The 72,089-nt window shown below is 42.4% G+C and overlaps 1 protein-coding gene across 1 annotated transcript; it reads right to left on the bottom strand.

The window, feature by feature from the left end:
* Positions 1-25,771: 25,771 nt before the first annotated feature.
* Positions 25,772-48,566, bottom strand: LOC149284770 (neuromedin-B receptor-like). The gene is made up of 2 exons (XM_089496203.1): positions 48,240-48,566; positions 25,772-26,170 (listed from the first exon to the last, which is right to left on the bottom strand). Exons 1-2 carry the CDS (start codon positions 48,564-48,566, stop codon positions 25,772-25,774), a joined length of 726 nt encoding a protein of 241 aa, XP_089352329.1.
* Between the last annotated feature and the right edge of the window lie 23,523 nt (positions 48,567-72,089).

Genomic DNA, 72,089 nt, shown 5'->3' with positions numbered 1-72,089 from the left:
ATTTGGCACCTGGGGCGGATCCTGTAAGTGGCACCCCCCCACCAAATGTAAAGACATCTACAAAATGATGTTAAGAATATTTATTGCACCAATTTGTAAACTGTATGTCAACTGTAAACAACAAGAAATCTGAAAAAATAAATTAATAACTTATAAGTAAAATAAATACGTTTAAATAACATTTACTGAACATATAATAGTGCTTTCTTTAATAACCCTCCAAAAAAAACAGCGTCCACATTGCCCACATAGAACCTGACCAGCACCTAAATTACACACACATAGGACGTGCCATCTTTGCCCCCAAACAGCTCAGCATGAGTCAGCATTGTTCCCAAACAGCCGAGTGTACGCCATCTTTGTCCCATGAACACGCTACCTGTGCCATCTTTGTGCCATAAACACCCTGCCTGTGCCATTTTTGTCCCATAAACACCCTGCTTATACCATCTTTGCCTTTTTGACAAATCAACTATACACCTATGATTAACACAAACACTTTTACAGTCACTCACTAATTCACTTTCATTCACACAATCATTTATTCTTTCACACAAATTATTTACACATATTCATTGATGCATTCTCACAAATTCATTAGTTCTCTCACTCATTCAAACAATTCATCCACACATTAATCCATTCATTTTCGCTCTCACATTCTGACTCTTTATTTCAATATTCTTGCTACCCTCCTTTCTCCCTATCTACCCATTCTCACCCCCTTCTGCCCTATCTACCCCTTCTCACTCCCTTCTCCCTATCTATCCCCTATCCCCCCGTCTCACTCCCTTCTCCCTATCTACCCTCTCCCCCCTTTGAAGTTCACTTACCTTTCAGGAGTCCTGCGGTGGGGGTGCAAGGCCTCTGTCTCCCAGCTCTGCCACTGTATGGAACAGTATAGAGTGATGGGAGTTATGATGTACTTTAGAGCATAATTATATAATGAAAAAGACATTGGAAATGGTACAGCATAACACCCATCACTCTCACACATTTACCAATCCACACTTACCAATCCACAGATTCCACACATACCAATCCACAGATTCCACACATACCAATCCACACATACCAATCCATAGATTCCACACATACCAATCCACAGATTCCACACATACCAATCCACAGATTCCACATTTACCAATCCACATTTACCAATCCACAGATTCCACACATACCAATCCACACATACCAATCCACAGATTCCACGCATACCAATCCACACATACCAATCCACAGATTCCACACATACCAATCCACACATACCAATCCACATTTACCAATCCACACTTACCAATCCACATTTACCAATCCACAGATTCCACACATACCAATCCACACATACCAATCCACAGATTCCACACATACCAATCCACAGATACCACACATACCAATCCACAGATTCCACACATAACAATCCACAGATTCCACACATAACAATCCACTCTCACTGAATGATTTCCTACCTTTCCTCTTTTCTTCTTACAGCAGTAAGCTCCTTTTCTTCCTCTTCGCTCCTCTTCTTCTGTCTTCTTCCGGTTCAGAGGGCACGGACAGCGGTGGGCGCGGCTTCAGTGTTGTGCGCCGGGATCTGACAACAAACCCCGGCGCACAGCAGCAGTTGCCGCGTGGATCGCGAGGGAGCGGTATCGGAGGTCTTTAACACACCTCCGGCTCCCTTGAGTGATTTTAAGCCGGTTCAAGGGGGCCTCCTGCTGGGGACCAATGAGCTCACTACCATATATATAGCTAATATATTCTCGGGCAGAATATTATGCTACTCAGTGTAAAACCAACAGAGGGCAGCATTCTGTCCGATGATATATTAGCCATATGTGGCAGTGTGTTCATTTTCATTTATTAATTATTTAAATAAAATATATCCCCATGATCCGCTGGTCTCCCCGCTGCAACAGTTAAATGTCCACACTCGCAGACATTAATTCTGTCGAACTTGAAAACTCTTTTTTTCTATTTATTTTGGGGTTTCTTTCTATTAAACTGTTAGACGAAAGCATCATGGGAATGTATTTTATTTGAATAAATGCAAATGAGCTCACTGCCACAGATGGCTAATATATGTTCGGACAGAATGCTGCCCTCTGTTGGTTTTACATTAAGTAGCATAATAACTGGATTTCTTTCAAGCATATGGAACAATGCTACTTAATGTAAAACCAACAGAGGGCAGCATTCTGTCCGAACATATATTAGCCATATGTCTTCGGACAGAATGCTGCCCTCTGTTGGTTTTACATTAAGTAGCATAATAAATAACTGGATTTCAAGCATATGGAACAATGCTACTTAATGTAAAACCAACAGAGGGCAGCATTATGTCCGAACATATATGGCTAATATATGTTCGGACAGAATGCTGCCCTCTGTTGGTTTTACATTAAGTAGCATTGTTCCATATGCTTGAAAGAAATCCAAAGTTATTATGCAACTTAATGTAAAACCAACAGAGGGCAGCATTCTGTCCGAACATATATTAGCCATCTGTGGCAGTGAGCTCATTTGCATTTATTCAAATAAAATACATTCCCATGATGCTTTCGTCTAACAGTTTAATACAAAAAAACCCCAAAATAAATAGAAAAAAAGAGTTTTCAAGTTCGACAGAATTAATGTCCGCGAGTGCGGACATTTAACTGTTGCAGCGGGGAGACCAGCGGATCATGGGGATATATTTTATTTAAATAATTAATAAATGAAAATGAACACACTGCCACATATGGCTAATATATCTTCGGACAGAATGCTGCCCTCTGTTGGTTTTACACTGAGTAGCATAATAACTTTGGATTTCAAGCATATGCTACTTAATGTAAAACCAACAGAGGGCAGCATTGTGTCCGAAGTTATAGTAAGTTATTTATGCTAAGTTAAATGTCTGTACCGGCGACTTTGTTGGTCGCTGGCACTGACATTTAACTGACACAGCGGGGAGACCACTGGTGTCCCTGCTGTGTCAGTTAAATGTCCGTAACAGCGACTTTGTTGGTCGCTGGCACGTACTTTTAACTGTTGCAGCAGGGTCCCAGGTTGATTTTTTTTTTCTGCCTAGCAACTAGTGGTAAGGGGCCGTGCGAGTGAGCCTATTGGTCGCTTGCACAGCCCTTTACCCTACGGATTTCTGCTCCCGTTATCCAACGCAGCATCGCAGGGGTTAACGGGAGCGGAAATCAGGAGTTAAAAAGGCCGTGCGAGTGAGCCCTATTGGTCACCTGCAGGGTCTTCCTCTGGCATCAACCAATTGGTTGATGCCAGAGGAAGACCCTGCAGGTGACCAATAGGCTCACTCACACTGCCCTGTAACCCCTGACGACGAACCTGCGGATTTCCACTTCAGTCAACTCCCGCGATGCTGTGAAGATAAGGTAAGTTAGATGGGGAAGGGACCGGGGAGAATAGTAGACGAAGGCGAAGATTCTTCGTGTGTGAGTCTTCGTCTTCGCCTACGTTTTACCGGCACTGTCTTCTCTTCTTCATGTCTTCGGAACGAACACGAAAACGCACTCTTCGTGTTCGTTTTCATGTTCGCCCGAAGACGAATGCACAAGTCTAATTCCTATCATGCCCAGGTTTACCCAGATTCCAGGATGTACTCGCAGACTTGGCATGATAGGAGTATGATTGCCCTATCTACCCCTTCTCACTCCCTTTTGTCCTACCTACCCCTTCTCACTCCCTTCTCCCTATCTACCCCCTCCTAACTATCTACCCTCTCCCCCTTTGAAGTTCACTTACCTTTCAGGTAGGGGGTGCAAGGTCTCTGTCTCCCAGCTCTGCCACTGTATGGAACAGTATAGAGTGATGGGAGTTATGATGTACTAAAGCATAATTATATAATGAAAAATACATTGGAAATGGTACAGCATAACACCCATCACTCTCATACCCTTACCAATCCACACATATACCAATCCACACACATACCAATCCACACACATACCAATCCATACACATACCAATCCACACATACACCAATCCAGACATATACCAATCCAGACATATACCAATCCAGACATACTAATCCATACATACCAATCCACACATATACCAATCCACACATATACCAATCCACACATATACCAATCCACTCATATACCAATCCACGCATATACCAATCCACACATACTAATCCACACATACCAATCCACACATACCAATCCACACATATACCAATCCACTCATATACCAATCCACACATATACCAATCCACACATACTAATCCACACATACCAATCCACACATGCCAATCCACACATACCAATCCACACATACCAATCCACACATATACCAATGCACACATATACCAATCCACTCTCACTCACTGAATGCTTTCCTACCTTTCCTCTTTTCTCCTTACAGCTTCTTTTCCTCCTCTTCGCTCCTCTTCTTCAGTTCTTCTGTCTTCTTCCGGTTCAGTGGGCGCGGCTTCAGTGTTGTGCGCCGGGATCTGACAACAAATCCCGGCGCACGGCAGCTGTTGCCGCGCGGATCACAAGGGAGCGATATCGGAGGTCTTTAACAGTCTTTAATCAATCAAGGGAGCCGGAGGTCTGTTAAAGACCTCCGATACCGCTCCCTTGCGAGCCTGCTCCTCCAGCAGCGGACATTACTGTCCCTCTCTGGAGGGGTGCCGGGTGCCGGCAAGTTGGCACCCGCCTGATGAGCGGCACCCGGTGCGGACTGCCCCCCCCCCCCGCCCCTCGCTAGGTACGCTACTGCAATCCACACATACACAAATCCAGACATATACCAATCCAGACATATACCAATCCAGACATACTAATCCATACATACCAATCCACACATATACTAATCCACACATACCAATCCACACATACACCAATCCACACATATACCAATCCACACATATACCAATCCACACATATACCAATCCAATCATATACCAATCCACACATATACCAATCCACACATACTAATCCACACATACCAATCCACACATGCCAATCCACACATACCAATCCACACATACCAATCCACACATATACCAATCCACACATATACCAATCCACTCTCACTCACTGAATGCTTTCCTACCTTTCCTCTTTTCTCCTTACAGCTTCTTTTCCTCCTCTTCGCTCCTCTTCTTCAGTTCTTCTGTCTTCTTCCGGTTCAGTGGGCGCGGCTTCAGTGTTGTGCGCCGGGATCTGACAACAAATCCCGGCGCACAGCAGCTGTTGCCGCGCGGATCACAAGGGAGCGATATCGGAGGTCTTTAACAGACCTCCCTTGAGTGATTTTAAACCGGGATACCGCTCCCTTGCAAGCCTGCTCCTCCAGCGGCGGACATTACTGTCCGTCTCTGGAGGGGTGCCGGGTGCCGGCAAGTTGGCACCCCCCTGATGAGCGGCACCCGGAGCTGACCGCCCCCCCCCCGCCCCCCGCTAGGTACGCTACTGCTTCTCCCAGAACCACATGGCTGTGACACTCATCGAACTGTAAGTATAAAATGAATATTTGGGCTGCTGAAAGTTAGGGGAGCTGGGGGTTAATTTAGGGGGAGCTGGGGGTTAATTTAGGGGCAGCTGTGGTTAATGGGGTGTTTAGGGTTAATTGAGGGGCAGCTGTGGTTAATGGAGTGTTTAGGGTTAATTTGGGGAAGCTGTGGTTAATGGGGTGTTTAGGGTCAATTTAGGGGCAGTTATGGTTAATGGGGTGTTTAGGGTTAATTTAGGGTAGTTGTGGTTGATGGGTGTTTAGGGTTCATTTAATGATGAGGACTGAGGGTTAATTTAAGGTGCAGTTAGAGGTAAAGGGGGCAAACTAAGGGGAATCTAAATCCTAGGAGCAGTGAAGATTAACCCAGTACTTATTTATAAAAGTATGGTGTCAGTGTGATGCGAACGGGTCTGTGACTCTATGAGGGGACTATGAGATATCTGGGGGTATAAGGCATATCTGGGGAGGACGGAGTGACATATCTGGGGGTATAAGGCATATAGGGTATATAAAGCATATGTGGGGAGGGCAGTGTGGCATGTCTGGGAGGCAGTGTGCCATGTTTGGGGAGGATGGAGTGGTGTATCAGGGTGTATAAGGCATATCTGGAGCCACAGTGGCATATCTGGGGGTAGAGTAGAGTGGCATATCTGGGGGTAGAGTGGAGTGGCATATGTGGAGAGGGCAGAGTGGCATTTCTGGGAGGCAGTGTGGCATGTCTGTGGAGGATGGAGTGGTGTATCAGGGTGTATAAGGCATATCAGGGGCCACAGTGGCATATCTGGGGTAGAGTGGAGTGGCATATGTGGGGGTAGAGTGGAGTGGCACGTCTGGGAGGCAGCGTGGCAAGCTCAAATGTGCATAAATTGGGGGGGCTGGTTGGGAAATAAAGACAAGAAATGCATTTTATCAAAGTCTTTTTTAGTCTGCTGTTTGTATTTAGCATTATTTGTTTATTACATTATTTTAAATCAATGAAAAATGTACATTCATTTTTTTTTTATCCGATTAATCGAAAAAATAATCGGACAACTAATCAATTATGAAAATAATCGTTAGTTGCAGCCCTACTTATATTAAATTGAGAAGTCTCCCTCAACAGTTTGCTTTTAGCTCCTAATCTTTTTGCTTTCCCCCTTGTCAGTACATTTATTTATATAGCGCCAGCAGATTCCATGGAGCTGTGCAATTTTCTGCCATGCCATGATCATTCTGGCTGTGAGTGCACCATCTTCATCTCACATGCTCTTACCAGCGGATTTCCATAGGAGATTTCCACAATCCCTTTTTCCCTTAAGTCTGTGTCCATCCTCAGTCTCTCCATGTCTGTTCTGATCAGTCACATGGATCCTGTATATGATTTTTCTTTCTGAAAATGTCATTATTTTGTTGGAGAGGGTTGTAGATCAGTTGTACAGCCTCTCAATCAGAAGTGGTAGAGTTTAGTAGGGTAATGGAAGTTAAGCATTTGCCCGGAAATTGTACAGCTGCCCTGAAACAAAGACAAGGACTTCAGCGTTAAGAAACACACAGGCTAGATGGGCCCAATGGTTCGTATTGTGATTCAATCTCTCTATGTCTGTTCGTTTTGGAAGAAAAAATGGCCAATGTGGTCCCATAGGGTACCTCACAATAGCCAAGGGAGTGTGGCACCAAAATATCTCTTAAGAATATTGGCACCTTAGTTACAGTAAAGTCTTTAACACTGTCATACTTTCCTGAAATAGAGCAAGAAATGATTGCAACCCATCCATGGACACTGGCTAAAGAGGAGACTTAGCCCTTCATTAAAGGTAAGACCTTTCTGCTTAACAAAAATCATCTTCCCCTCTGTGTGTAAAGAGCAGTGGGTGTTTTACAATATTTGTTGCCATGTAGGTTACCGTTGTATTCTAATGGCCTTCCCCCCACAGACACCACCCTGAGCTGGTGGAGATCTCATAGACAAGAGAGATATGTTTGGCTAATATTTGTGAAAATCATACCTTTCTAGCATTTTGAAAATGGTTCTTTTGCTTTTGTGTTTAGCAAGTAAAAAAGCAAGAGTGAGTGCCATTAAGGCCTGTGATGCTCCTGAATGCTGCATGGTCATCTATGCATCGGGCTATTGCCTGGGCCAGTGCACAATTGGGTAAAAGAGGGCTAGGTGGTAAGGCAAATTGCTTGCCTCAATAAAACAGCCTTTTAAGGTGGCTCATTAACTTGTTTTCTTTTTCTGCTTTACAAGCTACAGTGGTGGACTCTGTTGATTCCACATAGATTTGGCAGAGACCCTGGCAATGATGAGAAGATCTGACATTCTAGGACATACCGTGAGTCCTTGCAGCTGGTAAAACTAACATGAACTTGCGATCAGAGGCAAGATGGTCCGTAGTTGTGCAAACGTTTGCAAAACCACCATTGTGTGTGGCCGCAGAGTGTGGAACCAACCTTTGAGTGATCCTTTCAACCAGTGAGTATGAACATGTAGGTTTATTTTTATTAAGTACCAACACCGTCTGTGCGGCTCTCTCTCCATGTCACCCTTCTGTTCCTCTCTCCCATCAAACAGTTTTGCTGCGGATAGTCCCTCCTCTTCCTCTTGTTCCCTTGATACAACTGCTTCTTTGCCTCTATTTCATTCCCCTTTTGTATGCTTCTCTCTTTGCTTAATTCCGTAAGTGTTGGGACCCCCCCAAAATAATTCCTTCATCTGCTTCAGTCCTCTAATACCTTCCCGCCTAGAAGTTTTAAGGAAGACACTCCCTTTTGCCACTTGTATCACCAATCATTACTTTTAACAACCTATACTGACCGCCCCTTGCCCATTCTCCCCTACTTATTTAACATAGCATTGCCAATTTAGTAACATCCCCCCTCTATCCTTTCTTTCTTTCTTTCTTTCTTTCTTCCTTCCCTTAACGATCTGATCTCAGTGGCCACGTTACAGCTAAATGTACTACCAGCCTAAAATTGTCAGGTCCCTTACCCTTGTTGTTAAAAACTTTGATTCCATAAGAACCATTCGGCCCATCTAGTCTGCCTATTTTTTCCTGACGTAAAGACTCTTAATCCAAGTCCTTGATCTCGTCTTAGAGTGGGGGAAGGCTTTGAGCCTGGACCGTGCATGTTTAAACTCCCCCACTGTTTTAGCCTCTGCCAGTTTAGCTGCCCGGGTGTTACATCAATTTCCATCCTCTGATTTTATTACATCTAAACCTCTGACCACTTTCTTTTAGATTATGACTTCTTATTCCCACATTTCTCCTCCTTTGAAAAACCAAAAAACCCCATCCCGTACTTTGTTAAATCTTTTGAAGTATTTCAATCTTTCTGTCACACCTTATCTCTCTCCTATAAGGTATATGTATTTAGTCTTTGTAGTAAATAGTTTCCTGCAAACCATTCACCATGGATAAGCCGCCTCTGCTTTTGAAGACATTTTAAAGGGATACATCACAGCTAGCTGCCTGGTGACCTTGAAAACACCTTACATTTTCGCTTACCTTTGCAGCCCCCCACCCCACTGTGACACAGCATTACTTAGCTGCCATGCCAGAGTGTAGAGATCACCCCATCTATTATTCTCCCTTTGGCCTTTAAGCCAGCGGAGACATGCGCAACTTTTTTAGTTTACTAGAATGTCACTGGTGTGGGAACAAGCCACTTGAACTTATGGGCCTTATGGTAGAAGACCAATGCCTTAACCACTACTCCAAATCAAAGGTACAGGTTACCCATTTGAAAACACGTAAAAACCCTGGTATGTATCAACTCTCTCTCTCTCTCTCTCTCTATAACGTTCTTTATAATCGATAATTATACAATCTTAAAAATTTCTTATGAAGTGTTCCGTAGTGCAGGTGTAATAGCCAGTTCACGCATTAAAATTGCATGATTTTGTCAAAGGGATTTGGGTCACTCTGCCAGTATCAACCAATGAAACCATGCACCCCTCATCAGGGCCGGCCTTAGGGGTGTGCGACCTGTGCGACCGCACAGGGCGCCATGGTTGCAGGGGCGCCTGACTGGGACTTAGATTAAAGCATCGTTTTGTTTTTTTTTGTGTTTTTTTTAAAACTTTATTTAACATCATTCATGTTAAATAAAGTTTAAAAAAAAAATGATGCTTAAATCTAAGTCCCGGTCAGGGGCGCCGAGCGGTTGCTCGTGAAGTTCTCGGCAACCGCTCGGCGCCCCTTACTCTCCGTGACTCCGTCGCTGTGCCGGCATCTCATGTTGAGCGCCGGACTATTCCGGCTCTCAACATGAAATGCCGGCACCGCGGCAGAGAGAGAAGACGGATGCCTCCCGCTCTCACCGCAGGACTCCGGCAACAAGGTAAGTGGGGGGGGGTGTAGTTTGAAGGGTGTAGTTTGAAGGGGCAGAGGGGGGGGTGTAGTTTGAAGGGGCAGAGGGGGGGTGTAGTTTGAAGGGGCAGGGGGGGTGTAGTTTGAAGGGACAGGGGGGGTGTAGTTTGAATGGACAGGGGGGGTAGTTTGAAGGGGCAGAGGGGAGGGGTAGTTTGAGGGGCATGGGGGGGTAGTTTGAAGGGGCAGTGAGGGGGGCGCCAGAGGAGTAGTCCGCACAGGGCGCCACAACGCCTAAGGCCGGCTCTGCCCCTCATACCTTGGAGTCAGGCCTTCAGGGTGGTTGGGGGCTATTCAAATCTTACTGGAATGTGGCTTCCCTTTCATGCTAACCTTTATTTCTTTTTCCTCTTTCAAGGTCAATGCAGGACGAGCTGCTATGTCGATTTGGAACAACTGTTGTGCCCTGGAGAACCTGCTCAAAATCCTTTGGCAACGCACAGATTGATGAGAAGATAGATGAGAAAATCATCTATTAAGCGCATTATGCTTGTCAGAAAAGCATGTTATAAGTTGGTCCTCCACAGTCTATGTACCATGAGTAAAAATGTCACAAATGCTAAAATGTTAGATTTGATTTTCAGGAGCAGGGATAGTGAACAGGTTGGAAAGAGAAGACAGGGGCAGTACCCGTTCTTGTTGTTGGTAGTAAAGTGGTGTTTTTCTGCTCCCAAGTTGATGGCCACAAAACACCCCCATGTCCGAGGGCTCAGCTAACAGCACAGACCTGTGGGATAAGACAAGCGGTGTGTCCTGCATCAATTATCTATTTTGTCACATTAACGGTTCGGTGGAGTTTGCTATCCCAGTTTGGAGGTAACGGAAGTATGGAAAATGCTACACCCAATCACAAATGGAGTCTTGCTGAGCCAATAGAGATGCAACTCCCACCTAGGAAGTGACTTGACATGGCACATTAAGGAACTTCACATTTTTTATCTTTTATGGAAATAAAATGAATTAAGTGTGTGTGTGTATTTTTTTTTTTTTTCCTTCATAAATTTCTTTGGTATGTAGTTGTCACCGCAGATTGTGCTGCGTCTGTACCTTTAGAGGGAGGCTATAGAAAATGCTAATTTGCTTAGTGAACCAGCTTGGTGAAGCCTTCTGCTTTCCCTCCTCCAGTGTGAGTATTTGTGAACTGTTGTACAAAAACAAACATAGGGGTTTAATTTGAGTGAATTTGCAGCTCTGGGCAAGATAGTCCTTGCTATTTGTGGACTGTTGCTATAACAGACCACTTCAATATCAGAAGCAAGTCTGCGGCAGAGACCTGATTTAACCCCTTCAATCCCCTATAGACGTACCGGGACATCCAAAAAACGCCCACAAAGAAACCCCTATGGATGTCCCGGTACGTCCAGCCCTTCATGCAGCATCAGGGACACATCCCTGCCGCTGCACGGGAGACCAGGCTGTCGTTTGACAGCCTGGACTCCCCCCTGGCAGCAGAAGCCGGCATCGCCTGCTTTCTGCTGCCCAATCTCCCGTAACAGCTTCCGGCATGAAAGCCGGTAAGCTGTTACGGTTGAAAGTCTGTGACTGTTTCTGTAGTGTATTGGCTTATGTGTTAGCGTGATTTTAGTTTAGGTTTAGGTGATTATTGAGGTTCTGGGTTCAATTCCCTAAGGATTATTTTTTATATGGATCCCCACATAGACAAAAACTTAAGCCATCTTGTCTCTGCCCCTACAAGCCATCTTTCTTTAGTTTATTTAGTGTGTTTGTTTGGAAGTCAAGCCAGCTAAAGCATGGTATTGGGGTGAAAACTAAAGGATTGTTTCTCCAAACTCATATGTTCTGTCTCTGTAGCGTAACGGCTAAGGTGTTGGAGTTGGTTTATTGAGGTTGTGAGTTCATTTCCCAAGTCTTCAACTGTATCTGTGCTTTTGTTTTTAAGTAAGCACATAGACCAAAACATAAGCCATCTTGTCTTTGCCCTTACAAGCCACCCTTCTTTAGTTTATTTAGTACATTTGTTTGGGAGTCAGGCTAGCTAAAGGACTGTAAAAACTAAAGCATTGTTTCTGTAGGGCCTTATACCTGTTCTCTGTGCTGCAATGGTTGAGATGTTGGATTTAGTTTTTGAGGTTCTGGGTTCAATTTACTCTAATTGATTTATTTGGTGTGTTTGTTTGGGAGGAAGGCAAGCTACAAGATTGCATTGAGGTAAAAAAACAATGGATTGCTTGCAGGGGACAGGTTTGCTTGTGTCTGTAGTGTAACGCGTAAGGTGTTGGACTAGGGCACTTGAGATCCTGAGTTCACTTCTGTTATGTTTCCCTTTGAATTGTCTCTTGTCTCTGTTTTGCGTTTTTTTGGTTTGGTGATTCAACAAGCAGGTAGACCAAAAAATAAGTCGGCCAGTCTCTGCCCTTACATGCTAACCGTCTTTAGTTTATTTATTGTGTTTGTGTGGGAGACAAGCTAGGTGCCATTTTTGTATGGCTATGTGGAGTAATGGTTAAGGAGCTAAACTAGAGTCTATAAGGTCCTGGGGTCAATTCCCTTGTGCTCCAGCATGAACTTTCTCTCAGCTCTCTTCTCCATTATGTATTTTTTTGTTGTTGTTTGGTGAGGGAGAGAAAAGCAATTGTTAGCAACCACGCAGACCAAAACACAAGCCACCCAGTTCATGCATTTAAGTTGAATGATTTAGTCAAAGGGATTTGGGTCACTGTCAGCATTAGCCATTTTCCCCACATGTGGATATTTATATTATCATTCACAGGTCATACAAAATGAGCAACATAAAAATTACCCCTGCATTGTATATTTATCCCACCATAAATCCCCACATTGTGTATTGATTTATGTGATGACCAGGCCCGGACTGGGACAAAAAATAGGCCCGGGCATTTAAGACTGAGCAGCCCATTTTTATTTATTTATTTATTGTTAAAGCCCACTCTTCATGTACCATCTTTGCATTTCCCCAAATCACTTAAATATTTATGATAGACACAAACACTTACTCACTCATTCACAAAAATCATTAATACATATTCATTAATGCAGTCTCACAAATCATTCAAGCAATTCATCCACACATGAATTCATTAATTCTCATACGCATTCACATAATTCATCCACACATTTATTCATTCATTCTTGTACGCATTCACACTACCCCCTCTCCCCATCTACCCCTCCCCTTCTTACTATGTATCCCCCTGTGGAGGTAGCATGCAGACTATGTCAGACACCATAGGAGCATTATAACATAATTATATTAAAAATATAAATTCCAGTCATTATGGGTGCAAAAGGAGTTAAAGTGATCTGACCTGACTAAACAACATTTGGCCAGTTGAATTTACATCCTCACAGAATGGACAGGAGGAGAATTATTTAAGTGCAAATGTAGCCCCCCAAAGCCCACATCAATGGGCAGCTGTAATTCATGTATTACATTGTCTGTACGGTCTGTTTGTAAATGTGTGATAGTGTTAGTATTGTCTTTTGATATTGTATCCATAGGATTGTATGTATTGTCTTTTGATTAGTTTATCCATAGAATTGTAAATTGTATGTTGTGTGATAGTATTGTCTTTTGATATTGTTAACCAATAGGAATGTTAATGGAATGTACCTTTGATCCCACCCTATAAGAACTCCCTGTATGTCCTTAGTTTTGTTACAATCTTTCCATCCTTGCTGCAGTTAGTTACAATCTTTCCATCATTGTTGTAGTCACAACTTCATTCCCAATGTAACCCTGTGTGTGTTAGCCTTCATAGGCTTCATCACAGCATTAAACCCTCCATTTTCCTATCAAAGAAGCATTTTCCTGAGATTATTCGAGCTATGTGGATTTAAGCTATTTACCCCTAGACGAAGGAGCGTCGGCACCTGGAATCCCCTTTTCCCAAATATATCCCATTTCCGACACCCCCTTCCCCACTTCTCAATATCTATCCCCTCACCCTACTTACCTTGTTGCCGGAGTAAGCAGCAACTGCGACCAGGTCCGCCACTCTAGGAGGCCCGGCAGCCCCAACCAGGGCCGGCCTTAGGGGTGTGCGGCCGCACAGGGTTTAAATTAAAACATCGGGGGGGGTTTTGTTGCTGTTTTTTTTTACTTTATTTAACATCCTCCATGTTAAATAAAGTTTAAAAAAACTTTATTTAACATGGAGGATGTTAAAGTAAAAAAAAAAAAACCCGATGTTTTAATTTAAGCACTGTGTCGCAGTTGCTGCGGGTGCCCCTTATGCCCTGCGTAGGCCCAGTCAGTCCGGTCCTGACTGAACCTATATTAAGGTAGGGGCCTGGAGCTGCATCAGCCCCTACGTCAATCCGGCCCTGGGCCGCCCGGCCCACCGGGCAAATGTCCGGTGTGCCTGATGGCCAGTCCTGGCCTGGTGATGACCCTTAGCCAGCCCTCCAAGTAAATGAATGCCCCATTGCCTCACCCTTGTGAATTGTCCTCATCCATTTTCTTTGAGAAATCCAGGTGCCGTACAGTATTTCCCTTGTCTCTGTTTTTCTATTGCCATTGGCCCTATTCTTTTGTGTTTTAGTTTTTTCCTGCCTCCACCTTTGCTGTTACTGAAGGCACAAGGTGTCTCAGACCCTATTGTCTCCAATAATACTAATGTATTTTCCTTCAGTTATCATGAGTATTTCTTCTTCTTTCCATAGCTTTAACGTGTCCTTTTCAATCCCTTTTCTGGTTCTTACTCCTGCCTTCTGATTGGCTGAACCTGGTCAAGTGACTCCACCAGCCAACCAGGTATTGGGATTGAGACCCAGGGGGATTTTAAGCTTCACTTGCAGCCCTTGCATCTTTTGATGTTCATTTTCTTTCAGGAATCCAGGTGCTGTGGTTGCAGTGGGATATGTCCAGGTCAGGGCTTATCTTTGTACAGTATTTCCCCTGTCTCTGTTTTTATATTGCCATTGGCCCTATTCTTTTGTGTTTTAGTTTTTTTTTTTCCTGCCTCCACCTTTGCTGTTACTGAAGGCACAAGGTGTCTCAGACCCTATCGTCTCCAATAATACTAATGCCTTTTCCTTCACTTATCATGAGTAGTTCTTTTTTCCATAGCTTTAACATCTCCTGTTCAACCCCTTTTCTGTTGTGTTGTGTCTTTGGAGCTAACATTCCCTCACATTATTAGTCTCTACCGCTTCTGCTGGGAGGCGGTTCCATTTCTCTACCACTCTCAGAGTAAAACTTATTTACATTACATCTAAGCAGGGCCGGCCTTTGGGGTATGCGACCTGTGCGACCACAGTTTAATATTAATACATGTAAAAATCCCAAGGCAGAATATAGCATTGGTGCCACTGTACTATCAGTAACAACAGAAGAGAGGGACTTAGGAGCAACTATTTCTGATGATTTAAAATAAGCAGACAATGCAATAAAGCATCTCAAAAAGCAAGCAGAATGCTGGGCTGCATAGGGAGAGGCATTTGTAGCAGAAAGAGGGAGGTGAGTTAGTGATGTCCAGTTCATGAACGAATCATTCTTTTGAACCGATTCTTTTCAATGATCCGGATGAATGAATGAATGTAACATGATCCTAGAGTGAGTCATCTGCACAGCACACAGACACAGACTCTGTGATCAGGTTACAGCTCATAGATTCAGACTCGTTTACAGACTCGTTCAGAGAATCATTCACAGACTTGTTCACAGCACACTGACACAATACTTTATAAATAAATGCAGGATTAATCTTCACTGCCCCCAGGATTTAGCTTTCCCTTAGTTTGCCCCCTTTACCTCTAACTGCACCTTAAGGTAACCTTATTAAGTTAATTAAATTAACCCTCAGTCCTCAGCATTAAATTAACCCTAAAGACCCCAATAACCATAACCGGCCCTAAATTAACCCTAAAGACCCCATTAACCATAACTGCCCCTAAATTAACCCCAAAGACCCCATTAACCATAACTGCCCCGAAATTAACCCTAAAGGCCCATCAACCATAACTGACCCTAAATTAACCCTAAAGACCCCATCAACCATAACTGCCCCTAAATTAACCATAACTGCCTGTGACAGACCGATCAGGGACCTCAGGTTGTCCGCCTAGAGCGACTTCTCCCTTCAGGACAATAATTCCCGTCACTCCGTAAGCAATATCCCCAAGAAAAGTAAAGGGATATCGCTATCCAGTACCCAAATAACCAGACAAGACTAGTCTTTAGGTACAACAAGAGGAGGACTGATTTATTTTAGACACAGACGGCTGGATATATCCAGCAAAATACACATTAACATAAAACAGGCTACTGGGATACAAACCGCCCCCTTAATCTGCCTCCCAGAGACAACAGGGGCAGTAAAGGGATTAACAATACAAAAGGACACAGACATCACTAACATAAGGAATGCACATTGTCTTGATTAGATTATCTCTCAGACCTTAGTGTGCTGTGTGTAAACGGTTAGGAAATAAGACAATAATAAAATACATTTTTATTAATAACACACAAAAGGATAACATTAACTGAGGGGTAGGGTGACTCTAGGAACCGTCACAGTCCCAAAATGTAAGAACCCCAAATCTGTTTCGGAGCTCCAGTCTTTAGAGTCTCTTATGATTTGGATAACGTGGCACTCCTTAGGGCCCATAGTCTGTAGTAAGGAGGCTGGCACTCAGTCCCCTCCAGGAGCCCATGGCACGGAGACTTCCATGACACTGCCCACCTGCCCTAACTTTCAGCAGCCCAAATATTAAATTTTTTACTCACTGTTAGATGAGTTGCTGAGCAGGGTGGACGCTATATGGAAAGGGGTGGGGCCAGTCATCAGTGTGACTGCAGGGAGGGACTGGGAAGCAGAAAGGGGAGGGGCCAATCACCAGTCCCACTTTGCAGGGGCAGAGGAAGGGTGAGGCGAGATCCATACTCACGTCAGGTGCAGCTGCGGGGGGTCGCACAGCCGCCCGATCAGCAACTGCAGCCTGCAGGCTAGCTGGGAGATCGCAAAGGGCAGTGTATATGTGTGTAGGGGCAGTGTACATGTATATGTGTGTGTAAGGGTAGTGTATATGTATATGTGTGTGTAAGTGCAGTGTACGTGTATATGTGTGTGTGTGTGTGTGTGTAAGGGCAGTGTACGTGTATATGTGTGTGTGTGTGTGAAGGCGGTGTATATGTATATGTGTGTTTATGGGCAGGTGTGTGTAAAGGCAGTGTGTAAGGGTCCTGGGAGGGAGGCTAACATTAGCCTTTTTTAATTTAAAAAAAAATCTCTGCTGCTGTGGACTACTCTTCTAATGATGCTCAGCCAGCACTATGGTGGACACCTGGCTGGCTGAGCATCATGGGAATTTTAGTTCACAGCTAGCATCTGCAGCTTTACTGTTGCTGCACTTTCCATTACGCTCAGCCAGCATCATGGAAGTAGTATGTCTGGCTGAGCCTCATGGGAATTCAATTCAATGTGTTGGTTATTTTTAATATGCATGACTGTGCTCACAAAAATGAAGCGTGTTTTAAGTGGCGATGCAAGCGCGCATTGTAAAGTGCAATTGCTTGTATCTGTGAGTTTTTGAAAAAAAAGTGTCCTTCTTTCACATTTTGAAATGTTGGGAGGTAGATATATAATATATATATATATATATATATGTATAATATGAGCTTCTCCCACCACAATCACTGTGGCCCACCCTAATCTTCGCCCTAGCAGTCGCTGGGTACCTTTAGTTGGTGCACATAACATAGAGTTAGTATCTTAAGTATGGCTTGAATTACCTTATTGGCTTGAATAAAGACCGCACCCGATTAAAGGCTGCACCCTTAAAGTCTGGTGCTATTTTAAAGAAAAAAAATACACATTGTTGGAATGGTAAAACAGTATTTTATCTAATGAACAGGAATACATGTATTTTAACATTTTTGGTATCAGTTAGTCAGCATATGTTATATACAAACAGAAAACTAATAGCCATTTTAAGGTGTGTCCCCCTTAATTCATAATGCACCTTACTTATAGATATGCCCCCCTGAAATGCCACTGTGCCCCTAATATGTTTTATAACCCCGATATACTTTATGCCCCCAGATATGCCACTCTGACCCCCAGATATGCTTTATGCCCCCTAGAGGTGCCACCCTGCCCCCCTAATATGCCACTCTGCTTTCTAGAAGTGCACCACCCCGACTTACCAATGCACCCCCAGACTCCCTGGTGTCTAGCAGGGCCAGCTTATCACCGGTGATGCGCACAAACAACCTCCGCTGCCGGCACTTCCGCTGGGGCTTTTATGACAGAGAAGCTCCGGCGAAAGTGCCGGCAGTGGAAGTTGTCTACTTGCATCGCATTCGTGTAGACAACCTCCGCCAGGACTTCTATGGTGGAGCCCCGGAAGGTAATGTCATACAGGTGCTCCACCATAGAAGCCCCGGTGGAAGTGCCGGCAGCGGAGGTTGTCTATGCACATCGCACAGACATCCACGGGTAACGGAGAGGAGGATCCAGGTCCCCTGCAGTGCTGAGGGGGATCTGGATCCTAACCCTGCTCCTTGCCCACAGCAGGGCTAAATGAAAAAGAAAGCAAAACACCCGCCCGGCGCCCGGAACGGCATGTCCTGGGCATCGGGCGATACGAACTGTGCATCCCTGCACTAAACCTCGAATATAGGCCACACCCCCACTTTAGGTCTTTAAAATGGGGGTGCGGCCTATATTTGGGCCAATAGGGTTTATACTTTCAGTATGTCAGTAAAACTTGAGATCAAAGTATTTTATTTGTGTGACTAAGTTCAGGTTGGAAACAGAGGACGTGATTTCAGGCTTATCACTCCACTGTCTGCAATCAGGTCAGTTCAGCTTTAAATCTCTTCACTGTTTAAAGCAAACTTTGCTGCAAACAACTCTGTATCTTGGACTGTCTGGTGGAAGATTCTGTCAGGATGTTGCAGCACTCCTCCCAATTGCCCCTTTATTTAAGTAAAGCCATTTTAGTGCCACCTAGCAATGCCTTCCTGCTTTGAATAAAGAACAAAGCAACTGCTACCTCTGATACTCGCAGGGGAGGGCTGGCAGCCTAAGGCCTGGGGGGCAAGTCTAGTCAAGTGGCCCACTGCACCACCAAAGCGGCTGCGAGCAACACTGATAGCAGTCACTCCACCGCCTAATGAAATTAAAGCAGCCGGCGTGCACGCACCGCGCCGCCCAATAGCCGTGCCTCAGCTCTTTATCCCACCCCTTTTAAGACGTGGGACGAAGAGCTGAGGAATGGCCATTGGGTCTGACTGCTGCATGATGCAGGGGCGTACCTAGAGTATTTGGCACCTGTGGCAGATCCTGTATGTGGCACCCCTCCCCCCCACACACACACACTTTAAAACTGCATAGTTTCTATGGTTAGGCAAACATTGACAGGGGTACAGCAAAAGTGTTATCATTATATACTGAGGCACACATTGACGGTGGTACAGCATAACTGTTATCATTATATACTTAGGGATTACGCTGTACCACTGTCAATGTGTGCCTATACATTGAGCCAGACACTGACAATACTGCAGTACAACCCCTATCACTATATACTAAGCCAAACATTGATGTGGTGTGGCCTAACACTTCAGTGACTGGCTTAGTATATAGTAGGGATGCACCGAAATGAAAATTCTGGACCTAAACTGAAAATTCAGCATTCATTTGGCCAAAACCGTTTAAAATACTTTATTAAAAGTAACACACCAAAATTAGACCAAAAAAAATCAATAACAATATTAATATATATATATATATATATATATATATATATATATATATATACACATATAATTAACAGCAATCACAATCCTATCATGCCCAGGTTCTAGCATGTACTGGCTGACTTAGCATGATAGGCGTGTGATTGCTGTTTGCAACTATATATCTATTAATACTAGACTTGGGCACCAGGGGGCTCTTCGTGTTCGTCTTCGTGCTCGTCTTCGGCAAAAAAAAAAACTTCGTATTCCGCGAATATTCGCCTGGTCCTGTCTTCTCTTCGGGCGAATATTCGCGGACATTCTTCGTGTTCGGGTTTTCTTCGTTTTCCCCGGTTAAGGGGTTAAAACGGGGTTAAAGCCACTCTGGCGCCAGGAGTTTAAATGTCCGTATGAGCAACTCTATTGGTCGTCAGCAGGGGGCTCGTCTGCCATTGGTTGATGGCAGGCGAGCCCCCTGCTGGCGACCAATAGGGTCGCTCGTACAGACTGTTAAACTCCTGGTGCCGTAATTGTCCGGCAGATCCCGCTGGTCTCCCTGTTCTATCATTTATTAACTGATAGAACAGGGAGACCAGTGGGATCTGCCGGGTAAGTTGCAGCATTGGGATTTTAAAAGTCTGTACGAGCGACTCTGTTCCGATGCCACTGGTCTCCCTCCCTGTTCAATTAGTTAGTCTGTGCTGGGTTAAATGTCCGTACGAGCGACCAATAAAGTCGCTCGTACGGACATTTACTAATTGAACAGGGAGGGAGACCAGTGGCATCGGCAGGGTAAGTTGCAGCATTGGGGTTTTAAAACCCCAATGCTGCAACTTACCCGGCACATCCCACTGGTCTCCCTCCCTGTTCAATTAGTTAGGGGTTAACTTTGTTTTTTAAAGGGTTAAGGGGGCGTGCAAGTGAGCCTATTGGTCGCTTGCACGGCCCTTTAACCTATGGATTTCCGCTCCCGTTAACCCCTTCGATGCTGTGTTAGATAACGCAGCATCGAAGGGGTTAACGGGAGCGGAAATCCATAGGTTCGCTGTCAGGGGTTACAAAGACCGTGCGAGTGAGCCTATTGGTCACCTGCAGGGTCTTCCTCTGGCATCAACCAATTGGTTGATGCCAGAGGAGGTCCCTGTAGGCGACCAATAAGCTCATTCGCACTGCCCTGTAACCCGTGACGGCGAACCTGCGGATTTCCACTTCCGGGAACTGCCGCGAAGACAAGGTAAGTTATTAGAGGGGGGGAGAATGGTAGACGAAGACGAAGACAATCACGAAGATCTTCGTGGTGTGTGTCTTCGTCTTCGCCTACGTTTTACCGCCGCCGTCTTCTCTTCGGCGTGTCTTCCGAACGAACACGAAAACGCACTCTTCGTGTTCGTTTCCATGTTCGCCCGAAGACGAATGCACAAGTCTAATTAATACTGTTATTGAATTATTGGACGAAAAAAAATTAAAACATTGAGAACAGCAATCACACTCCTATCATGCCTAGACAGCCTCCCTATGCCATGCTATCCCCCCACACTTCCATGCAATCTGAAACCCTCATTCACAAACATTCATCCTAAACTACAGCATAACACCCATCACTCTCACACACTTACTAATATTTTCCTACCTTTCCTCTGGCACTGTCACTTTTCCTCCTCCTCTTCATTCTTCCTCTTCTTCTTCCTCTTCTGTGTCCTGTCCTTCCAGTGTGCGGAAGACGATGGGCATGGCTTCAGTGTTGTGCACCGGGATTTGACATCAAGTCCCGACGCACAGCCACAGTTGCCACGCGCATCGTTTTTGGAGGCGTGCCGGCACCCCTCAGTGAGCGGCACTCCAGGCGGACCGCCCCCCACCAGGTACGCTACCGGCACGGTGGCCAGTCCCGGTGGCAGCCGCTTAGTTTTTAACTTTGCGGCTGCCATGAATGTTCGTCTGCCGGCCGCCCAGCCAGCCCGCCGGCCCGGATTCAGCAATTGCCCCCCTAACCCCCCGGCCCAGCCCGCCTCTGGATACTCGCAGTACCAATTTTGTTCAACATTCTGATATAACTCAAGCTATTATTGTCACCTGAGAGGTTTCTTCACATGTATTTGTCTGTAAGTATTCTTATACCAATTCCTCCCAGTTTATATTTGTATCCTCAGTGATGCTATTTACTAGTTTAGTATCTATGTTACCCTAGTACTTAGCTAGTCTCCATTTTGTGTTATGTACCAATTATGCTATATTTCTATACTCTATTTGTTCCATTACCTCAGTACCTTTACTCGTGTATTGCACTTGGTTGATGTGTAAATGAACCCTGGATTAACATCAACCTTCTCATCCGTGTGGTATGTAAAAAGACTTTAGCTCTTTGTCAAGCTGTGTAGGGGAACTTTGAGTGAGAATTGTTTAATTCTTTGCACATTTATTTTCCCAAATTGTATACCTTTGGATTTGTCAGTATTAAATCCCATCTGGCACTTGACTGCCCTGTTTTCCAGTGTGATCAACTATCATTTCAGGAAAATAACATCTACCCCAGGCTATATTAGCTTACATCATTTTGTGTCATCTGCAAAGACTGAGACTTAACTTTTAATCTTATCTTCTTCAGTTTGCACTATCATTGTTTGTGTGGAACTGTATCAAAAGTTTTTGAAATTTTTAAATAAAACTCATCCAATGAATCACCCTGAACTACACCATATGACCAAAAGTACGTGGACACCCATCCTATTTATTGAGTTTAGGTTTCAGTCACACCCATTACTAATTTTTGTAAAAAAAATCAAGAACAAAGGCATGCCATCTCCACAAACATTGGCAGTAGAATGGGTCATACTGAAGAGCTAAGTGACTCTCTACAAGTCAGTTTTTTTAATTTGTGCCCTGCTAGATCTTCCTTGGTGCACTATAAATTATAATTATATCATGGGTGTAGGAACCGGGGGGGACAGATCCCTCCCAGTAACTCATGCGGGGGGGACCGATAATGAAGAAATCCCCCCAGGGCCGTAGGAACCCCCCAATAGAAATGCGGCCCGCAAGACCTCGAGGTGCGGCCCGCGTAAGATCGGCAGCCAGGGCAACCGATCTTACGCAGTCCGCACCTCGAGCCCTGCTACAAAAAGAGCCCTGCTACTTACCTGTGGGAGGGTCTTCTGTACTGCACAGAGGAAGCGGAACCCAGCAGAGTTCACGTGACATCACATCACATCCTGCTTCCTCTGTGCAGTACCAGAGAACGCAGAGGGAGGCCGCGTCCCCTGCTGAAGTCTGTGAGTGGCATCGAGTAGCTGGAATGCAGGTAAGGGGGTGGGGAGGGTGTTTGAATTAGTATGCGTGATTGAGGGAATGAATCTGTGAATGAATGAGTATATGAATGAATGAGTGTGTGTGTGATAGCATGGATGTGTAAGTGCTGGAACCTAGGCATGATGGGACTGTGATTGCTGTTAGCAATCACACTCCTATCATACCAAGTCAGCCAGTACATGCTGAAACCTAGCTAGCTGCCCCTCTTGTGTATTGATGCTGCCAGCAGCATGGGGTCTGCACATCACTTAACTTCACAAAACTTTCTAGGCCCAGAAATCAGTGAGAGGAAAAGTAAAGATTTTGTGTCATTTACTTTATTTTAATCTGCATATTTTATTAAAGGCCATATTTTCTCACAGTGAAAAATGAGTGTGGCCCGCGCACGTATACAATTCTGATGAAGTGGCCCACTGCAGAAAAAACTTGGACACCCCTGAGGTAGACAGTGAGAAGGGGGGGTAGGGAGAGGGTAGCTAGTGTGTAGGGGGTGGTAGGGAGAGGGTAGCTAGTGAGAAGGGGGCGGTAGGAAGAGGGTAGCTAGTGAGAAGGGAGGGTAGGGAGAGAGTAGCTAGTGAGAAGGGGGTAGGAAGAGGGTAGATAGTGTGAGAAGGGAGGGTAGGGAGGGGGTAGATAGTAAGAAAGTGGGAGAGGGGGTAGATAGTGTGAGAAGGGAGAGAGGGAGTAGATAGTGTGAGAGATGGGGAGAAAGTGGGGATCTGATGGAGGAAACTGCTGTCCCCCCCAGATTTTTAGGGGTTCCTACGCCCATGATTATATTATTGTGAAATTTACAGTAACAATTGCTCACCCCTGAAGCTGTAGACCATGCACACTAACAGAGCGGGCCGCATAATGCCAAAGTAGGTAGCGCATAAAAATCGTGACTCACTGCTGAGTTTCAAACTGCCTCTGGAAGCAATATCGACCCAAGCCTAGAGATCTAGCCTTCTACTTCCCTTGTAATGACATCATGAGAGGATAGGTGACTTGCCAAATGGGTTGAATATGTGAGGTTATACTAAAATAGACAAGGAAGTTGTAGAGTTATATAGTACTCTTTTATCTGGAGAAGAGAGCTTAACAGGAGCCTTTGTGCTTATCACCTAATTGTAACATTAAAGGATAGGCATACCTGGGAACTCTCTGGGTTTTACCAGGAGTATCCGAGTAAAGTGTTGGTTTTAGCCATATCCACTTCCCACCCAATTCCCTTCCCACGCCTGACCCATATATTTACTGTTTTATTTTTGCATGGGAAATATATTTATTACTCATTTCTGAGTTAATTTAATCAATATTAACAAACAACGTGTACATAGGAATACATCATCATGAATGGCATTCCTAAAAATACTTTTTTTTACTATAGAAACAATGGACACATGCATGGTAACTTGAAATGTCTTAGGTCGACTAGGAATACATAAGAAATAAGCCTCTCCTAGTATGATCACTCTGTTCATCATGGTGTTCTCATGATATATATGAGAAACTGATATGGTCCATGTTCATAAGACATATTCACACTGAACTTAACACACTGATAACTTTACATGCTTTCATTTTGCAGAATAAAATAATTCTGCAGGAATAATAGGAAGATATTTAGATACATTTTACAAAGACACTTATCAAACAATATCATTTTACAGATACTTATTTTGCCTGATGTAAGAAAGTATTCTCTTTTAAATGTATAGTTATGTGACGTTTCTGTAAAGATAACGCCACTCAATACCCCACATGCTAGACTGTAAGGAACATTCATTATTTACTGTTTAACTGCTTCAAATGTGCCAGAAATAGACCTGTAACATGAAATGTAGCAATCACAGAGCTGGACTTGCCTTGTTGTCCAAATTACATCCTTGCACAGGCTACAGTCTTTTTATTTTACATTTTACATATGTACAAAAATAAAATCTGCAAGAATTTATTGGAACTTACCAGAAAATGATATTTGTAAAATATGTTTATCTATTTCTAGGTTCTAAATTATAGGATAGCCCACAACCATATTTACACCATAATCAATTGGGACAATAATCAAAGGTCAATGTTATATACAGCTGACAAATGTGGGCAATGCAATTAGGAGACATGAAATAAAAATATAAGAATTTAATTTGATATTCAACGGACTATCTACCAAGATTGTGATTAAAGCGTATGAATGAAAATGTAGCAGCTATTTTAACCAGAGGAACATACTCCTCAAAACAAAACATGTCAATAAAACCATATGAATAGTGCAACATCAATTGTTTTAGGCATGTTTGTAATTTTAATATGAAATATTTCAAAGTAGCAATGCTTTATTAATCACTTAGTTTGTTGTGGTACCTTATATAATGCTGCTGATGTTTTATCATGGAATAACCATTTAAACTTTTACACCTTTGTTTATTGATACAAATTAATGCTCTTCATTCTAAAGCATCAGCAGCCTATAAAGACACCTTTCAAAATGACAAGGGTGAATTTACCTGGGTATGTTAATGTGTGTGGTTATGTTAGTGTGCGTGTATAATGCGAATGTCTGGATATGTTAGTTTGTGTTTCTTGGTGTCTATGCTAGCATAACAAAAAGCTAGTGTCCTTTCTGAGAACAGCCAATGGAACCACCACTGGTTATAAAGTAAAGAAAAAACTAGTGCACCCATACTACGTGATTTTAGAAGAGGCAATGTATTAAAAATAAAAATTGTAAAAATAAAGTTGTTAGTAATTGGATTTTAAAAATCTTAGGGGGATACATACAGTATCTTATATGGTGTATATAGATATAATATAAAACCAATTATATTTCATGCTTCCATTTCAATCTGTAATGTAAGTTTCTACCTCAATTGTTCCATTTAAGTGAATATTTGGTGATAACTAAATTATTTGGCAGTCTTCGTACCAATTTTCAATGATCATTATTATATTTTATCACCTGGATATGATTCCAGTCAGATTTCATTTTAATTCACAATGATACTTCTTGATGACTATGACCATTCAGGAAAGAGGTGCTGGTCACTGTGTTCCTTATATTGCTTTTCAGAGAAGTCATTCGGATAGCAGAGGAATTCATGGTGTAACTGGTCAATCTCTCATGCTGTTTCTTCCTCCGGCAGAAGAGTTGGCTATTAAAGTGTCTCCTAAAACTCTCACTAAGCAAGTAAAGTGCAAAAGGGTTTACACATGAGTTTGAAAAACTCAAAACTCTTGCTACTAATGTGATGATCATATGCCCCAAAGATGGATCAATTTCCTTGTAGTTAAAGGAACGATACATGTACAAAACATGATTAGGAAACCAGCAGAGAGCAAAGCATCCAACAAACACCAATACAATTTTAGCCAGGCGCTTTCGGGTCTCCATCTGCAGGAATAAGAACAGTAGAAAGTATTATTCCTAATGCAATGTATGCTCATTATTTAGCAATTTTTTTCAAATTGTGAATACTGTGCTGTGATGATGTCCTTTTTACTTAAGTACCTGGAAAATGGAGCTGATGTCTGGGAGAAGTGGGCGAAGAAAGAAGGCATATAGAAGAATGAAGACAGAAGAACAAGAAGAGGCAAGAGGAGAAAAGGAGACAGGGACACGGAAGCAGTCAGTGGAGAAAGTAAGGAGACAATGAGAGAGAGGGTGTGAGAGAGCATGAGAGTAAGAGTGTGAAAGAGTGTGAATAAGAGTGAGTAGCAACTAATTTTGTTTCTGAATGGGAAAAGTCCTCTGTGTTTCATCCAAACTAAGAGGCCAGAAAAAAATTGTTTGAAAAACAGGGAGAAAAACTAAACAAAATGGCACGTTCTGATGCGCTATAGCTAACTTTGGCAGTGATTGGTGGCAGAACCATTACAACATTACAACAGCGAAAAGCTCCTAGCAACATAGCTTGGGGTATTTTGGGTGTTAAGACATAGGGCCACTGAAGCAATATGTGAAAATCTAATGTTTGGAATGTAATGGGCAAATTCCAACTTGTGTTCTATAATATCCAGAAAACCAGAATCAAAACATATTCGTGTGGAGTATTTCTGCAATCTGGAGATACAGCTGAACAAGTCTGCCATAACACATATTCTGTACAGAAAACCTAAGCAACACAGAAAATTATTGATGGCTAAATTTGGTAGTGATTGGTGGTCAAACGGCTGCATAAAAAGTGTCCAAATCCTTATGAAATAGGATGGGTTGTCTGTCTTCCAAAAGAATATACTTTTGTGGGTATTTTATAGGTTTTTTTGTTCAAAATTAAATTTGCAAACCAAGCATACTAAATGTAAAAAATAAACTGTTTTGAAACCACAATATACACCTTATAATATGTTACCTATAACTGCTTGGAAAGTATGTAAGTACAAAAATGCAATAAAACATTTGACGTGATGACGTGAGACGCTAGGCAAACGGAGGCAACGGCTGCGTCCGTGGCAGTGGAAACGATACGGCACACTGCATGCTGCACATTGAATACAGATGATGACGGCCACAGACATTGGAGGCGCCCGATGAAAAAGCATGAAAAAGCTTGAAAGACGGAGACCCGTACCAACAGCTTGACGCTAGAACAACCGGGTGAAACTCCCGTATTCATATACTCAAACACATTCAGATAACCCCCCCCCGAAGAAGAGGGAGAGAGAAAAGAAACGAGAGAAAAAAAAATACGAAAGAAAGAAAAATCGTTTAAACCTACGAGCAACGCTGTGAAAAGGTGACTAGGGAGATCTTGATTTCGCCACGTGGAGCGAGAGATACGAGACGACCGGCCTGCCAAAATTACCGGTGAGATCACTATATTGATATCTGCTTATTGACATCTGCTTATTTGTGACTATGACTGAGATGACTCTTCCTGCGGGGAGGGGATAGGGGATAGTTAGATATTAACTCGTTAATGTTGTTTGAGTATGGAGTAAGGAGTAATGAAGTGAGGGAAGTGAAGCACAGAATTTAATTGGACTATATGTGGACGCAGCTCTAACACGAAAAGGAAAAAAAATACGAAAAAAAAATAAAAAGAAAAGAAGTAAAAAAAGACAAAGAAAAAAAATAAACAAAAAAGAGAAAAAGGAACAAAAGGAAAAATAATTAAAGAGGCTCCGTGTAAAACCAAGAGGCCCTGTGCAAATGGCTTATAGGTGGTCTATGTAAGGAGAAATACAAGGAGAAAAACAGTTAATTTTTTTTTTTTTTTCCAATTCACAACTTTCAGAAGTCGGCAATATATTTACTCAACATCAAGACAATGCAAATCAAGGGACGACCGATTCAAAAATTTTATTTTCTATCAAGACTTATCACGGAGAACTCGTCAGCAAAGAGTTCAATATAGAGATTTCACTAAGTTACTCAGAGATAATAATATACGTTATACATGGGGTTTCCCTACAAAACTGAAGATATTTTCAGAAGGACAAATATACACTATGGACTCCCCTAAAAAAGCGCAAGAATGGTGGAAAACCAAAAATATTATTGCTAAATGAAAAGAATTTAGTATTGGGGGAGTTACGAAGATATACCCTACAAAACTGAAGATATTTACAGGACAAATATATACTACGGACTCCCCTAAAAAAAGCGCAAGAATGTGGAAAACCAAAAATATTATTGCTAAATGAGAAGAATTTAGTATTGGGGGAGTTACGCAGATATACAATGACGCATCCGCTGTTTATTTATTTATTTATTTTTTTATACATATACGTAACACTTAACAATTCATCACACAACACAAATTATATATTGTCTATTACCTTATATTGTCCTATTAGGCATATACACACTGATCACCACATATTCACATGCACAATTTTACATTTTTTCATATACATTACAATATTATAAATTAATTATTGTGTCTACAGTCTATATATAGACTGTACTATCACACACTGACACTCATAACTTCACATATTAATTCTACGTATTAATTCACAATCAAGGGATCTTGATATTTGTATTATTTTAATACACATTCACATATAGAAATTCACACACGTAAACACGTATAAAACGGTACATTCTTTGCTTTTGCGAAAGGCAGTACGCTTTTTTTTTTCTTTTTTTTTTTCTTTAATATATTTTTTATATACAATAGATCATACACTATTGACTGTGTTCACAGTTCAAATATGCATATTGCACAGTACATATTGTAACACTGAATTTCACATATTATATCAATCACAATAAAATAATTTGAGGTTGGAGTTGTTAATTGAAATAATGCACAAACACATATACATACATAAACCTATATATGCAGATATACATATAAAAGTATTTTAGTTCACTATATAGTTAATACAAGTTAGTGGTCATTTCTTTTCTTCTTTATACACATACACATATTATACTTCTACATATGTAGAAACACACACGCAGTTTTTTTTTCTCTTTTAGTATCGTTTGCCCGCGAATTTGTTTTTGTCGAGGTATTCCACATTATTTGATATGTGGTTCTATGTCAAAAGGTCCAGGAAGATGGGTAGGACCTCTAGGTTTTACTCAGACAGGTTGTCTGAGTCGAACACAAAGAAGAATATAGTGTATCTATGTTCTGATTGTATGTTTCTGTTATATATGGTGTCGGTTTTTCTTTTTTTTTCTTTTTTGGTATTTTTTTATTTTTAAATTAGTTGGTAAATGTCGAAGCCCGGTATCCGTGCAACCAAAATGTAAAATGAAATGGTATGATTTTTAGCATTAAACACACAAGGTTTAAAAAGTCCGTATAAAAGAGTGGGTATACTAAAGTTGATAAAAAAGGAAAAAATCGATATTTGCTTTATTCAAGAAACACATTGGCTTAAAACAAAAGAAAATTATATTAAAGGTAAAAATATAACTAAGGTGATACTGCTTCTCTAGTAGATAAAAAAAAAGAGGTGTTGCGATATTGTTTACATCTAATATTAATGTAGATATTATATTCCAGGAGATTGATCAAGAAGCTAGATACATAATTATTGTGTGCACAATACAGAATGAATTTTTTACTTTAATTAATTTGTATGCACCGAATAATAAGCCAGTGACTTTTTTAGAAAAATTAATTAAGATAGAGAAATATGCTAAGGGTACAATTATAATGGCGGGAGATTTTAATTGCATTCCTGACGTAATGATGGATAAGATGATAATGAGAGGTAAATTAGTTGATAAAAGAGTGATTAAAACAGCTCAATTACTGACAATTTTTTTAAAAAAAAATCAATTATTTGATATATGGAGAATATTTAACCCTTTGACCAAGGAGTTTACACATTTCTCCGCCCCCCAAGTGTCATATGCACGTATAGACCTGATTGTGGGTAACAAACATTTAGTTGAACGCATTAAGAAAGTGCTAATTAAAAACACTGTATGGTTGGACCATAATGCAAATGTCTGGGAGGTATATTAAAATAAGCGATACTGTACAATGAGAGAATGGAGACTAAATCCTGTCCTTATGAGACAGCAGAATCATGTAGAATACTTAAAAGAAATCACTAATTTATACTTCCAAGAGAATGATGATAAACAAATATCACGTACAACCCTATGGTGTGCATACAAATGTGTTATCAGGGGGCATGTGATTAAAATAGGTGCCACGGAAAATAAAAAAAGGGGTATGGATTTATCCTCTCTACATATACAATTAGAAGAACTGGAGGCAATAAATAAAAGATCACCAACTAAATTTAGATCCAATAAAATAAGTCAAGTAAAAAAAAAGAATAAATGAATTGGAAATTGAGAAAACTAATAAAAACTTAGAAAGACTGAAACAATATTCGTATTTTATGAACAACAGAGCTGATAAAAGCCTAACAAATAGACTAAAAAAAAACAAGCAAAAGAACGAATTTACAAAATAATAGAAGAAGATAATATTTACATGACTCCAGAAGCTATTGGTAAGATATTTAACGAATATTATAAATCATTATATAATTTAGAGACTAAGGCAAGTTTGGAAGAGATAAAAAAATATTTAAAAGAGTTACCCATCCCAAAGATTAGTAAGGACCAACTTACAATATTAAATAGACCTATTGAAGAAGTAGAAGTAGTTAAAGCTATACAAAACCTTAAAAATAAAAAAAGCCCTGGACCAGATGGTTTTATTGGTGACTTTTATAAAAATTTGGCAGGTAATATCAGTAAGATATTAACAGATATGTTCAACGAAATTAGTACACAGGGGACAGCTCCGGAAGAACTTCTAAGAGCTAATATACTCCCAATACTAAAGAATGATAAAAATGCAGAGGATGTTAGAAGCTATAGGCCTATTTCATTGATTAATGTGGATATGAAGATTTATGCTGCTATTTGGACAGAGAGATTGAAATTGGTGATATCAATTATAATCCATCCGGACCAGATAGGATTTATCTCTGAAAGACAGGCATACAATAATATTAGGCGCACTATTGATATATTAGATTTTGCAAACGCAGAAAAAATACCATTATGTCTATTAGCACTTGATGCAGAGATGGCCTTTGACCGGGTAAACTGGGACTTTATGTTCCAATCGTTATATGCATATGGATTTAAAGGTCAAGTTCTGTCAGCTATTCGGGCTTTATATTCGAACCCAACAGCAAGAACAATTGGTCAAAATATTAAAGCAGACTGGTTCGATCTCAAAAACGGGACTAGACAAGGTTGTCCTTTATTACCTATGCTCTATATAATATCTATAGAGCTTTTAGCTATAGCTATAAGGTATAACGAGAAGATTAAAGGGCTCCGTTTTTCACAGGAAGAATTAAAAATATGCCTGTACGCCGATGACGTCCTTATAACAGTAGAAGATCCCGATAAATCAATTAGGAACTTAATGTCTACAATAAAAAAATATTCAGATGTTTCTAACTACAAAATAAACATAGAAAAATCTGTAATTCTTCCACTAAATCTTAAAACATATGTTAAAAAAATAATTCAACAGGATTATAATTTCAGATGGAAAGAATCAGATTTAAACTATTTAGGATTAACAATTACAGCGAAAATTGAGGATATGGTAGAAAAAAAATGTTATACTCTTTTATCTGAAACCAACCATTCATTAAAAGAATGGAGGGATATGCAGTTATCATTGATAGGGAGAATAAATGTAATAAATGCATATATCCTTCCGAAATGGCTGTATTTTTTTTAGACATGTACCCCTCAAAATTCCGAGACCATGGATCCATATGATACAATTCAGTTTCAATAAATTTATTAATAATGGAAAACGACTCAGATTAGGAATAAAGTACTTGACAAAAAAATGAATAAGGGGGTTTAAATTACCCTAGAGTGGAAAGTATGTATGAAGCTTGTCTTTTATTTCATATATACAATATGCAACTCCAAAATAATGATCAACCTTAGTTTAAGTTAGAAAAATTTATGACAAATAATGATAAGTTATCTCTATATATCTGGCAACTTGAAAGAACGATGAAACACGATCCCAGGGAATCAAAAAATCATAGAGTCAAAGATATTCTGGGGGAATGGAAACGAAAAAAAAAAAAAACTTAATCTTCGGGATATGATCCTAGATAATGCAGATCTTAACCTCATAGAAAATAACGTATCCAATATGAACCCTAAAAACTGGAGAAGTGCAGGAATCACAGCTGTAGAAGATGTTATACAAAAAGAAAAAAGAAAATCTTTTAACCAACTAGTCCTAGAATACAATTTACCCAATTCAGAAGTATTTACGTATTTAAGAGTTAAATCTTTTCTAAATCAAGTACGATTTAAGGGTAACAGAGATATTCAGGGGAAATTGGAATGTATATTCAATAAAGGCAGTATAAAAAAAGCTATGGCTAAAGCCCTTGAAGTGATTAGAAACATAGACGAGAGTGATCCAGAAAAATTTTTGGTGGGATGGTCAAGAGATTTGAGATCAGAGATTCAACAGCAAGAATGGTATACTGCGATAAAGTGCACATATGATATTATACATTCCATAGCAATTAGGGAAAATTACTTTAAACTCATACACCGATGGTATTTAACACCTACAAAGTTGAAAATTACGTATCCAAACGCATCGGATATTTGCTGGAGGTGTAATAAGGAGATAGGTGATTATAAATTTGGTGGTGTCGTAAAGAAATAAGTTCCCTTTGGAAGGTTACATATGAATTATTGGAAAAAATAGATAATATAAGATTAAAAAAAAATATGAAGATCGCTTTACTACATATTCTCCCTGTAACTTTATCTCTGGAAAGAAAAATAATAATAATACACGCGTTTGCGGCTACAAAAATATTAATTGCACGGTCATGGAAAGAAATTAAACCTATAAGCAAGATACAATTGGAAAAACAATGTTTCAGCTCCAAATGGAGAAAGGTATGAGTTGGATAAGTATATCCTACAAAAGAAAATCAGATATATGTACGGACTGGATTAAAAAGTTACAAGCGCTATGAAACACTTGAGTTGGAGGTTTGCCCTGTACCCAGCTTCAAATTTTAAGTTCTTTTTTCTTTTTTTTGTTTTGTATTGTTTTTTGTTTTTGTTTTGTTATATGTTTATGATTATGGCCTTGTTTTGGTGTTTGTATGGTTTAATATAAAATATGTTGTGTTATGTTATATGGAAAATCAATAAATACGATTCACAACAAAAAAAACATTTATTTAATCACTTAATGGAGGGAGCACCAAAAAAAGAGAAGACATTGTAGATTAATCATATGCAACATTATATAGATGATTATATGTAATGCACTTTAGAAAACAGCTTATATGAATGAAGTAGAATTGAATTGAACCATGTGGGGCTAGTATTTTTAAAGAAAAAATCCACAAGGACTCCCCTTTGTAGAAGTCAGTATAAGTAGTGAGTGGACATATTTTTTTTCAATTCTCCGTTTATTGAAAGTAAAATATGACAGTACACAATATCACGGCAATAATAAGGCACAGGTGAGGTAGGTACAAGACACCACGATAAGAGTAGCAGCCGCGCGTACAAATGCACTCCTGAGAGGATGTCACAACAGAGTACCAAACAACAAATGGTTACAATTATCAGACAGAAGCAGGTAAAATATGTGTAACAGACATGTTGTGACAAGACAGAAACACGGAGCATACGGTAACGGAGACCATGGTAAGTACAGTACCCGGAGAGAGCGATAAGCACCGAGATGCGAGGACCTGGCAGCAGCAGAACCGAGCCGTAGGTCCTGGGTACGGTGGGTACACAGTCAAAACAAATTAAACCAAACCAAACCCTGTGTGGCGTGCAAGTAAAAGGAGTAAAAGAAAACACACAACATATCAAGAGCAGAGACTGGATGTGGAGGAACACTCAAGGACTTAGATCAGAGGCGGGTCTGGGCGATCATCCAGAGAGGAAATATATGAGCGCCAATAAAACCACTTAAGGTCCTGACCTTTAGAGGCACTCGAAAGGACCTCCATCGGGTAAATAAATTCCACGCGGCGGAACCAGGCAGATATAGAGGGGGGAACGATGGACTTCCAGGAGCAGGGAAGGGTAGTGAGCGCAGCATTAATCAAATGGAATTTAATTGAGCCCTTATAGGCATGATACAGGACCAAGTTGTAATGTAAAAGTATAGCGGCCGGGGTAGCCGAGAATGTAGGGTCGGAACCTCCCGAATAACCACGGCTACCCTGTCCCAAAAGGGCTTAATAACAGGACATTCCCACCAGATGTGAAAGAGGGATGAGAGTTACAGCGCCAGCACGTCGGGGGGATTTGAGGCAGAAGACTGTGTAAATCAAGGGGCACCTTGTAACATCGGGTGACTATTTTGAAAAGGGTTTCCTGCACTCTGCTAGACACGGTCCCTTTGTGTATAATCATAAGTATCCTCTCCCAATCCTCCAATGAGAAGGATAGTCCCAGATCATTCTCCCAAAAGGGTTTGGTGACGACCGCCGGGGTAAGCAGGATAGCGTACAAGGCAGAGAGCAAATGTGGAGGCTCCTGCGCCTCAAGGCACAGTTGCTCAAAAACAGTGGGGGGGCGAGCACCCCCTTCCAGGGCCCCGGTGGAGGAGAGGAAGTGTTTGAGTTGGTGGTATAGAAAAAGAGTCATGAAGGAGTTAGTCGCGGTCCCCGTCAACTCCAGACGGGCTGAGTCACTACCCGGAGCGAAATCGGGATGCCCCGAAATGGGAAACAAGGGGGAGGGGTCCGACATGAGACCCCCAGCCCGCACTGCATGCCCCAGGGCTGTCAAGGTGGGGACAATCAAGGGATGGGGGGCGTGAGTGATACAACGCCGTGGGTTAGCAATCCAAGGGAGAGCGGCAATCGGACAGGATAAAGCGGCAGCCTCCACAGACACCCAAAGGCGGCGCGCTCCAATGGACCACTCCACCACACGACGGAGATGAGCAGCTCGCCAATAAAGTTCCACGTTGGGAAGACCCATCCCCCCCAACTTCTTAGGTCTCGTCATGTAAGAGAAAGAAAGTCTAGGCGGTTTACCCTTCCAAATGTAATGGAGAAAGGCACCATGACACTTACGGAAGTAGGAGCGGGGAAGGAAAATAGGCAGCGTCTGGAAAAGATACAAGAAGCGGGGGAGAACGTTCATCTTGAGAACACTAACCCTCCCAAACCAGGACACATGAGGGAAGGCCCATCTGTGTAGGTCAGAAAGTAGGGAGCTCAAGAAGGGTTCAAAGTTGAGAGCCCAGATCTGAGACAAATCTGCAGGAAGAATATAGTCATCCTTCCAACGAAAGGGCATAGTGGTGGGAAAGTTCCGGCTGTAAGCGAAACCTCATCACCTCCGATTTGAACAGGTTAATCTTGTAGTTAGATATGTAGCAGGAGCGGTCGAGGACCGACAGCAATGCGGGGAGGGATCGACCCGGGTCAGAGAGCGTCACCAAAATATCATCAGCGAACAAGGAGATCACATGGGAGTGACCAGAGACGTCGATCCGGATGGATCAGGCCAGGCAGAAGAGGCCGGAGGCGGTTGCCGATGACCTTGGCGAACAGTTTAACATCGACATTGATCAACAAAATCGGCCGATAGCTGCTAGAGAGGTCTAAATTTTTGTCAGGCTTAGGGATCACGACTATGCTGGCATTGAGCGCCCGGGGGTCGAAGGGCTCACCTCTGGCAATAGCGTTGAAATGGGTCAACAAGTGTGGGCCTAAAAGTGGGAGAAGCTTTTTGTAGTACACGGCTGTGAAGCCATCCGGACCCGGGAGGGGAATTTTTAACCACAAATTCAATTTCCGATAGAGTGATCGGATCCTCAACAGCCGCACTATATTCGGCAGTGAGAACCCGGTTAAGGTGCGCGGATAGAAAGTCGGTGGTGGCAGCATGAATATCCAAGCCAGGACGAGAAACACTCAGCAATTTTGTGGGAGTGGAAGTGCAGTTTGTTATGGCGGTCTCGGATCTTAGTCAGGTAAGTCTGAGCCCTTTTCGCCCGCAGGGCCCTAGCCAGCAATTTGCCCGGCTTGTCCCCGAACTCATAGAATAGATGTCGCGTTAGCAAAAAATTACGCTTGATACGTGTGTCTAACATGGACGCCAATCGAGCGCGAAGAGTAGTAAGTTGGAGCTAGAGAGTCGGGAGGAGAGTGGCTTTATGTCGCAGTTCAAGGGACGCAATTTGCCCAATCAGAGAGAGGATAACATCCGAATGTAGTCGCTTGGCCGCAGCCCCCAGTCCGATCAGGCAACCCCTCACAACCGCCTTGTGGGCCTCCCAAACGACTGCGACGGGAACTTCCGGAGTGGTATTGTCAGCGAAGTAGTTAGTGATATGGGAAGACAAAGCTGACACATTGTTGGGGTCGTCCAACAATGACTCATTAAGCCTCCAACTCCACTGGGGCCTGGGGAGAGCAATCAGGAAAAGTCTCATGAACACCGGAGCATGATCGCTTATAGTAGATGGAAATGGGAAATGAAGACGGTATCTATTCTGGAGTAGGTGGCATGGGGGGGCGGAAAATTGGGTATAATCCCTCTCCTCGGGGTGTAAGGTCCTCCAAGTATCTATGAGTTGATTGAATTTAAGGTGTTTGAGGACTTTGTGAATAATAGAGTACGGGAGATGCGACCTACCAGAGGAAGTATCCACCAGAGGGTCGAATACCATATTGAAGTCCCCACCCAGGATAGTATCCCCCTCCTGGAAGTCCGCCAGTTTATTAAGTATCGAAATGATGTAACGGCCCTGCTATTATTAGGGGCATAGAGATTCGCCAGGGTGACCTTCTGGGAGCCAACATAACCTTTGACAAATATGCAGCGCCCCTCATCGTTCATTCGTCTAAGAGTTGAAAGCGGACTACCGAGAGCCACACCTTTAGTTCGAGAAAAGTTCCTATCCAAGAGTCTATATTCATTGCCCTGTTTAAAATGGGTCTCCTGAATAAAAAGCAATGTGAGATTTAGAAGAACGGAGAAAGGAGCAAAGTTTTGAACGTTGCTCCGGTTTATTTAAGCCCCTTATATTAAGCATCACAAAGTGGTTAGATGACACTCACAAGCGGAAAAGTCCCAGGGTGAAGATCAGGGCCTCCAAAACACTGAGGAAAGAAGAGGCTCAGCCGGTATCTTCAGGAGCCACAGGGTTGCGACGGGTCCTCTTTCTCCGGTTGGAGTGCAGGATCCAGGAGGAGGCCGGATCTGACAAAGGTGGCAAAGACGCGGGAGCTTCTTCCCAATCGGGAACCTCCACAGCAGGTAGGCGTAGATCCTCCAGAAAGAACTTCAACTCGCCCGGGTGTCGCAGGGTGAAGGTGTCGCCATTCCGTCGTGCGATCAGCATAAACGGAAAGCCCCACTGATAGGGAACGCCAGCCTCCCGGAGCGCTGCTGTGATGGGCCGCAGCACCCTACGCTTCTGGAGAGTAAGCGGAGAGAGGTCCTGGTAGACAGAGAGCTTTTCCTCTTCATATTCCACAGCGCCAGCGGTGCGACAAGCCTTCAACACCGCCTCCTTGACCGAGTATTCATGGAAACAGCACACCACATCTCTCGGAGGGGAAGATGGAGAACCCTTCGGTCGTAGAGCACGGTGGGCCCTGTTGAACTGGATAGGCGCATCATCTGGCAGTTTGAGGAGCGAGTTGAACACCGACTGCAGCACCTGGCGAAGTTGCTCAGGAGGAACCGACTCAGGTAGGCCGCGTATGCGGAGATTGTTTCTCCTCCCTCGGTTGTCAAGATCCTCCAGCTGTCGTCTGAGTTGATGAATGGTATCTGTGTGTGCGTGTAAAGTGGTCGAATGGGAATCGATGCGTTCACATGCGGTCGTGTAGGTCTCCTCAAGCGAGAGCACGCTTTTGTCGGGAGCGCCTTGAGAGCCTCTTGCCAGGATGGTCCAGCCGCCAACGAAGGTGGGTAGCTCGCATCTTGGTCACGAAGGCCATCTTCCGAGCATTCACTTATTTAGCTAGCGGGAGACGGCGCCATCTTGGGCTCTGAGTCCCGGGAGTCTTGGTCGGGCGGACCGTGGAAATAGGACCGGACAGAGGGATTAGACGGTCTGTCCCACGTCCCAGAGGATCGTGGGGTACTCCCCACACGGCTAGTTTTCCCCATCGGCCGGGTGAAGCGCCAACTCCGCCCCCTCGTGAGTGGACACATTTATCTCTTAGGGCCCCCTAGTGTGATGGAGGGCTGGCTTTAATATTGATTGGACCCTGTGCAAGCATTTGCTTGGGCCCCCAACACTCCCTGGCATACAATCACACCCATCACTCCAACATAAAACACCCCACAACAAAGCAAAATGAGTTGCAGCATTAGATTAGGAGGAGAGTCTTCCTTCCTTCTGACCTTAATGTAGCTCCGAGTGAAATGTCCTCACACAACACACATAGGGCAGGGGAGGAGCACAATACTACAGTCTTATGAAAAAGAAAGTACACTCTCTTTGAATTCTAGGGTTCTTTAAGTTCTTTGAAGCCACAGTTCATGCCAGACTCTGGATCTGTCTATTGGATTTACCTATATATCAATAAGAGGGGCGCATGAACATGTGGACAAAGAAATATACCAAACAATAGTGTAATAGGTTCAAAAAAATATATATGTTTAGTGAATTATCTAATGCACTCACAAAAATAACTTCATAGGGAGGCTTATTAAAAGAAACTCTTTTCTTCTTAAGGTCTGCAATGTAAGTGAGAAACCACAGATGGTGCAGTATGTTTATGTAAATATTTAATAGAAAAAGCGGAACAACTTACAAACAAGTTGGCATCATTGATGATGTCTTAATCATTTGGCATCGGTCCATGGATGATTTGAAACAATTCATAGTATATATATATCAATCAAAATTAATACAATTTGAAATTTACCTCTAACATAAATAAAGAACAGATTGACTTTTTGGATCTCACATTAACCGGTGTGATAAAATTAGCTCTAAAACTTTTTTTAAACCCACCGATGGGAATGGCTTTATTGATTACTCAAATCGCCATCATCCACAATGGTTGAAAAATATTCCCAATGGTCAATGAGCGAGAATTCGTAGGAACTGCACTCAGGATACAGATTTTTTCTCTCACAGTCAGCATTTAATTAAAAAAATTGGAGAGGAATTACCCCAAGGAGTTATTAACTGATAGTCTGACAGAAGTAAGAGACATCAATAGAGAAGATCTGCTACATAATAATAAGAAGTTACAAAAGAATTTTGCTTTTCTTACACAATACAATGACAGAGCATTTAACATTAGAAAGGCTATTAAAAAATGCTGGCCAATACTACAAGGGGCCAGTATTTTACAAAATCATCTTCCAGAAGAACCCAAAGTTCCCCCAGTGCACTCCCAAGGATAAAAACCGGAGAAGAACATTTTCTATCACACAGGCCTCCTGGTTTCTATTGTCGTGATATGCAAATTTTGCAAAACATGTCATTTACAAAAAAAATTACCTCATTCAAATGTACGATTACGAAAAAAGAGGTTTTCTTTATACATTTTATACATTGTAAATAAAAAAATATCATCTATCTTTTAGAGTGTAAATGTGGAATCCAATATATTGGACGTCAAGAGAACTGAAAATACGAGGCCTAGAACATCTGGGAAGAATAAGGAACAATAATATGAAACATAGTGTTCCTAGACACTGTAATAATTGTACAATGTTCTCCTCCCCAGATTTTAAAATGATAGGGATTGACGTAGTATCCCCACATTGGCGTGGTGGAGACATAAAAGAAATGCTGTCCAAAAAAGAAACAGAATGGATTTATGTTTTTAATTTAATGTTGAATATATTAACATTTATTTATTAACATGTATTTATTAAATTTCCCACACACATATACATATTTATTTTTCATTATTTATCTTTTAGTGTATATATATATATATATATATATATATATACACATTATTTATTTTTGTATATATATTTATTCATTTTTTATCTAACTATTACATATATTTGCAATTTTTTTATCATATATATTTATATTTTTATATATTTTTTTTCATATCTTTACATATATATATATATCCATATATTTTACATATATATATTTTTATAGACTTTGTATATTTATCCCTTATTCTATTGGGATTTTATGTTATATATCTCCAATTCAACATTTTTTACTATACTAAATATACTACTTTTTTATATTATATTTTATTTTGCCTTCTTACTATCTATAATTATTTCTTATATATATTCTTTGAACTTCCCTTACCTCTGACGCATGGGCTACATTCACATTACACATTGGAAATAATACACACAGTCAAGTCCGATTTAATATTATTTATTGATGATATCTGTCCTTGTTGTGGTACTTCGTCCTAACGACCGGGTCCGAGACGTTTGAAGGTCATTCAAATACAAAGAAGAAGAGTGAAGCTAAACATATGGGGACGGCTTTCCTTCATTTCCTCCTCCCATTCAAGTACATCACAGAATGAACTTTATTAGGTATACTCCAGGGAGACAAAGCAAACACAGAAATACAGAAGGACGGCAGGAAAGGCAAGGACGTGATGATGTCAAAACTTAACCACGCAAGGACGCCACCGGGAGTCTTTTTAAACGAAGCCCCAACAACCAGGATATACAGACTGCAGCTTATAGCACATATATTTATATTTTTATTTCTCCTGAAGAAGCCAAAGTTGTTTGGCGAAACGCGTTGAGACACGGACATTATGAACTTTTAACCTAAGGATTCTATGATACGGTCGTTTTTATCTTCTGGTCTCGGTTGAGACTTTTTCTTCCCACTGTGTATATGCATAACATGGTCGTTATGCCAACTTGTTTGTAAGTTGTTCCGCTTTTTCTATTAAATATTTACTTAAACATACTGCACCATCTGTGGTTTTTAACTTGCATTGCAGACCTTAAGAAGAAAAGAGTTTCTTTTGATGAGCCTCCCTATGAAGTAATTTTTGTGAGTGCATTAGATAATTCACTAAACATATATATATTTTTAACCTATTACACTATTGTTTTGTATTTTTTTTTTTCCACATATTCATGCGCCCCTCTTATTGATATATCAATTCTTTGGAACACTTGTGAGGAGTGTTGATTTGGGAGCTGCAGAACCTGTGGGGTATACCTTTATCATTATTGATTATATTCACGTGAAGGTGGTTCTTTTTGTTTTCTACTATAGGATTTACCGGCCTGCCTGTTACCTCTCTGACCCGGACTTCCTTTTGGATTTACCCTTTTGCCAGCCTGTTACCTGTTCGACCTGGACTGCCTACTGGATTACCCCTTTTTGCTTGCTACCTGTCCCAGACCCTTTTGGATACTTACCTGGACTTTTCTACCTTTATACTCCCCAGCAGTCTGTATACATGATATGCCTCCTACTCTGCTGCTTATGGTGAGAGGCCTGCTTTGCTTTGTTTAATATGGCTACAACCAAACATTCTGCTTGTGTCTCATTTTTGAAGTGTGTTTCTATTGCTGTGTGCGTTCTTACATTCCTGTGCTCTGGACTCCAATATCCAGTTAATGGCTAAGTTATGATGTTCCTGACAGTAAGCAAGTGTGACTATCGCAGATGTTTTAGCAGTTTGCTGGTCTGGAGCATTTATGGGCTAACACAATGCCAAGGAGTAAAGACATTAGCAATAATCTTAGAGAAGCTATTGTTGCTGCTCATCTGGAAAGATGTACGTTCAGCATTCTACAGTGAGAAAGATTATTCAAACATGGGAAACATTCAAGATAGTTGCCAATCTTCCCAGGAGTGGACGTCCCAAAAAATTCATCGCAAGGCCAGACCAAAAGTGGAAATGTTTGGCTATAATGCACAGCGCCACGTTTGGTGAAATTCAAACACAGCATATCAGCACAAACACCTCATACCCAGTGTGATAAATTGGGCTTTTTTGGAGCCACAAAACATGGGAACCTTGCAGTCATTGAGCCAACCTAGAACTCCTCTGTATACCAAAGTATTTTAGAATACCTTGAGGCCATCTGTCAGACAGATGGCTGAAATTGGGTCATGCAACAGGACAATGATCCAGAGTACACCACCAAATCTACAACAGAATGTTGAAAAAAGAAAAGAACGAAGGCAAACAAATGCCTGCAAACCTCAATGAACTGAAGCAACATTGTAAAGAGTGGGCCAAAATTCCCCCAAAACGACGTGAGAGACTGCTAAAGTCATAGAGGATACAATTACTTTGTTATTGTGGCTAAAGGTAGTTCTACAAACTTCTTATATGTACTTCTTATAGCTTCTCCCATTTTGGCTTTATTTTTGTTGAATAAATCATGACACAGAGTTATGTTATTTTATTGTTGTTCATCTGACATTGTAGTTACCTAATTTTTACCTAATTGTAGTTACCTGCTAAGGAACAGATAATTGTTATTATGTCCTAATGTGTAAAATCATAAAATTTAAAGAGGATGGACTTTCTTTTTCACATGACTGTATGCCGATTGCATGATCGCGAAGGTGTGGGTCTGGCGAGTGACCTGAAACAGACGTGCGATTCATGATCAGGGCCAACATTTAGGTGTTCAGGCATCCTGTGCGGGCCACCCTCGGGGTACCCCCTCCCCCGTCATCACCCCCAGAGTTCCTTTGTCCCCTCCTTCACTGTACCACACTTCTCTTTTTATCCTTCATGCAGTTCAGGTATACATCAAATAAACAACACATGGAAACACAGCATTGCAGGTATGGGTCAACTGAATAAGACATACAATTTGCAGGTATTAAACACATATGGAAACACAGCACTACAGATACAGAGCAACTAATTAGCACACAAACCTACCCTTGCAGGCATAGATCAACTTAAAACACAAGCAGACATACAACATAGGTCGCACACCCCACAGGACTTGCCCAGCACCCACATTCCATTCACAGGACCTGCCCAACACCCAGATTGGACGCATAGGACTGAAATACTCAGACCAGCCTGTCTGGCACCAACAACAATGCCACGTTCAAACTCACTTAACCCCTTAATGACTGTTTCTTACTCATAGTACATTTTGGGACAATGGGACATTTTTCAGTGTTGCTGTTTAGCTGTAATTTTCTTCCTTCTCATTTTGTGCACTCATACATATTATATATTGTGTTTTTCTCAGGACAAACAGGGCTTTCTTTACCAGGGCTACAGCTACCTTTAAAGCTTTGTTTAGTACAGTTGTCATCACACAGTCAATTTTTCATTAAATATTATTTTCACTTTTTTTTTTTTTAACAGCAAATCAGCTTCACTGCTTGCTGAACAAAAAAAACATGCAGCACTTATGCGGCTGGACTCACTAGCCTAACAAGTTCACTTCACTGATGGACTGAGGCGAGCAAAACAAATGAAATGTAAAAACAAATGAAAAATTTAATAATTATTAATATTAATAAGGAAAATGGACTTTGTCTCTTGCTGTTGCCCTCACAAAGCACAAACTGCAGCACCAGTACTAGTAAGATTAGCTTACTTTAAAATTGAAAATGCTTAACTAAATTAACTAATTAATTATTAGGGATTTCTTATGCTAATATAATTAATAAATATCAACTTCTAGCTTAAGTTTAAGGGTAGTAGTGGACTGATTAATCTTCATGTGGGATAAATTAACTATCTTCTACCTGAGAGAATGGCTCAACCACATTAAGCTAATATAATACAGCTAATTTAGCTAGCTAAAATGAATTAAAATATTATTAATTATAATTAACACACTATTAGTCGTCTACACTAGTATACTATGATTGATATTTAATATTTATACCTAGATTGTAAATTCCGGCGGGAACAGGGCCCTTCATTCCTCTTGTATCTGTATGTCAAATGCTGTATTGTACTTGTCGTCTAACATTTTCTTCTTTGTACAGCGCTGCGTAATCTGTCAGCGCTTTATAAATAAAGTACTACACAGTTGACAGTTTCACAGAAGCACTGAAAAAATCCTACCTCAGTACACTGAGTACACTGTAAGAAATGGCAGGCTGAGGCTACTACCAGTCTCACACAGAACAATCTCTCCTCTATCTGTAATGCTCTGATGTAGCAAATCAGTGTTGCAAAAGCAGTCACAGCAAAAATGAATAGATCTCATGTAAGCTCTTCTCTTATATAGACTGTTTCGTACTTAAAAAAAAAAAATGCAGCACAGACATTGGACGAGCCGTCAGCATGATGTCACAAGAATTGATTGGACCAACCAAGATCAGCTCACTCAATGTCCCTCCTCTTCTTTGTTTTCACGCCGCGTCCACCAATTTTTCAAAGACGAACACGAAGAAACAAAGAATCTTCTTTTTGTGTATCTTCGTCTTTGTGTATGTTTTGCTGCAGCCATGTTCGTTTCTTCATTATTCGGTTTGAACAACAAAAACGCACTATTCATGTTCATTTTCCTATTGTTCCTTAAAAATGTTAAAACTTGGAGGGACATACTTGTCCATTGAGTCTGTGAGGTGTAGCACAAAAGGGGCATGCTAACCGAAGGAGAGATGCAGGAGTTGAAAATGGAAATTCCCAACATCAGTGTCCAATCCCTTGAACCCAAGAAGAGTAGCTGTACTGGATCCACCAGAGCATCAGCCATTTGTGAAGTAGCCCTTGATACTTTAGTGGGTACTAGTACCATCCCAGAGTCAGAATAGGGCATCTGAAATGGTCAAAGTCTTGAGACACTGCCACTGCCTCCTAGTACTAATCCTCCATGTTAATGGCACCAGAAAGCTGTTATATGGCCAGGACTCTTCTTAGTGGTCCAGTAGTTGCTTTCATGCCCGCCCACTAGTGACCAAAGCAAGAGGGTTTTCTGTGTGACAGGCAACATACTCAAACCCAAGTGTTTGGTGAGTCTGCCAATGCCCGACCTGGTATTGTGCCCTACCCTGTGCCTCAATGCCCTTTCTTATTCTGAGGAATTAATTCTTATTTTTTTCTAATATTAGAGGTTCAGTCATGTAGATGAATGTGTCTGCCAGTGCATGGCCTGCCACGTGCCCTGCTGGGTGTCCCAATGCCCCATCTTACTCTAGGGGACCAATTCTATTTTTTCTAAACAATGGAAAGGCATAAGTCTTGTGGCTGGGTGTGTCTATCTACCAGTGCCTGCCCACTCACATCAATGTCCTCCCTAACTCTGGTGGATCAATTCTTTTTTTTCCTAATATAGAGGGTTCAGTCTGTATACCAGTGCCTGCCATGCCTCTGCTGCTGTGGCTCAATCTCCTTCCTTCCTCTAAAGGATCCTTCAGATATTTCTATGATTTTGTGTGCGATTTCCCATACCTTGGGGCTTGCTCTGTCTATCTGCCGGCATCATGTCTACCCAGTGCCCTACTACTATTACTGCTGCTACTGTCTTATCACGTTCCTGAGGGATGAATTCATGAAAATAGTTTCTGCTGGATGTGTGTATCCATTGGTGCAATGCTGCTGTTGCTGGTGGAGGTGGTCCTTCAGTCAAAACGCGAGTCTGGATCTCTTTCTAAATCACGAGATGGGGCTGCTGCTGTAGGTGAAAGGTACGTTCAGAAGGTGTCAGTGTCCTCCCCTTTGGGAACTCCCCCTGAATGCCATTCTGAATCAAAAAAGGCCCCCAAAAATCACTAAGTTTGTTGCTGTCACAGTTTGTTGCTGTCACGGTAACCCCCTGAGGCTCAGGATACATGGGGGTATGTTTGAGCTTGGGATGGGGCACTGATGGATTCTTGGGGAGACTCCTTACCTGCATGTCCAGTATCCTCCTATGTCTAAGTCACTCTGTGATCATCTAGGAACCGCAGCGATGCCCGGCAACAATTGGAACTGCGTCACTACAGACACCCTTTGTCCCACCACGTTGCTCTTTTGACAATACATTGATTGAGATTACATCTTTAGGAACCAGGTTTACCCAGCCACCGAAATGGAACTCTGTCCTGGCTACCCTGTGGACTATTCCCTGGACTGACGCTGCTCCCTTGGGATCACCCCTACATAGTGACTCTTTGTTGGGTGGGAATTACTGGCCATAGAACTGTATGGCGGTGCCGGGCTGTCTGGTGATTGAAAAGATTATACTCCTAATCCTATTATTTTTTTAATATTGTGATAGAATGACCTGTCAGACAGGGCTCCCAAGATACTGCTGTACCAGCAACAGGCTCTAATCACCTGGAACTAAAATCGGACAGCCTGTTCCAATAACCATGTATTCAGTCCGTGAATATATTATGGGACATTTTTTGGCCCCATCAGGTGTAGCTTCCCGAGTCATTGCGCACTTTGTTATCCTGTTCCCCCACTCCTTGTTTTTTTTTACTGTTATTCCTTCTTTTGGGTTTCCCCGACCCCGGGCCATATCTCAAGCCGCAACCCCTCCAGTGCCACCTTAGCTGAACCACCGCGCCCCTTATTGAGTAGTGTAAAGATATCACCCCAAGATACTCAGAGATAGCTCCAGTCTGGTTGCCAAATAAAGATAGCACGGGCAGGAACTCCATTGTATAAACAAACCCCATTAATAAGATTGCTGCCAGGGGAGATTTGATAACTAAGGGGTATTAAAGGTTGAGTTGTATACTGGCATCTGTTTATCTACGCAATTCTGTGGAACTATAAGGCTATGTTTTACAACAAAAAAATGTTCAATTTGTTCTTCACAATGATGGTGGTCATGACTACTTTTGTGATCTGAGACAAAAATCCATCTATTAGCCTTCTGAAGCCAGAGGTTATCCTGAGGGACAGCCAAAGGGTAAATAGGGTATCCATAGCCCTAACTAAGCAACTTGTTACATGTATACATTTCTGTGCTGTCCTCAATAAACTGAGTTCTGTTTGTGTCCTACTGTCAGGAACCAATTTTTCGCTGCCTGAACCATGGGTTTTTTATACCTGTGGTGTTTACATCTGCAACCACTAGTGGCCACTCTCCACCCTCTGGAGCATTTAGAACTCAGGTGTGCCTTGTTACCTGGGTTGAGCCCTAGTCTACATCCAGCTGGGCCTTGTTACCTGGATTGCCCTGCCTTTATGAACCTGCCCTGCCCTTCAGTCAGGGCCTTTGTATTGAAGTCTATGGACCTTCCTGCTGTGGCTCTGCACCTGTACTGTTCCTGGTTCCCTGCTTTGTGTCCTTCCAAGTGGACTCCCTGCCTTTGTGTCCTTCCAAGTGGACTCCCTGCCTTTGTGTCCTTCCAAGTGGACTCCCTGCCTTTGTGTCCTTCCAAGTGGGCTGTGTGCCTTTCGTACCCTTCCAAGCGGGCTGTGTGCCTTTCGTACCCTTCCAAGCGGGCTGTGTGCCTTTCGTACCCTTCCAAGCGGGCTGTGTGCCTTTCGTACCCTTCCAAGCGGGCTGTGTGCCTTTCGTACCCTTCCAAGCGGGCTGTGTGCCTTTCGTACCCTTCCAAGCGGGCTCTCTGTCTGTTGTGCCCTTCCAAGCGGGCTCTCTGTCTGTTGTGCCCTTCCAAGCGGGCTCTCTGTCTGTTGTGCCCTTCCAAGCGGGCTCTCTGTCGGTCGTGCCCTTCCAAGCGGGCTCCCTGCCAAAAGACTTATTACCTGTGTTTTATTTTGCCATACGTCCGGTTACTTGCTTAGACTATATTACCCTTATTTGCTGGTCCTGTTATATACATGAAATACACTGCATTACCTGGATTTCTGTTTGTGGTGTCTTTGTTTGCATAATCATGCACCGTGGGTTACATACTGAACCCCAAGTATCCCCTGCGCATGGGCTCCTACCCGACCTGATCACCCGAGTCCTGACACCTACACTAACTCTTGGCTAGTGCTTGGGTGAATATAAAGGGTTAATCCTTTGAGCAATTGTGCTTTAAGCGGCAAGGGAGATCTCTACGCCGGAGCTATTCAGTTGGGGTACGGGTCTCCATCACAGTTGCCTGAAAATGAATGCAGCACAAAAACTAAAGAAAATGTCATCCAAATCAATACTGTATCATTAGAAAATGACTCACCTGTCGTTTGGAATGTTCACTGAATTCTCCTGGAATATTGTGGGCACTCTTAATGAGAGTACTTGCTATATGATAGTAGTAAATACTAATTATAGTAAGTGGAACAAGGTAATAGACTAGAAAAATAAGCACAGAATGGATCTTAGGATGCAACTCATCATATAGTGGGTAAGGTATACAGGCTGTGAAGCTGACATTGTCTGTTGCGTTGATGTGGGCCACTTCAGAAAACACTGCTTCTGGTACTGCTAAAAGCACTGAAATAATCCAAATAGCTGTAGCTTTTACACACGTCCACAGAACGGCACTTGATGTTTGGATATCCATTGGTTTTACTATAGCTTTATATCTGAAACAATAAAAAAACAGTCAAGATTGTAAGATTACATACTAAGAAATGTAACATTATTAAATACTAATATTCACCCAAATTATCATTAATCTGGTTATCTGTGTTACCGGTGTCATTCATAAGTAGTGTAAGAAATAATTTTTATACTTTTATTTTGTTCTGTACATTTTAGGCCTGAATGCAACTTGAGTGTAAGGAACATATGTTATCAATTATGTGACGTAGCTTAGAGGGTCTTCTGTGGAATGCCAGTGTATCCTATGACTACTCCAATAGGATTCCTTAACGTATACCCTAACCAAATGTAAAGGGGTATAAATAGGCATGGTTACAAGGACAAGGTCTCTTTCTACGCTCTTTCACCTTCATCTCACCAAGAATACTGAGCCTACAGTACCAAATAACACCATTTGTTCCAGCAACCAGTACTGTATGTATTGATACTTTGTTATCGAATAAACCTGCTTAATAAGACATAGAGGCTGTGGTCTTGATTGCTGTTTGGTCACTGGAGAAGTTTAGATATTCAAGACAAAGAATAATCTAACAAGTAGTCAAAAAATTTTATGTTTAAGAGCATTTTTAGTAACCTTTTGTATAAAAGTGAGAGTGCATTTATGACATGTGGTGTACTGGGCTGGCCTCTAAGAGTTCCAGCAATTAAATATATTTAATATATGAGATTTCAAAAAGGCCATAACATTTTTAAGAAGTTTTAAAAAAAAGAGTCAAAATATAACAGTGTAGCATATTTAGCAGCAGCGAAAATTAGCAAAATAGAGGTAAGTTTTTAAAGGTATATGAAAAAACCCTGGAAATGTTGAATAACATTTTTTCTTCAATTAGTATTTAGATTATGCTGATTTGCATGCTTTAAATTAGGAGTATATAGACATATGAAAGTGGCGATGGGAGTCTAAAACATTGATCATTTTTAATAGGGGATTCAAGGATAGATATATTAGACTTGAGTATTTGTATTCGGGCGAACATGAAAACGAACACGGGAGCGGAAATCCATAGGGTTGCTGTCAGGAGTTAAAGGGCCGTGCAAGCGATTTTTATTGGTTGATTCTAGAGGAGGCCCCTGCCGGCGACCAATAAAGTGTTCTTATGGCCCTTTAACTCCTGACGGCGAACCTACGGATTTTCAATCCTGTTAATCCCTGCCATGCTACCACTTTCATCACCCTCTTCATCATTCTAGCTCATGAATGACAGATCTGTCCATTATCCAGATTAAGAAATTTTTTTACACTTATTGAGGGTGTAGTGACGAATGATAGCAGGGATCAGGCTGTTTTAAAAGCAATAAAGCCAACTCATCTTAAAATGAAATGTTAGCTGGAAGTATGCAGACACTTTTTTCAAGCAATTGCCACAAAGCAGCCATATTTGGCTGTCTGCTTTAAACATATCTTCTCTGTAAATATTGGTGGTGCAGTGGTGTCTCCAGCTTTCATATTTAGGGGGGCACGTGGGGGACAGGGACCAAAGTAGGGGGGCAATTATAAGACGCTACATATACACTACATATATATATATATATATATATGCTTTAGACATGCATTTTTTACTACATAATGTACTTGTTACATGAAGTAAAGACCGTGATCGAAATAGGATTTCAAAGTAACAGCTGAACTGGCAGTTAGTTTTCATTCTTTAACCCCCTCAGTCCCAGGGGTTTTTGGTACCTCAAAGCCCAGAGCAATTTTGCCATTTTTGCGCTATGTCAGTTCAGCCATTATTCTCTTTTCCTGTGAATAGTGTACTCATGTAAACTATATATTGTTTTTTCAAGGAGAGATAGAGCTTTCTTTTGATACCATAGGTGGATGATTAGCTGAAAATTTAGAATTAGAAATTTAGTAAAAACTAACAAAAATTAGAAAAAAAAACACCTAATTTTTTTTTTTTTTCCTTCTGAATCACAAAATTAGGTAAAGTGATGGAAAATCCCCTCCAAGTTTATCAATTCAGGTGTCCTGATTTCAGAAATACCTAATTTATATACATTTTCCATACTTTTCCCAGAACCAGGGAACATACTATAAGGTGTACAGGTGTGCTTATGGCTTAATGGGTTTGGAGGTTGTGAACGGGGGCAGGAGGGTTATACTGGGTAGATGTTATGCTAGGGCAATGGGATGTAAGGTTTTTGATTTTTTTTTTATATTTTTATTATTTGTTAAATTCCACATTTTTACATTAGGTGAAGGGACTGCAACTCTAATTTTAAACAAATAAAACAAAAACACCCACAAAGGTATATATTTCTATAAAGCAGACAATCCAGGCTATCCTATCAGGCGTATTTGGGCATTCTACATGCAGGTATTTGGCCACAAAACACTGTCAAAGGTGGCCACAGAAATTAGTTCCTGCACTTTTTTCACCAACACGTCTTAGTATTTTGTAGTATTGTTAGGATTTTTTGTACAGGGTATGTGTTACGGCAGAGAAATCTATCCTAAATTGTTTAGCCGCCTCTCCTGATTACGGAAATACCCCACATGCCTAGTTTTTTTGTAGTTTTCTGGACATTACGGGGCACAAACGGGACCATGCGCGTTATAGATTCCAAACGTGAAATTTTCACATTTTGCTTTAGTAGACCTATGTTTCATTTGGGCCTGTTTAGCACCCCCTTATTATAAATACCCACATAAAAGTATATATTTCTGTAAAGCAGACAACGCAGAGTATCTTATCAAGAGCATTTGGACAATTTTCATGCAACCATTTGGCCGCCAATCACTGCCAAAGTCAGCCGTTGCTCTAATTTCCTGCACTTTTTTCACCAACACTTGGTGTGTTGCTGAGGATTTTTGGCACAGGGTATGTGTTACAGCAGAGAAATCTATCCTAAATTGTTCAGCCACCTCTCCTGATAACGGAAATACCCCACATGCCTAGTTTTTTTGTGGTTTTCTGGACATTACAGGGCATAAGTTGTAACGTGCCGGCATATTGGATCACAGGAGAACATGTTCCCATAAAAGTATACATTTTTGGAAAGCAGTCTACCAGAGTATTTCACCAGGAGCATTTGGACATTTTCCATGCAGACATTTGGCCATCAATCACTACCAAAGTCAGCCGTAGCAATAATTTCATGCGTGTTGCTTAGGATATTTTGCACATGGTGTATGTTATGGCAGAGAAATCCAGCCTAAAGTGTTCAGCCGACTCTCCTGATTATGGAAAGACCCCAAATGCATCATTTTTTATGCGTATGGTTATGTTTTTTTGAATTTGCAGGGCAAAAACGTATGGAATTGTGCCAATTGAAAATACCCCCCTTATCCCCTTGTGGCTCACCCTAACGTAAAAAAAAAAGAAGTATAACGCAAATTTAATAATCTACCTTGGTGTGGTAGATCATGAAGCACTCATCGATGCAGAGTCCTGGCAAAGAGGGGCAGGAAGGGCAGTGGTACCTGGAGTCCTTCCTAATACCCTTTTTGTAACAGACTCTGCACCTTTTCTGAGGCTTCTGTTTTGCACCAGTGGGGGGGATTGTACAAGGAAAATGCCTGCCGGTAAGACGCAAGACATTCTCATCCAGCACGTTAGGGATTGGCTGCACAAAGAGGACATCCCTCAGGATTTTGAGCTGGAACTCTAGGAAGGTGTAGATCTTCCCAGTGGCACATATGTGTTGTACATGGCAACCTGGGTGAGGTAAATTGCCCCCTTTTTTACTAGGTCTTGGTCTTACGCAGCACCAGGTACAGCTGCAGATACTGGTCAGAAAGATCTACACCCCCCATGTAATCGGTGATGCACTGAGGCTTGAGCCCCTGTGCATCACCTTCCCCAGATACACTGACAGGTACCACCTTCTCGTTGTGTATAGTGGAGAGGATATACACATCCTTCCTGCCAGTGTACCTGAGGGCCAACAGCTCCAGACTGTGCAGAGCACTGGTAGTGCCACGCCTCTGCTTTGGGTATGTTAGGTTTTTAGGATAACCCTTGCGGGTTATCTGCGCTAATCGGGTAGAACTCTACACGCTGCCCGGACTAAGCACAGGGGACACAGAAGCACCGGTAAGTTGGGGGGGAGGATCCAGGTCCCCTGCATCTGTGTCCCCGGTGCTTAGTCTGGGCAGCGTGTAGAGCTCTACCCGATTCGCGAATCGGGCAGAGCTCTACACACCTCCCGGACTAAGCACCGGGGACTCAGAAGCACCGGTAAGTTGGCGGGGAGGATCCAGGTCCCCTGCATCTGTTTCCCCGGTGCTTAGTCCGGGCAGCGTGTAGAGCTCTGCCCAGACTAAGCACCGGGGACGCAGATGCACCGGTAAATTGGGGGGGGGCAGGAGGATCCAGGTCCCCTGCATCGCTGCGGGGGATCTGGATCTTAGTCTCATAGTCAGACCTATGTGAGGTCTGATTTTAAGACGACCCCGATTATAAGACGAGGGGTATTTTTCAGAGCATTTGCTCTGGAAAAAACCTCGTCTTATAATCGAGCAAATACGGTAATTAAGACTGGACTTCAGGAAAGGAGACAGGGACATGGAAGTGGTCAGCAGAGACACCTGAATTGATAAACTTGGAGGGGATTTTCCATCACTTTATCTAATTTTGTGAGGATTCAGAGGGAAATTTTTTTCTAATTTACGCTAGTTTTTACTAAATTTCTCATTCAAAATTTTCAGCTAATCATCCAACTATGGTATCAAAAGAAAGCTCTATCTCTCCTTGAAAAACAATATATAGTTTACATGCGTACACTATTCACAGGAAAGCAGAATAATCACTGAACCAATATAGCGTAAAAATGGCAAAATACCAAAAACCCCTGGGATTGAAGGGGTTAATCACCTCGCTTTCCCATAACTCTATTCTCCACTTTTAACACCCTTCTCAGGCCCACAGCACCTCCCTTGCCCTCCAACTTCTCTGCCCAAGAGCTTGCCACCTGTGATGGGACAGACCTGTACCTCGACTGGGTACTCCCGCCAATCGTTGCTTCCTCCTGCCAGGACACCAACAATTAACCCCTTCAATGCCAGGCTGAAGCAGCGTTGTAGATAGAAGGGGGGACGTCGCTGCACTATGGCTATCCGAAGCTTAGCTACACAGTGTAGCTATTGTCCTGAAATGGACAATATAGGATCATAGCAGCCCACCCCAATCATCAGGCAACACTCATGTTGAGGTGAAAACAGGACTCCTTTATTTAAACCAAATACAGAGCTATATATACACAAGTAAGAAAAGGGGCAAGACAAATATCACATCATCCAATTACCATGTTAGGAAGGAAGTAATAAGATCAAATCCTGCAACACAATGTCCAGGGAAAGGACAGAATGACATAAGACATAAATAATTACATTAATTGGGGACGTAGACATGGAACGATGATAGACATATAATTGGCTTGGGACAGACAATGGCTAGGACACAGAGATAACAGGAGCTACAGGATTAACAGCTACCTGTTGTGTAATTGATAATTAGGTATACAGCAGTGACACCTAGTCATACCTACAAGGGGTCTTAAGACAAGGGCTAACTCACACAATAACAACGGAAACATTTCACATCTATAACATCAACAACGGAAAGACAATCAGCCTACAACAGGATGTCCAGCTGACATTACAGTTTTGAGACTCTGAGTAGTAAAACATGGAGAAAATCAGTAGAAATTGACCCCCTGTGTCCACACACAGAAGTCTCTACAAGGCCTGGGCCCATAGTCGATAGGGAGGAGGCTGGCTCTCAGGCCTCTCCAGGGGCCCCAGTGATGGAGGGTTCTGTCACACCACCTACTTCAAAAACAAAATTTACACCATCAGGGACAACATCCTCCCCCATAGTGTCAATCATATGGTATCTCAACCTCCCTCCTCACCTCAATCCATCCTCACCTGCTTCAGCCCAGTTACACCCTTTAAGGTTTCCAAGGTCCTGTTGTCCTCCCACCTCACCACCTTTCCCCTCGACCCTGAACCTTCACATCTCCTACCCCCCCCCTCTTTAGTGTCCTTACCCCAACCCTAACCCACATATTTTATCTCTCCTTTTCCTCTGGTGTATTCCCATCCTCATTCAAACATCATCTCCCCCATACTAAAGAAACCTTCCCTTGATCCCACATCCCCATCAAACTACCGTCCAGTTTCACTTCTCCCGCTAGCTTCCAAACTGCTGGAACAATTAACTTACAATCAACAAACTTTCTCTCTTCAAACTCTCTACTTGACCGTCTACAATCCGGTTTCCGTCCACAGCATTCAACAGAGACTGCACTCACTAAAATTACTAATGACCTCCTCGCAGCAAAATCAAAAGGCCAATTCTGGCTATTCTGGTTATTCTCTTGGACCTCTCAGCAGCCTTTGACACAGTCAGCCACCCCGTCCTCCTACAAACCCTCCATGCTCATGGCATCCGTGACACAGTCGTTTCATGGCTTAAATCCTACCTTTCTGACGGTACTTTTAGTGTCTCATTCACTGGAACTTGGTCCTCTCCCCTACCGCTATCTATTGGTGTTCCTCAAGGCTCAGTTCTTGGGCCTCTGCTATTATCCATCTACACTTCTTCCCTCTGACAACTTATTTCTTCCATTGGTTTCCAGTACCACCTATATGCAGATGACACCCTAATCTATATTTCTGCTCCTGACCTTTCCCCCTCTCTTCTATCTCGCCTGACTGTCTATCAGGAATTGCATCATGGATGGCGTCCCATTACCTAAAGCTCAACATCTCTAAGACCGAACTCATGGCAATCCCACTCTGTCCACTTTTCCTGATATCTCTATTACTGTTGATAACTCCACTATCCAACCAACAGACCAGGTTCGCTGCCTTGGTGTCACCCTTGACTCTGCTCTCTCCTTCATCCCTCACATCCAGTCCCTCACCAAATCCTGCCACCTCCACCTGAAAAACATCTCCCGAATCCGCCCTTTCCTCACACAAGAAACCACCAAGTTACTAATCCACTCCCTTGTGATATCCCGCCTGGATTATTGCAACTCCCTACTAACCGGTCTCCCCCTCTCCCGCCTTTCACCACTTAAATCCATCCTCAACACTGCAGCCAGATTATTTTTTCTCTGCCGCGGTTCTTCATCCGCTGCTACACTATGCCAATCACTTCATTGGCTCCCCATACCCATCAGAATCAAATTCAAACTTCTGACCCTGGCCTCTAGAGCCCTCAACAACTCTACACCCCCTTACATCTCTATCCTCCAATCAAAATACACCCCTACCTGCCCCCTTCGCTTCCCTCGTTACCTGCGGCTATCTTCTACTGTTGTTACCTCTTCCCACACCCGCATTCAGGATTTCACCCGCGCCACACCCTCCTTTGGAATTCCCTTCCCCGTCAGACTTTCTCATCAGCAACTTTAAAAACCTCTCTGAAAACCCACCTGTTGAGGGAAGCATACAATATTCCTTCCCATTACTCCCAACCATAATCATAATCAAGCCATCTGAACAATCAACAGCTTCAACACATCATAGGAACCAGATCAACTCATCCCCATCCAAGCAGTCCTCTCCTATTGTCTCACTCCCCCCTCAACCACCGACTAGATTGTAAGCTCGCAAGAGCAGGGCCCTCTTCTCCTTTGCACCAATTTGTTATTGTATGTGTTTATAAATTGTTCTACTGACTGTAACAGCGCTTGGCACTTTATAAATAAATGTAATGTAATGTAATGTAATCTGTCTCCAGTACACATTGATGCAGAGGAGTTTAGATTCTGTCTATTTTAATCAATTTTAGAAGGATTCATGCTCTCAATCTACCCAAAAGATTCTAAGAAGTATTTTTTTTATCTCATGGACAAAATGTAAGAAATAATGGATATATCACATACAATCACTTCATAAACACATACTAGATACACTGCATATATAATTTGAAGAAAATATGGTTATAAAATAGTTTTTTACCCTTTGCCAATTAAACAAATATGTCCCCGGATTTAATTTAAAAAATCTGGTCAATTTACCGTGGAAGCCACTGTAGCAAAGTGAACTCATTGTCATTCAAGAAACCAGTTTGAGATGATGTGAGCTTTGTGACAAGTAGCCATTAGAAGATGGATACACTGTGGTCATATAGGGATGGACATGGTCAGTAACAATACTCAGGTAGGCTGTCGTGTTTAAACGATGCTCAATTGGTACTAAGGGGCCCAAAGTGTGCCACGAAAATGTCCCCCACACCATTACACCACCATCAGCAGCCTCAACCGTTGATACAAGGCAGGATGAATCCATGCTTTCATCTTGTTAATGTCAAAGTCTGACCCTGCCATCTGAATGTCATAGCTGGAATCATGACTCATCAGGACAGGCAATGTTCTTTCAGTCTTCCATTGTCCAATTTTGGTGAGCCTGTGTGAATTGTAGCCTCAGTTTCCTGTTCTTTGCTGACACGAGTGGCACCTGGTGTGTGTTGTGTGTTCATAAATGGTATTCTGCATACCTTGGTTGTAACGACTGGTAATTTGAGTTATTGCTGCCTTTCTGTCATCTGGAACCAGTCTACCTATTCTCCTCTGACCTCTGGCATCAACAAGGCATAACTGCCCCTCACTGGATATTTTCTCTTTTACTCTGTAATCCCTATAGATGGTTGTGTGTGAAAATCCCAGTAGATCAGCAGTTTCTATGATACTCAGACCAGCCCGTCTGGCACCAACAACCATGCCACCTTCAAAGTCACTTAACTCCCCTTTCTTCCCCATTCTGATGCCCGGTTTGAACTTAAGCAAGTTGTCTTGACCACGTCTACATGCCTAAATGCATTATGTTGCTGCCATGTGATTGGCTGATTAGCCAATTAGGTGTACCTAATAAACTGGCCAGTGTGTGTGTGTGTATATATATTTGTGGTCAGGGCTTACCTGTGACGTGTATAGCTACATGACATACTACCATCTACCTGCCTAACTAACTAAACTAAGCGGCTTGAATTGTGCCATAACCGCTGCGTAGGAGGAATGCCTAAAGAGGGCATACCCTGTGAGATGTTTATGAAAGTAGGGCGGGTTGGGAGGGTACACAGCACCGTCGTCACACCCAAGGGAGGCCCCTGCCTGGTATATAAGTGCTACTAACGCCCCTCCCACAAATACAGGCCAATAAATCGGCCTTCATACTTGTGGTCAGGGCTTACCTGTGACGTGTATAGCTACATGACATACTACCATCTACCTGCCTAACTAACTAAACTAAGCGGCATGAATTGTGCCATAACCACTGCGTAGGAGGAATGCCTAAAGAGGGCAAAACAACACAGCTAAATGATACATAACAGTTTATTACAAACAACACTTACATGACCAATTTCTCAAATGCGAGAGACATCTCATTTTAATGGACACGCTATTTTAGGATGAACTCTGAAACAATTGGTGCAAACGTGAAGCAGCCGGCAGAAATCTGTGTGATGTGAAAACAGTGATGTGGCCAGTGCACTACCTACCCCACCCCCCCGTAAAGCACGGCGGCCTGTGCAAGACATGGGAAACCTGCATGACAAACCGAGACGGAGTCTCGCTGACTCCTGTGCCCTAGCCGTACTGCCGCGCGGGAGCCATGACGTGGGCTGCCAGTGTCACGACCGAGGTACGGGTTCTGGAACCGCGCTGCAGAATCGGCGCCTCCTGGTGGAGAGAGGACGCACTGCCACCAGGGCACAGGAGATACTAGCCGTTCACCACCGAGAGTATATAGAGTAGGTGAAACACAGGAACAGAAAATAAAAAATAATAACGGTATCCAAAGGGTCAGGCAAAAGAGTAGTCGGGGTCACACGCAAAGGTCAGGGCAGGCAGCAAAACAACGGAGGTCAGGTTCAAGCAGGAGTCAATACCAGAGAGACAATACAGGATTCAGAACGCTAGTGTAGGCAAAAAGGCACTAACACAGGCAAGGTTGTAGTGCCAAATGATGGTTTAAATATCCCTCCAACAATGCAGATCCTCCTACCCCCCTAATTAGGGGGAGGAGGAAAAGTTATATCTGTCACTTCAAGAGTGACATGAATATTCATAAATTAAGCCGTTCGCGCATGCCAGGCAGAACATTCCGGTGCGGTGCCCAGCTTCCCCCTCACCTAAGGAAACTGGCACACCGCCGACCGGACAGCAAAATAGACGGTGCTGCTCGAGCGTGCAGCGTACACTGACCCGGGACCGGAACAACCTTAGTGTCAGTTCCTAACCGCCGACTCGAAAGGGAACCTGCTGACCCGGAACTCTCGTGACGTGTCAGCTGACTCGGGATACTCCAGGTACACAGCACCATCGTCACACCCAAGGGAAGCCCCTGCCTGGTATATAAGTGCTACTAACGCCCCTCCCACAAATACAGGCCAATAAATCGGCCTTCATACATATATATATTTATATATGTAAAGGCCTGTATTTGTGGGAGGGGTTTTAAGGGGTATTTATACCCCCCTTTCAGCATCCCCTCCTTCAGGGCATTTATGTTCATGTCCTCTGGGGCATTATGTTTGTGGGCGTTGGATTCCACTGGGCGTCTCTGTTTGATCAAGCATGGCATTTAGTCTCTGCCAGGAGCCTCTTGTTTCACCTCAGGGTCGTTCTGTTGCTGCACAGCCTGACACTGTTCCTCAACCACCTCCTCTGTCTTCGGTTCATGTAAGCTTTTTCCTTTTCCTCCACTAGGCGAGCAGCAGCAGTTGTACAGGGTGGGAGTACAGGATCAGTGTTAGCAGTGCAGGTGTTTTGGTTGGCTTTCATGTCCTGGGACGGAGAAGGAGGGCTTGTCACATGGAGCTGCTTTACAAAGCTATTCGTATGAGTTATGTGCGGGGGGAAAAAGGGGTTTCGTTTTCACAGAGCTGCACCAGCTCCACTGGTTTTATGTCCTGGGAGAGGAGGTGGGTAAAAGTTTTAGGGACAAATGGGCAGTTCTTTCCATACTGATTACCGTATTTGCTCGAATATAAGACAAGGTTTTTTCCAAGCAAATGTCTTATAATCGGACCTCAAATAGCACTGCAGGGGATCTGGATCCTCCTCTCTGACAACCTCCGCTCCTGCCGGCAGTTCCTCTGGGGCTGAGCGCTGGCATGACATGACCTTCCAGTGCGCCATCATAGAAGCCTCAGTGGAAGTGCCAGGCAGAAACGGAGGTTGTCTGTCTGCATCACGCAGATGTTAACATGCTGCCAGAGAGGAGGATCCCTCACAGCGCTGCAGAGGACCTGGATCCTCCTCTCTGGCAGCCTGTGAATGTCTGTTCAATCCGCGCAGACAACCTCCGCTTCTGTCTGGCACTTCCGCTGGGGCTTCTATGATGGAGCGCTGGTGTGACATGACCTTCCAGTGCTCAGTCATAGAAGCCCCGGCAGAAGTGTCGGGCAGAAGCGAAGGTTGTCTATGTGCATCGCGCAGACGTCCACCGGCTGCCCCCACTAGACACCAGGGAGTCTGCAGCAAGAAGGGCAAGTCTGGGGATGCGCTGGTAAGTCTGGGGGAGGGGCAAGTGGCGTATCTGGGGGGGCAAAGTGGCATATCTGGGGATATAAGGCATATCAGGGCTGCAGAGCTGGATATAGGAGGTATAAGGCATATCTGGTGGGCAGAGTAGCATATCAGGGAGGCAGAGTGGCATATCAGGAAGCAGAGTGGGATATAGGGGGTATATGGCATATCAGTGAGGCAGAGTGGCATATAGGGGGTATAAGGCTTATCAGGTGGTAGAGTGGAATATCAGGGAGACAGAGTGGCATATAGGGGTATAAGGCATACCTGGGGGCAGAGTGGCATATAGGGGGTATAAGGCTTATCTGGGAGGAAGAGTAACATATAGGGGTGTGACAGGGCCAGGCTAGCTGGCTCATATGTCATATGAAGTTTAGCCGGGTCATGGAGCACTTTTGTGTCCGGTTCCGTATACCGTGACCCGGTAATATTTTATAAGACGTTTTATTGTGTATTCGGCCCAGAGACTGAATGTGGCTGCAGCTCCAGCCTTCAAAGAGACGATCCTATAATCTGGCTTGGGCTCTTAATCAGCCAACACAGCCCTGTCTGCCCAGACGGCACCCGCACTACAGGGGGGATAACACAGGTGGGGGAACCCATTGTATTCTGTAATCCCCTCACCTGATACATCTCCTGTATACTGATGGGATTTGTGATGGGATGTTGCTGATGGGATTGGGGGTTGGGTTCGGTACACATTGCATTGAGATTGTATATAAATTCTGTGTGTTTGTTATAAAGAGAGTTCTTTTTGGTTTACTACGAATGGCGGTCTGGATGATCCGTGGATAGCTGAGTGCTATCCGTATGAGGGACTGACTGGTTATTCCTCAGCCCTCAAACAGGGGGACCCAGCCTTGGGTACGGTGACCCTGTAACATTGGTTGGCAGCGGTGGGATGAATCCCACGACTTGGGTGAAATCCAAACCACCAACTGGGATTGCAGACGAGAGACACCAAGAGAGCTCCTGGAGGTTTGTAGCAAAGGAAAGGCTACTCTGATTGCGGACTGCAGAGAGATGGACCGGCACCAGGATGCCCCAGAGGAGAGCCTCGGACTGAGTGCTGTACAAAAGAACATTCTATGGCACTTATCCCTGTACCCAGGAGGGGCTACATCGGAGCAAGTGACGGCAGTGATTGAAATGTGTCACCAGGAACTGAGCCAGAGTGGGTCTGTATCTCCCAGACTAGGGGAACAGACCACCAAAATATTGCACCAGGATATCCAACCCTTCCGAGAACCAGAGGGTGAGACAGACTGGGTTACAGCCGAGGTGTGTGAGCTGGAACACCAGCAATGGCAGTTAGAGTCTGCGCCTGCAGACTGGAGGGATGATTTCTCCCATCCCCACTTTGAAACGTACTGGGCACAATACTGGACAATGTGGGATATACGAGTTCCACTCCTGGGGAGAACCCGTTGCCGGAGTGGGAAGACGAATTGAGGGGTCTCATATATGCAGAGCTCGACCTCCAGAGCCGCTACCAGGGATTCTCCCAGCAGTTAGCAGGTGAAGACCACAGCGACCCTCTGATGCTGTATAGCCCCGTCGACCCAGGACTGATATATGATGCCTTCCAATTTGACTCGTCCTTCGGAAGCCCCTGCCAATACCGCAGGGATACAATCTGGGACAACCGTGCAGAAGTCCTGGTTTATGCTATTCCCCCCGAGCTGGAGGCTGTTATGGATTGCCTGGTCCAAGAGGAATGGCAGCTCGAGAGGGACTATAAAGAATTGCTGCAGAGAGTGGAGCTCCAGGAGTTACAAGGAGACTGGGAGCATGGTACTACAACTTGCGGGAGTGGGACCGAGGTCCTCCTCACCTACTCCATTGCCCCTGTCCTGGCGAGAAGAACCGAGTTCCTCGCCAGCAAGAAGAAGCGGAGGAGGAAGCCAAAAGCTCCGACCCAAGTCTTTACCAACAACCCTGGCTGCTCTACCCCGGCAGAAGAGATGACTGTCCCCACCGCCCGAGTAAGTGGCACAATCCCCCTCACCAAACCCCTAGCTATGCCCGTAGAAGCCAGTGCCCCAGACTGTCCCCCTGATTTCCCGAGTGTCCTGGAAGAAGCCCGGGTCACTGCCCCAGAGGTTCCCTATGAAGTCCCCGGTGACCCGGTAGAGACACCGTTCCCCGACCTAGCGAGGGCGCCAGAGGGGCTGCCGAGTTCCCTGGGTCCTTTCAGTAGCCTGGCGCAGGCCCTGGTTCCTATCCCTGTGTTCTCCGAAGTGTTCTCCGATTCCCTGAGTATCCTGGGAGAAGCCCAGGTCCCTATCCCTATGTATCCCCCTTGTCTCCCTGAGATTACCGCAGAGCTGTTTGGTTCTGCGTGCGCCCCTGAGAGTACCTGTGACCTGAGAGAGGTACCGGCTCCAGAACTAGTAAGGACGCCAAAGGTGGTCTGGATGATCCGTGGATAGCTGAGTGCTATCCGTATGAGGGACTGACTGGTGATTCCTCAGCCCTCAAACAGGGGGACCCAGCCTTGGGTACGGTGACCCTGTAACAAGGGGGTATAAAGCATATCTGGAGGGCAGAGTGACATATCAGGGAGGTAGAGTGGCATATAAGGGGATATAAGGTACGGTAAAAGGAATGCATTTTTCTCAATCATAGTTTTTGTTAAGCATGAAAAAATCTTTATATGTGAATTAATATTTACTAGTAAAACTTCCTATGGGGAATTTTTCCTTAATTAATATTCACATTTTGGGGGGTCGTCTTATAAACAGGGTCATCTTATAATCAAGCAAGTACGGTATGTTGTCTTCTATTAACCCTTTAGCCCACATGATTTCTGCCATAATGATTGCTTTGCGTGCGGGAGGAATGGGGTGGATTTCATTCGGCCAAGTTACTTCTTTTCTTCATATGCGGGGGGGGGTCATTTGCTCAAGCTATTCATTTGCTTTATGTGTGGGGGGGTTCGTTTGGTCAAGCTACTTGTTTGCTTCATGTGCGGTGGGAGGGGGAGAAGGCGTTTCGTATCGTAAGCTACTCGCACGGGACTTTGTTGGTCGCTGGCACGGACATTTAACTGACACAGCGGGGAGACCAGCGGTGTCCCCGCTGTGTCAGTTAAATGTCCGTACCAGCGACTTTGTTGGTCGCCGGCACGGACTTTTAACTGTTGCAGCAGGGTCCCAGGTTTTTTTTTTCTGCATAGCAACTAGTGGTAAGGGACCGTGCGAGTGAGCCTATTGGTCGCTTGCACAGCCCTTTAACCTACGGATTTCTGCTCCCGTTATCCAACGCAGCATCGCAGAGGTTAACGGGAGCGGAGATCAGGAGTTAAAAAGGCCGTGCGAGTGAGCCTATTGGTCACCTGCAGGGTCTTCCTCTGGCATCAACCTGCGGATTTCCGCTTCAGTCAACTCCTGCGATGCCGTCAAGATAAGGTAGGCTAGATGGGGAAGGGACCGGGGAGATTAGTAGACGAAGACGATCACGAAGATTCTTTGTGTGTGTCTTTGTCTTCGCCTACGTTTTACCGGCACTGTATTCTCTTCTACGTTTCTTCAGAACGAGAAAAAAAACCGGACTCTTCGTGTTTGTTTTCACGTTCGCCCGGGGATATATTAGGCAACAAGTGAACGTCCAACTCACTCTATCAAAGTTGATGTGTTAGAAGCAGGAAAAATTGGGAAAGCATAAGGAGCTGAGCTACTTTGACAAGGGACAAATTGTGATGGCTAGACGACTGGGTTAGAGGATCTCATGCATGTGGGGGGTTGGCCAGTGTGGTCAAATCCAACAGACGAGCTAGTGTAGCTCAAATTGCTGAAAAGGTTAATGCTGGTTCTGCCAGAAAGGTGCACAGACCAATTAGTATATATAAAAAAGTAATGTAGGACATTAATATAATGAATACATCAATATTCATATCATGTATCATATATCTGCAATACAAGGCATGATGTAACATTTAATAAGTCTCGTTATGTCAGCTAAGTGAAACAACCAATTTGCATGTAAACATGTTCTGCCAAAGAAATGCTAGAAAGATTGTCTTACCATCAGTTAAATAAATTGTCTTGAACATAGATTACAAAAAAATGTATGCATTCATCACAGTTGCACAAGGCGAACTTTCATTTATCAGCATTTTTGACAGTAATCTAAATGTAAAACAGAATAAGCATTTATTTGTAGCCAATGAAGCCAGCAGCTTTAAGATTTTCTAGAGACCAGGATAATGTATCATGCTTAGAAGCACAATTTCAATTTAGCTTTATTGATACTAAGGCTTATCAGATTAAATTGCATTCCTTCAGTTACAAGCAAGCAACTATGTATAATGAATGACAAACAAGTTGAATTTTAGACATTTAGTTTAGCATGAATCAAATCTGGATTCCTGCTTTTGCACTAACAATGAAAGGTCATTCTATAAGCAAATGCTTTTAGTTAATATAAGAACAGCTACAAAGCTGCCTGATTCCACTTTTACACAACAAAACAGATGATGTGTCCACACAGTTTTTATATGAAAACTCAAGATGTTATCCCCAAGGGTAATAAAAAAAAATGTGTACGTGAGATGGGTTCAGACTAAAGGAAAATAACACAAAGCAGATATAAGATGTTAGTAGTGAGCTTGGGTAAAAGTAGAAGAAATACTGAGGAATCAAATAGAAAAGGGGTGGACTAGTTTAAAAATAGGACCATTACTGAGCAGACAGATTATATCCAAAGGTCATACATTGGGAGTTTATAAAAGAATAATAAAGGAGAAAATAAATACAAACTTTTCTTATTTTATAAATCATATATATTTAATAATGTTGGACAGTTTTTTTCAGCGGGCAAACGGAGAGGACGCCTCCAATGGGCCAGTCTTCAGGGCCACACCGAGGCAGGTATAAGATTGTAATCTCCCCAACCAGCCCTGCTCAACAGGTATCCAATCACAATCCCCCTCTAAACGGCCCAAAACTAGGGAGTGCGAGGTATATCACTTCAGACCTCGACTTCCGTGTCCCCTAATCACTACATGCCAGCAATTGATGCCGAGTGCCAGGATATGACGTCTTAAGTAGAGGTCTCAAATGACATTGCTCCCCACCACAGGATTGAGGATGAGAAAAGTAAGAGATGGGGATAAAGGGGTGTAAGGGCAGAGTATGTGTATATATGTGTGTGTTTATAAGCTGGTGTGTGTAAGAGCAGTGTAGGTATTTGTGTGTTTGTTAGCTGGTGTGTGTATGTGTATATGTGTGTGTAAAGGCAGGGCTGTGTGGGCAGTGTATGTGTATACATGTGTATGAACAGGCTTGTGTAAGGGAAGTGTATGTGTATATGTATGTTTATAGGCCGGTGTGTGTGAAGGCAGTGTATATGCATATATGTGTGTTTATGGACAGGTGTGTAAAGGCAGTGTGTGTGTGTGGGCAGTCGTGTGTTATGGCAGTGTATGTGTGTTTTTATAGGTATATGTTTGTAAAAGGCAGTGTGTATAAGTATTTCCTTTTAAGGGCAGTGTATGTGTATATGTGTGTTTATGGGAAGGTATTATAAAGGCAGCATGTAAGGTCAGTGTATGTTTTTATGTGTGTTTACGGGCAGGCGTGAGAAAAGGCAGCATGTATGGGCAGCTGTGTGTAAGAACAGTGTCAATAAAATAACCTCTGTAAACAGTGGATTGACATGGAAGGCATGTGGAAAAATTGGTATAACAAAGTATACATGGAAGCAAAATAATATGTCATATTTTCACTGATACAAAGAAGGACGGCATATCAGTATACAAAGGTATAATTGAGACAAACAGCATGAGTAAGGTAACAAGCCAAAAAGAAAAAGAAACACTTAACACAATGGAACAAAGAAATTTCGCATTGCCTCTCAGAGTCTCAACGGCTGCATGCCGCAAATATCTGCAAAGCACCATCACATGCTCAATAAAAAGTGCATTCCCATTACATCTCATCCAAGCGATCCGATGCAATAAATTGACGCCATGGGAGCCAGTGCAGCTCACCTTCAGCTCCCTTACCCCTCTATGTATACACTAGATTTTCTAACACCTGAGTCCTGTCCACCTCCGCCACCCATTCCCCAACCGTAGGGACCGGATACCCGTTTCCAGTGGAGAGGGATCAACGCCCTCACTGCATTTAACAAATGGACCGTCAACGATCTCTTATAGGCTCCCAAAGACCTCGGAGTGTGATGTAACAACACCACGGCCGGAGTCGCGAACACCACCGCTTCCCAGAAAGATCTCAACTCTGTGCAGTCCCACTAAATGAGAAGGTAAGTGCCCCGCCCCCGCAAACACCTCCAACATACAGCCAGCCTGGTGGGGAATATTTTATGAAGTTCTGCTGGGACTTGGTACCACCTATTAAGAAGTTTATACGCCGCCTCCTGGCCGAGTGCAGACATGGAACATATTTGAGTAATTAGGAATATTTTATCCCTATCTTCTGAAGGTAAGAGCAGTACCCAGATCCCTCTCCTAATTCCCCATAAAGTAAGGTACCGACCTGGACTGCTCCTCAACAAAAATCTTATAAATCATTGAGACCAGCCCAGTCGGAGGAGACGATTCAAAGAAAACCTTCTCAAACTGTGTCATGTCAGTGGGTAGTGTGACCGAGCGTTGTAGAGAGTTGATATAATGGGACAATTGACGATATGTAAACTCATCAGCAAAAGCCCATGGACCGTCAGGGCAGAAAGCCGACAAAGATTTCATGGTTTGTGTAGTGAGGACATGAACCAGACGAGGAAACTGAATATCCCTCGGGAAAATGCGTGATAAAGCCCGGAGGCAGAGTGCTCTGTGAAATGCCTTTTAACCCCCTTAATGCCACTCTGCCTCCAGAAATGCCTTTTTAACCCTCCATACACCACTCTGCCTCCTGAATGCCTTAAACCTCCCTATATGCCACTCTTCCCCATAATATGCCTTTTAACCCTCTAAATGCCAGAGTGACTTATAGGGGTATAAGGCATTTCTGGAGGCAGAGTGGCACATAGGGGGTCAAAATGCATATTATGGGGCACAGTGGCATATAGGGTTAAAAGGCATATCATGGGGCACAGTAGCATTTAGAGGGTTAAAAGGTATATCATGGGGCACAGTGGCATATAGGGGGTATAAGGCATTTCTGGGGCAGATGTGCATAACTGGGGGGCAGGTTGGAAAATAGAAGGAAATAAAACCAAAATATTTTTCTCAATCATAGCTTTTATTAAAAAAAATAGTTTAGATGAATTAACATTTACTGGTAAAACTTTTTTCCTATACGGTCGTCTTATATTCAGGCTTTTTCTTTTTTTCCTAAATTAATATTCAGATTTGGGGGGTCGTCTTATAATCATGGTCGTCTTATAATCGAGCAAATACGGTATTCTTTTTTGTCTCATTTAATTGGGGACACATTAAGACCCTAGCTTCCATACATTATAACAATTTAAAAAACATAATTGAAGCTGGTGGGCACTGAATAAGAACTGAGGTACAGAACTGTACCTCAAACTAACAGGAGACATCAACCATTCCAATTTATTAGGTAATTTATCTGGAGTACATACAATTAATTTAGGGGACGTCATGGTTAATGGGGTATTTAGGGTTAATTTAGGGGCAGTTATGGTTGATGGGGTCTTTACGGTTCATTTTAGTGGCTGTTATGGTTAATGGGGTATTTAGGGTTAATTTAGGGGCAGTTATGGTTGATGGGGTCTTTAGGGATAATTTTAGGGGCAGTTATGGTTGATGGGGTGTTTAGGGTTAATTTAGGGGCAGTTATGGTTAATGGGGTCTTTAGGGTTCATTTTAGGGGCTGTTATGGTTAATGGGGTGTTTATGGTTAATTTAGGGGCAGTTATGGTTGATGGGGTGTTAAGGGTTAATTTAGGGCAGTTATGGTTAATGGGGTGTTTAGGGATAATTTAGGGGCAGTTATGTTTGATGGGGTGTTAAGGGTTAATTTTAGGGGCCATTATGGTTAATGGGGTGTTTAGGGTTAATTTAAGGGCAGTTATGGTTAATGGGATGTTTAGGGTTAATTTAGGGGCAGTTATGGTTAATGGGGTGTTAAGGGTTAATTTAGGGGCAGTTATGGTTAATGGGGTGTTTTGGGTTAATTTAGGGGCAGTTATTAGCATAGTCTAACGACGTAGGAACGCACGTACCCGGCATCCACATCGCGATCGTCCTATAAAAACCGGCACACAGAACGGGGAACATTCGCTTTTATTTACCACATTCACCTGAAGAAGCTGGGACAAACCAGCGAAACGCGTTGAGAGACTTTTTTGGACGTTATATCAACCTTCCTTACTTGTACTGGGCTCATTTGCATGCTCTTTTGTTATGCCTCCATGTCCTGTAAGTGTTTTTAGTATTTTAAATGTATGAAGCTGGAAGATACTGCACTATTGCTGCTTTTACTTTTATAGATTTCAAGAAAATATATTAAAGAAAACCTTTTTACAATATTTGAAGAGCAAATGGTTGGGGCGCAGGTACATGTAAGGGAAGAAAAAACAAACAAATATAGTGTAAAGAGTATCAATTCAAATTAAATGAGTGATGTGATTGCACTCACAAACGGATAGGATGCTTCAGGCCCATCAAAGTGTGTTGTAAAAATTCCTTATTAATAATAAATCTTCATATATAATCTAAAAAACAAAACTGAAAATGGTGCAATATCTTCAGTAAAAGCAATTGTAGCTAATAAAGTTGCACTCACGGTTAGTCCATGCACAAAGTGCATATACAAGCGTTAAAAATTTAGTCCACCAGAAATTTGATCAATGGGATGTCCCGTGTGATCCTTCCGACGCGTTTCGCCTAAATGGCTTCCTCAGGAGAAGTAAGTTCGATCGTTGTGTGTGCTCTCATTTGATGTCTCTGTGCTTTTATAATCCTCGTATGCTGGTGTCGTCGCATTTGCTGACGTCTCTGGAATCGCCGCGCTTCGTGTCTCGGGTATTTTCGGAAGTCTCCGGTACTTGTTTCTGATTGATAAAGTTGCGGCTTCAAGTGCCGATCTGCTTATCCAGCGAGTGTGATCACCTCAACAGGCGGAACCGGAGGAAATATAATTAAGAGCCCGTCAATCGGAAGTCCCAGGGATCTATTATATTGTTTTCTCAATATGAGTGAATGGGGGAAGAAGAATGAAGAAAAAGTTGTCTTCAATCTTTCTGATTTATAAAGACTATCGATGTAGAATTCAAACGAATAAAATAGTGGATATAGGATTTGTGCTACGTAAAGATGTGTGTCCGGATTCTATCTATATCAACTTCAAGTGATGTATATAGCTACAAATAAAGGTGCCATGTGTTTATACCAATGAAATATGTGTACAGAAATCTTTATTCAAGTGTATTTGAAATAATCAATGTTGTACAAATCGTTTGTATGTTAGAAATCATTGATGAATGATGTGTGAATGTGTGTGTAAAAGATACAATGATGCACAATATAAATATATTAAATAAGATATGTGCAAGTTCCTTGTGAATATTAGAGGTGTATTAATAAATAAATAAATAAATAATCCTGAAATATAGTGAATATACTTGGATATTCTATTTAATGAATAAAATAAATAATGTGAAAATGTGATAAATATATAAATTATAAATAGGTATTCTATGATTATCCATGGAGAGAATAAATATATATAAATATGCTTAAGATAATTAAAAAGAATTAATTAAAAATAAATGGAAAATATATCAGTGCCTTATGATTATCCATAAAAAATTTAAATATTTTATTAAATATGTAAAAAGTTAATAAATATATTATTAAATATATAAGAAATTATGTAATGAGAATTATAAAATTGTAAATTTATTAAATTTTAAAAGTGGCTAATTAATCTATGAAGAGTAAAATATCACCATTTTCAGTTTTGTTTTTTAGATTATATATGAAGATTTATTAGAGGAATTTTTACAACACACTTTGATGGGCCTGAAGCATCCTACCCGTTTGTGAGCATCACTCATTTAATTTGAATTTATACTCTTTACACTATATTTGTTTGTTTGCTCTTCCCTTACATGTACCTGCACCCCAACCATTTGCTCATTTGTATTTTTACACCCTGAGGAAGAGTGTCTTTTGGGCTGCTGCGGTCAGTAGGGAAGTATCACAGAATTTTATTATTTTATTTAAAAACACTGTGAACACGAGAATTAGGCACATTACACTTTTCTACAATATTTGAAGAGCCTGATATTCATCTATTTTTGTGAGTGCAATCAGTAGTATCTCTAGTCTGCCTTTCCTAAACATACTACACTATTGTGGAATTTGTTTTTGTTTTTTCTCCCTATGTATAAGCGCCCCTTTTTCTGATTATATATACAACTGCATGATTCACAGACTGAACTGTTACAAAGGAATCGTTCAGTCTACTGAACCGATTCATCCGGATGACTGAAAAGAATCGGATCAAAAGAACGATTCGTTCATGATCCGGACATCACTAGTAATTGTCCAATGACTTTATGGGTAGAGCCATGCAAACGATTGGCTTAGGTGAGATGCTCTGCTCATATGTTGACATAATGTACCAAGACATTTACAGCCTGGCATGCTTAGAAAACGTAACCATTGTTATTTTGTTCTGGTGCCAGATAAATTGTCCTGTTTCTCCTCTTCTTTGTATTTGTGATATAGAGTTCCTCACAGACTGCATCAGACTACATCCTGAGAAAAGAGGGATTACCACACCAGGAGAAAGAAACAAGGCAGAAGCTTCAGGTACAAAACTCAACTGCAGGAAGCCAGAGATTATGTTCTTCAGACATTGGAACATGCAATCCAGCTATTGTCAGCTATTAGTGGAATGCAGACATGGAGAACTGTATGGATATTTACGGCAGCATCAACATGGCTAAAGTCAGGCTCGTCATTGTCTTTTAACAAGCCTGCTTTCCCCACCTACCTATGGATTTTCCTAGCGTTAGCCTGGAAAGTGGTCTTTCTCTGCCATGAACTGGAAAAACATGTTTTCTCTGCTACTATGGACTGTTGTCCATGCTTTACTGTATTGTTGTAACCAAGTGAGTTCTTTGGTTGCAGGAACACAAACAATAGCCATAACAACTAGAAAAAAATCAATCATAGAGGGGATATGCCATCATTATCCAAAATCAATATTTGATTATATGAATATATGGATATGTCTTCTGGAAGGGCAACTTGAAAGACCTGTGTCTTTTTCATTCTAAATAATTATTTTACTATGAAAGAATAGTAAAAAAAAAATCAAATAGTGCACTACATTAATAATCCATTGATAGCAATACCCTTGATTTATTGATTTACTATTTTATAATCAATATTTATTTTATATATTCAGGTACTCATATTTTCCACACATTGTTGGTATGAAGCCTAAAATACTAACGATGGGTAATTAAAAAAGGAAGTAATTAGAGTTATTAATCAGTTATTATACTGTACAACAATGTTGCAATCAGTCATCTTCAATGAATATCAAGGAATTTCCCAAGTTCAGATAATATTCCATCAAACAATATAGAGATTCACACTATCACACTTTCCAGTTTGCTTTAAATGCTCAAAACATCTGAAATTTGAATTACAGGTAAAAAAACAAAATTGTCTATTGATGTCATGGGATAGTTCTCCCTTCTTATTAATAATGATTGTGTTTAATCTACCAAACACCATCCGATTGTTATTGACATTTATACGGCCTCCAAGAGGGGTCATGTAGTGTAAGATGAAACACCATCCTTAAAATATATCTCAGTTTAGAATGCTAGGATTATACTCCTGACAGTGGGACAGAAGGGCTTATTCAGTAAGGGAGAGTTGGCACTTCTCTATTCATTATGAGGGTCTATCAATGCCAGGTTTTCCCTTCTGAGTTGGCCCTGCTTAATACATAATTGAATGGGCAAGGAGATGTTGGGAAAACCTCACTAATTTATCTGTACACCACACATAGCCAGCAAACCTTTTCCTGCA

The sequence above is a fragment of the Sceloporus occidentalis genome, unplaced genomic scaffold (assembly GCF_023333645.1).
Source record: "Sceloporus occidentalis isolate IW3139 unplaced genomic scaffold, rSceOcc1.0.p SCAF_88, whole genome shotgun sequence".
In the NCBI taxonomy this organism is placed as follows: Eukaryota; Metazoa; Chordata; class Lepidosauria; order Squamata; family Phrynosomatidae; genus Sceloporus; species Sceloporus occidentalis.
Note: the sequence above shows the minus strand (reverse complement) of the source record. Positions and strands in the feature narration are given on the sequence as shown.

Coding starts and splice junctions, on each gene's coding strand:
- LOC149284770 (XM_089496203.1), bottom strand. CDS start 48,566: ATGGATATCCAAACATCAAGTGCCGTTCTGTGGACGTGTGTAAAAGCT. Junction 26,171..48,239: donor GTGAACATTCCAAACGACAG/GTGAGTCATTTT, acceptor TTATTCCTGCAG/ATGGAGACCCGAAAGCGCCT.